The following is a 72,089-nucleotide window of genomic DNA, read 5'->3' on the forward strand; positions in this document are numbered from 1 at the left end:
GTTACATCAATCTGAGAAGACAGTTGAAGTGATGAATCCAGGAGCACCCCCAAGCTGCGTACAAAGTCTTTCAGAGAAAGTGTAACCCCATCTAGAACTGGCGAACCTATCTCCATACCCGGATTGGGGTTACCTATCACGAGTACCTCCATTTTATTTGGATTCAGCTTAAGTCTATTTTCCCTCATCCAATCCATTACCGAATTCAGACAGTCATTCAGGAGGGAGATGCCCTCGTTGGTCACTGAAGCAGTCCGAGACACAGAGAAATAAATTTGGGTGTCATCAGCATACTGATAACACCCCACCCCATGTCTTCGGATGATCTCTCCCAGCGGCTTCATGTAAATGTTAAACAGTATGGGGGACAGAATGGCACCCTGAGGGACACCAGATGTCAACTCTCTCCTAGAGGAGCAGCTAGAACAGAGTGTGTTTATTTCATCTGCAGTGATCTCCTGGCAAGCGCATAACATGAAGTGAAGACATGTGTCTGCAGCTCTCATGCACAGTCATTCTGTTTCTAATTACTACTGTGTGGTAGCTACACATGTTTTGCTCATCCATAGCTGGCTCCTTAACTGTCTCCTTGCTTGTATTTCCCTATCTTCACTATAACGGCATATTTATGTTCTACTATTGTTTATCATTTTGCTAAAATCTGTGAGTGTGAGTTGCTTTGTCATAGGAAAAGTGAGGTATATATTTTACATACAGTTTACCCACACATACACACATGGCTGCCACATGAAGCTAAGGGCATCCAAAACGACAGATACATGGTAGCTATTTTATTCCCTCTAGTCAGGGGTAGCCCAGGATGTTTTGTTGCCCGAGGCAAGGGACACAATGTCTCCATCAATTTCACATACATAACTTGACTGGCAAGTATATCTTACTTCAGCACTGATAAAGGGATACTATCTTCCACCACATCAGAAGAAACTGGTTATTTTGGTGGGACTGGGATAGAGTGGGTGGTTATGCATAACTCTATCCCCCAAGAAGAGAATTGCTAGAGGGTTGAGAATAAATGTAGGGGAGCTGCCGCCACTGCCCACTACCACCTGCACCCTGAAGCAATTGCCTCACTCTGCCTCTTAGTAAGGCCAGGCCTGCCTGTGGTGGCCAATAGCCTGCAGCATTTCACCATATGGCTGAGAAAAATTTCTGCAGACTAATGAAAACCTACCAATCAAATTTTGCAGCAACATGGATAATATTTCTCATTCTCATTGTGACCTACTGCATAAAAAGAAGTTTTCATGTGGAGAGAGCCTCCAATAGGGAGAAATTAAGCATCTTCTACATATGCTGAGCCAGCATGGTAGTTTATCAGACAAGGGAAATTAGAAGTATAATCCAATGGCAATCCGAATGCAATCATGGGTTTTAATGTTATTGCATGATAGACTACCACACGCAATTTCGGGCAATGGGAAGTCAGTCCGAACGCAATCATGGGGTTTCACGTTATTGCGTGAGAGGTGATCACATGCAATTTCAGGCAATGGCAAGTTATTTTCAGGCTATGGGAAGTCAGTTCGAACGCAATTAAAATTCATGAAAATTCGCTGAACTAGCAAATTCATGTGAATGCGTTCTGGCTGCACTTTCTTTTCATTCAAAATTAAGAGAAATTCCTCCCATGTGATAAACTCCATGGTATAGTGCTTTGAGCGTTTGACTCTGGAGTCAGCCATGGGTGACCGTAGGCAAATAATTCTCTCTCAGCCTCAAAGAATGGCAATGGCAAATCCCTTCTGAAGAAACTTGCCAAAAAAACCCAAACCCATGATAGGTTCACCTTTTGTGCAGTGGTGGTTAGGGCCAAGGTGATCAGAGGTCCCCCTTTTTCAGGACACGGCCTCCATTTCAGCCTTCTGTCCAGGGGGAATTCCAAAAGAAGCATGAATTTATATGCATTTGTTTTTATCTTTTAATTGGGAGAACATGCTAAAACAAATGACAGTACTTGTCCATAGAGAAACAATACCTGCCCACAGAGAATAATTGGAGAATACTTCCCCATCTCTAATGATTCTCTATGGACAGGTATGATTTCCTATGGGCAAGTACTGTCACTTGTTTAAGTACATCCTTTTATTTGGTCACGTCCTACATGTTTTATTGAATGTCCTACATTTTGCGGTGCTTTGTCTTCCTTTATGTTTAGGACATCTGGTCACCTTGGTGAAGGGAAGATGATGGCTACGGGAATGCAGTACTTGAATCACATGGTCACGTCCTCCATTTATTTCTGGAACATCCTCCATTGTGTAGTGCCTCAGGGGTCAGAGAGGTCAGTCACTTCACAGGAGAAAACTGTGGCAGGAAGGTGAAGGCTGAGGGAGAAAACTGTGTGGTGTGGGAGAAGGCAAGATAAGGGCAAGCGTAAGCCATGTGTGTGTGTTTCATAGAATCAAAGAGACCCCAAGGGCCATCCAGTCCAACTCCATTCTGCCATGCAGGAACTCACAATCAAAGCATCACTGACAGATGGCCATCAGGCCTCTGTTTAAAAACCTCCAAGGAGAGAGACTCCATCACTCTCCAAGGGAGTGTGTTCCACTGTCGACCAGCTCATACTATCAGGACATTCCTCCTAATGTTGAGGTGGAATCTCTTTTCCTGTAGCTTGCATCCATTGTTCTGTGTTCTAGTCTCTGGAGCAGCAGAAAACAAGCTTGCTCTTTCCTCAATATGACATCCCTTCAAATATTTATATAAGGCTATCACATCACCTCTTAACCTTCTTTTCTCCAGGCTAAACATCCCCAGCTCCCTAAGTCATTCACCTCATAGGACATGGTTTCCAGACCCTGCACCTTTGGATACACTCCAGTTTATTCACATCCTTTTTTAACTGTGGTGCCCAGAACTGGACACAGTATGTCCAGGTGAGGCCTGACCAAAGTGGAATCGAGTGGCACTAGTTGTGTTTGTGTGCGTTGTGTGTCTGTGTTTGTGAGAGGGCTGCTCTTCCCTTGTCCTGAGCCTGTCAGGCTGCCTGAGGTACCTTGGCGTGCAGAGATGTGACAGGAGGGAAAAAGTCAGTGATTCTGAGGAATGCCTGAGCTGAGAGGGCCGAAGGGGGAAGAAGGCGGCTGCAGGCAGGGAGGGAGGCCAGTCAGGCCAAGGCGCAGGCACAGGCGGCGGATTGTGGCTTCAGGGCAAGGCTCTTCCCCTGGGTGACCTGCAAAGGAGGACAAAGCACCACTAAATGGAGGATGCTCCAGAAAAATGGAACCTGCGACTACATTAAAAACCTTTTTAAAAATTCCTATAAATGTCAATTCATGCTTTAGTCATGCTCAAAATGGAAGACATTAAGGAGACATGTAGGGCATTACAAAGTAAAAGCTAAAAACACTCCTATAAAAATGAATTCATGCTTCTTGTTCATGCTCAAAATGGAGGATGTTCCAGACAAATGTAGGGCATTAGAAAGTGGAAGCTAAAAACACTCATATAAAGGTGAATCGCTTCTTGGTCATGCTCAAAATAGAGGACATACAAGAAACATGTAGGGCATTACAAAGTAAAAACTAAAAACACTCATATAAGTGTAAATTCAGCTTGGTTGTGCTCAACATGGAGGACGTTCAAGAGACATGGAGGTCATGACCAATTAAAGGCTAAAACACATAATATAAATGAAGATCCCTGCTTCTTGGTCATGCTCAAAATGGAGGATGTTGAAGAAACATGTGGGGCATTAGAAAGTAAAAGCTAAAAACACTCATGGCTTTCTAGCCATGCTCAAAATGGAGGCCGTTCAAGAGACATGGATGTTGTGACCAAATAAAAGCTAAAACACGCAATCTAAGTGTAAATTGGTGCTTGGTCATGCTCAAAATGGAAGACATTGTAGAGACATGAAGGATGTGATGAAATAAAAGCTAAAGATGCTTAATATAAATGTCAATTCATGCTTCTTGGTCATTCGCAAAATGGAGGACGTTCAAGAAAAATGTAGTGTGACCAAATAAAAGCTTAAAACAATTAATATACATATAAATTCATGCTTCTTAGTTAGGCTTGCTATATCCCACCTGGGGGCGGGACTTTCCCTGTTTGGGGCGGGTCCGCATGGTCCCACCCCGATTTGCCCCCGCCCCCAGGATATGGCAAGCTGAGGGAGGCTTTCCCTCGCCACTTGGGCTCCACTCCCCACCGCGATTGCGGCGAGGCCCAGGGCCCAGGCGGCAAGGGAACACCTCCCCTCAGCCAGGCTCCTATTCAAATGTAGGACACACAAAAAATGTGTCCTACATTTGAACATTTTGTCCTACATTTCCCCCGGTTTGGAGGTCCGGACGTATGGCAACCCTATTCTTAGTCATGATTAAAATGGAGGACATTCAAGAAACATGTAGGGCATTGCAAAGTAAAAGCTAAAAGTACTCATACACATATCAGTTCGTGCTTCTTGGTCATGCTCAAAATGGAGACCATTCAAGACAAATATAGGGCATTAGAAAGTTAAAAGCTACAAACACTCCTATAAATGCCAACCCATACTTCTTAGCCATGCTCAAAATGGAGGACAACCCAGGGGGGAAAAGCTGACCAAACTACAAGCAAAAAACACTCCATTATAAGTGTAAATTTGTTCTTGGTCCTATCAATAGACACTTCATACACTCCCTATATTATAAAAAAGTAAATCCCTTCTTCTTCTTCTTCTTCTTCTTCTTCTTAGCCTTGCTCAAAAGGGGGGGAGCATTTTTGGAACCTCCCTCTGGACAGAAGGCAAGAATGGAGGACACGTCCTGCAATGGAGGACAGAGTGTGAGCACCCCTAGAGAGCAATCTGAAATGGAGGACATGTCCTGGGGGGAGGAGGACGCCTGGTCCTCCTGGGGGGGAGCATCCCTTTCCTTCCTCCTCCTCCTGCTCCTCCCTCCTGGGGCTGTCACCACCATCATCCTCATCCTCCTTTTCAGGGCCGGAGAGGAGGCGGGTCAGAGCACCTGGAAAGAGGAGGAGGAAGGAGGAGGAGGAGGCGGCTAAAGCTGTACCTCCAGTGACTGCAAAGCGAAGGAGGAGGCGAGGGAGCGGAGGATGCCTCCTTCAGCTGCTGCTCCCAGGGACCCTGGCCCAGAGCCCCCCGGGGAAGAGGGCTGCTGCCCAAGGAGCCCAGGCGGTAGCTGAGCCCCTTCCTCCCCCCGATGCCCTTGGTCCAGAGGCAGCGCCATGGGGAGCCCTCTCTGGCCGCCCCTGGTCCTCCTGGGATGCTCCGCCTTGGCTGCAGGTCGGTGGGCTCCGGGAGGGGGGGGGTTGTGTTTGTGCAGTTGTGTTGTCTTGTGTTCCACCCCCTTCCCCTCCTCCTTGTTGTGTGCCTCCAAGGCGTTTCTGACTCCTGGTTGCTGTTGTTGTTGTTTTTCTTGGTTCAGAGGGATTTTGCCATTTGGCTTCCCCCTGAGGCTGAGAGAGTGTGACTCTGCCCAAAGGGATGGGGGTCCACCCACCCAGTGGGTTTAAAAGTCAGGGGCCCGGATTCGAACCCTAGTCTCTCCAGAGTCCCTGTCGTCGTCCAACCACGTTGGCTCTTTAGGTTTCTCTAGTAGCTTTGGCTGAACACCTTTGAGACTGACTGAAAGGAAGAAGTTGGCAGCATGAGCTTTCCTAGGCTTCAGCCTCCTTCCTCAGATGCATTTGGTGGAGTGGGACTGGGAAAAAACTAGTTATCAGCTTAGTCCTGTTTAGTGTTGTTTAGGTGTCAGACTACTTCCTCAGATGCTTTTGCTGTTATTATTATTAGCACCTTTGGGACTCACTGAAAGAAAGAAGTTGGCAGCATGAGCTTTTCTAGGCTTCAGTCTACTTCCTCAGATGCTTTTTGAGTGGTTTGTTTGTTTTTGCAAGTCAGCTGGGGGTGGTCATAACCCAGTGGTTGGATTATACTTTTGGAGAACAGGGTTCAAATCCCGGCTCTGCTACGGAAACCCACTGGGTCACCTTAGGCAAGCCACACTCTCTCAGCTTCAGAGGACGGCCATGGCAAAACCTCCTCTCTTAAAGGCAAACAATACACTTGGGGCCACCAAGCCATCAAAGCCACATGTTGAAAGTTCCTTTAAAATTGTGTGAATTGTTCCTCTGAATTGTGTGAATTCCTTAGAATTGTGTGAGTCTCTTAAAGATTGAGGAAGATTTCATCAGTGTGTGTGTGTGTGTGTGTTTGTACATATTCTACCAGAGGTTTCATAGGCTGCATCCACACCGCAGAAATAATCCGCTTTGACACCACTTTAACTGCTATGGCTCAAGGCTATGGAATTCTGGGAATTGTCTTTTGTTATCCATAGCACTGAGCCATGGCAGTTAAAGTGGTGTCAAACCAGATTATTTCTCCATTGTGGAAGCAGGGTTAGATAGGACAAGGACTGGCTAACGCACTCCCTACAAGAATTATCAGCATGGAGCGGAATATTATTAGCTATCATTTATTCCTGTCTTATTGTGAGGGGAAAGTTGAACCACCTGCATTCTTTCTGAATGGACTACTACAGTTGTTATGCACAAGACAAACAGCTCTCCCCCCCCCCCAAAAATTGCTGCAGGGTTTGGATGCCTGTCAGTAACCGAAGCAGTGTTTCTGCTTCTCTAAGAAAGAAGTTTTAAGTCTCAGATCATTGAGGCTTCTCTTTCTCCCTCCCCTTCCTCTTTGAAATGCCTCCCAGGTAAGTGAGATAACATTGGCTTTCAAAACAGTTGGTGGCTCTTTCTCAGTAACTTCAGAAGAACGTGTTGAAAAAGTCAAGTGTACAGTGCCAAAAGTGGAGCAGAGAGGGAAGACCCCGTCTTATCCCAGGAGCTAAATAGCTACTACACATTACACACACAAATCCCATGTCTTTTTTGCATGTGATCTGAGAGATCATAATCTGGAGGAATGGAAATGTAAGACCATCTAACAGAGAGGTTTATATAATAAGCTGTTGTGCAAATGTCCTCTTTGGATATTTACTTCTGCACTGGAAAATAGTTAACTATGGATCCTTATTTTAATACTAGACATATGAAAGCTTATGCTGCCAACTTCTTTCTTTTGGTTAATCCCAAAGGTACTACAAGATCTCTCTATATACTAAACCTATTGAAGCAACCCCCAGTTTATTCAGTATAAAAGCAGGCTCACATGCATTGATTTTCATAGATTACAGCACAACTAACGTCCAACTTGATATATGTAGCTCTTTTGCAACATAAAATCTTGCTGTGATTAAAAATGGCATCTTGTTTTATCTGAGACATGTTATTTGGCCAAACAAAAAAGAAGAAGAAAAAGACAAATTTCAAAACTCATGAAGAAGAGTGGAGGGAGGTTACTATATACTACACACACAAATCCCATGTCTTTTTTTAAAATGTGATTTGAGAGATCATAATCATAATGGAAATGTAAGACCACCTAATAGTGGGGTTTATATGGTAAGTTATTGTGCAAGTGCCTTCATTGGGTATTTACTTCCACACTGGAAAATGGTTAACTAGGACCTTCTTTTTAATAATTGACTATTTTTGAAACCCTCAATTTATTCAATATAAAAGCAGACTGTATAAAATAATATATGAGAATTGGTATCTGTGAGAAATTAATCAACATTGTTTGGTCAAATAACATGCCTCAGATAAAGAAGGATGTCCTTTTAAATGATAGGAAGATTCTGGCCTGTTACAGACTGCCAAAATAAAGCTGCTTCAAGTCTCTTTGGAGGTATGCTGTTTAAATGATGCATGCACCCTAAGAATCCGGAAGCTGCACCAAAGCTGAACGCCAGTGCTTAGGAATGGAGTGTGGCTTTGGCGTGACCTCGGACTCTTAGGACCATGCATCATTTAAACAGCATACCTCAAAGAGACCCGAAGCAGCTTTATTGGGCAGTCTGTAACAGGCCACTGTATTTAAAAAAGAGCTAAATTTATCGAGCTGGATGTTAGTCATGCTCTAGTCCTACGGAAATCAATGGGATGTGAGTCAGTCCCATCGATTTCAGCTGGTCTAATTGTGACTCATTGAGTCTTGATCTAAAACTGACTATCTGAAAAATGCAGGAGGGGAGATTTACTTTCTGCCAAGGGCACAAGCATGTGGACAGCAACTAACTACTGTAATTCTTTAAGGAGAAGCAGCAGATAGTTATCGATTTCAGCTGGTCTTGAATGTGACTCAATGAGTCTTGATCTAAAACTGGCTATCTGAAAAACAGCCCAGCATCTCGGAATAACTTCAATTTTTTGCAACCATATTCAGCCAGTCATCACACTCACATGCTGACAGCTCAGTTCCTTAGAAATTGTGTGAATTGTCTCTTAAAAGTTGAGGAATGTTTGAACTGTATATATATTTTTTCTACCAGATGGATCTATTTAGAACAAGGAACACTGCATAGATGATTTATGCTTCAGCATGGAATGGAATAATTTCCACATGTATTTCATTTATTATCATTTATTCATATCTTATCATGAGAGGAAAGTTTGAACACCTACATTCTTTCTGAATTGACTGCAACTATTGTTGTGTACAAGAAAAATAGCTCAGAGGTCTAGAAGAGTGATGAACATCTGGACGGGACTGATCTTTACCAATAAAGACTGTACCATTAAAGATAATAGTAAGGGCCTAAAACAGGAAGACGAGATAAGGGGTTGAAAAATAACATCAGTCCACACCTTTATGTTAGTGAAACAGCTCCCTCCTTCATTGATTCTTCAGAGTATTAGTTATTAATCATTGTGCAGATGGAAACTGTGGCCCTCTGGATATTGGACTGCAACTCCCCTTATTCCTAGCTGCAAGAGCCAGTAGTGCAGAATGATGTGAGCTGCAGTCAAAAGACATCTGGAGAACCACAGGTTCCCTTCTTTACATTGAATAAGCCAGTTTTATCTACTGTCAATGCCAGCAGTGAAATACAGCTTTATTACTGAATAGAGGGCAGGTATAATCAGTCTATTAGTAAATTAAATTTCTTGTTTAATAAAACTTTCATAGCATATAAAAATGAGGAGTCTGTTTCTCAAAGAAATGTTTGAAGCTTTGCAGATTTGAGTTAGTGGCTATATGAATGAATAAATTTAACATTAGTTCTATGTCTTTAAATACTTTTGATTGCTGAAAGATTTTTTAAAATCTAATTATTAGCATTTAATATGGATTGCTTATAAAATGCTTAATTAAAATATTGCAAATGCAAAACTATTTTGGCTGAAAAATGCTTCAGCAGGAAGCATATGATTTAGTCCTGAATGTTTTACAGGTGAGTCATGCTCTGCCTTGTGCGCTCTTGTCATTACTACAGATTTTTTGCTCAGTGGCATGTACTGTGTACAGACTGGGAGGTAGTGAGCAATTAACCATAAATATTAAGAAGGAGACAAAAGTAAAACTTGAGAGAGACAGAGAAGAAAATAGAAAGAAAGAGGCAGGGCACCCCTGAGAACAGAAAACATCTTTCATGATCTTGCAGTTGGCAGTGTATTTTCCAAACTGTCATTTTGGAATATTCTAGTGGCAAAGATTACAGTGCCAGAAAAATGTCTTACTGTACAAACTGGTGTCATCTGCATCCTTTACTCCGTGTTCTTCCTTATACTACATGCACAAAAATAATACAGGAAAAAGTACACAGCAGTGTCAAGTGTCGCAGAAAATATATTATGTTGTTTGGACTAAAACAGTTCCTACATGCAAACTTTTCTTTGACTCCATGGCAGTGAAAGCTACCACTAATCATGAAGCTGAATGGAATAACCTAACTTGACCTGAAGTAATAGAAGAATATGAAATATTCAAGAATGTATGAGAAAATGATACACTGACTCTTGTTGGTTTTTTTTTTTTTTTTTTTTTTGCAAGATTTTTGTTTCATAAAGATGAGTGTTCGAGTGATTCTGAACATTTTCAAATTGTTATTTAACTTTATAGGGCTTGTAAATTTGGTTTTAAAATCTGAAGCTGGGATTCTCAGAAAGTTGCATTGTTTCTCAGACTGAACACTGCATAATACTTTTTCAGACTCAAAGAATTTGCATGACTTCTTATTAGAGTTATAAGGAGGTGTTTTTTTTCTACTTTGTTTTAAAATTACACTTTAAAATATAGTGGAGAAAGTTACTGCAGTAAACATTCACTTGTTTATTTAGCAGGTAACCTTAGTACATTGCATAAGGAGATGGAAGAATCTTAACAGCCAGCATGTAAATTAAGGCAATCTGTGGCAGGTCTAGCTGATAAGACACATGATAATAACTTACCGTACTTGCTTGCTTTTCAGGAGAGCCATGCAGATTAGTTAATGTTTGTACAACACTTTGAAAAGGTCTGAATGTTACAGTTGTATTTATTTACTTTTGTTAGCATAGTGTGCTCTGTTCACTTGAGCTGGAAGCCTGCAACAGGACCTCCTTTCCTCTTGTATATATTTATAGCTTACATTTCTTATATTTATGTCCTGATCTTAAACAAGTTAATTATTTCAAGTGAGCATTGCATACATGCTTAGAATAAGATAAATATGCAGAAGGTGACCTAAAAAACACAGATTGGAGAATAAAGTCTTTTGTAAAACGTATATGTTGAAATGCTGTTTAAATATAAATAACAGTCTTATGGCAACATAAAGACTAACAGGATTTATTTGGCATTAGCTTTTGTGGGCTCCAGTCTCCTAAATCAGATGTGTCCATCACATACATTCCAAACTTGCTGTAGCAGGCTAACATGGCTTTGTTCAAGTCACATCCAATTTATAGTGACTGGCAAGATTTATTCAGAGGAGGTTTGCCACTGCCCTTTTTTTGAGGCTGAGAGAGTGTGGATTGTCAGGGTCACCTAGAGGGATTCCATGCCAACCAGGGATTTGAACCATGGTCTCCAGTTGAACTGTGGTCCTAGTTCAAGACATAAATTAACATATCACACTGACTCCTACGAACATGGCACCACCTTCCCAAGTGGTGAAATGAAGGAGAAGGATATGGAAAAGAAGAAGACAACCAGACCTCCTGAATATCATTTAAAAAAGAATTCCAAAGAAAGGGGACTGAAACAGTGAGCAACAACAGAAAATAAAAGGAAGAAACTTAAATTTATGAAATCACAGACAATTAATGGGATGAAGCAGATAAGGGAATGCATATAGGAGAAGAAAACCTGAAAGACCAGAGCTTAGAAACAGCAAACAGGAAAAGCTGAATATACAACTGAATTAAGTCTTTGAATGCTCCCACCAAAACCCTTTGACTTCACATTTCTTCAGAATTAAATATTGGATAGTGGCAACTTTTTAGAACATTTGTTCAGTTGACCACTTTTACATGATATAGACCATGTAGACCAATCAAAACCTGTAATAAATACAGTGCACCTGCATCATACGCAGCTTTCAGCATACGCTAAAAGTCGTGTGGGGAGAAAGGGCAGAGCGTCCAATAGGGAACAATGGTGTGTGTGCCCATGGCGCACGTGTGCCGCCGCGCCGCCGCATGCACAAGCCCCATTCATTTAAACGGGGCTCAAGCATAGGCGGAATTTGCTTTATGCAGGGAGTCCGGAACGGATCCCCGTGTAAAGTAAGGGTGCACTGTACAAGGAAACGCTGAATTACCTCTACAGAGAAAAGGCTGCTAAAGGTGGCCTCTAGACGCCCCTTTTACAACAAGATCAGGGCTGTGGCAACCGCACGCCATGGCCTTGATCTGACTTTCCAGGGCGCAAAAAGGAGCCATAAAAAGTGCCCTGGAAAGGGCACAATAGCTGCAATGTCACAGCTATATGGCACTCCTTCAGCGCTACATTGTGTGGACACAGTGCCAGAGTAGTGCCGTGATGGTGCACGCTGTGCGGTGCGCAGCATCATACCACCCTGGGGGCGGAGTCAGGGTGTGCATCATATGGATGCGACACCTCGACTCCGCCCCCAGGTCAGCCTTAATAGCCAGTCAGCACAAGGCTTAGAATACTTTAGCCTAAATCCACTTGTTGGTCCAAATTCAATTACACCAACTGAATCAATGGTATGTACACAAGTAGTGGTATGTCCAATAACCATTCAGTGAATGTCCTTTGGGTGTAATTAACAATTAAATTTAGGCTTCTCTGTATTGTTGAGGTGAAACTAAGCGCCTTCTATTAATTTTTTGGGGTACTAATATCCAGGAAGTGGAGGATGAGTGGCAATAACTGGCACTTCTACTTAGAATCATAGAATCATAGAGTTGGAAGAGACCGCACGGGCCATCCAGTCCAACCCCCTGCCATGCAGGAAATCCAAATTAAAGCATCCCCAACAGATGGCCAAAAAGCCTTTCACTTTGTAGATATATGGTTATTAACAGCAGGATATCATATATAGACTTTTCAAGTATTCAAGGTATTTATATAATTAGATCCTAAGTGATCCTTAAAGCACCCCTACAAATTGGGGCAGCATGGTTATCCTCATATCACCCACATGAATAGAGGTATTTCTCAGGCTACCAGTATAACTTGCTTGGCTAAAGACTTACACTCTTTCCAGAACAAGTCAAACTTTAACGCCATCTTCTTTTAAATGAGATATTAGAAAGTCAGAATCTTCTCTGTTCATTAGTTGCAGTTGTGGATTAAATTGCTGCTTATTAATTATTACATTTTCTTCCTGTTTAGGACTGAGCAGCATTGTCGGAGCTGGATCCCACTGTGAGAAAGCATGCAATCCTCGAATGGGAAACCTGGGATATGGACGTAAATTGTGGACAGATACAAGATGTGGAAGTAACTCCACAGAATTTTACTGTTCATACAGTGAGAATGCAGACCTCATATGTAAGTGGCCTAAGTGTAGCAAATGCAACTCAATGCATGCCCATCTGGCTCACCCACCCTCTGCCATGGTTGACTCATCTTTCAGGTTGCCATATACATGGTGGCAGTCAGCACAGGGTGTCCACAGGGAGAAGATCCAATTGAACTTGGAAACTGAATTTTACTTCACTCATTTAATTATGGTGTTCAAGTCACCAAGACCAGCAGCCATGGTTTTGGAGCGATCTCAGGATTTTGGAAAAAACATGGAAGCCTTACAAATATTTTTCAACTAACTGCTCATCAACCTTTGGGCTTGACGATGATGTAACCAAGAAAGGGGCAATTTGCACTTCAAGATACTCCAGTCATTTCCCTTGCACTGGAGGAGAGGTGAGTTCATTAAGACATCAAACACTTACAAAAGACAGTTGACTTTATATTCATCTAGGCAACCTGGCTTTTTCACAATAAGTACATTGTCAGATTTTTAAAATAGTCCATCCAGTTTTAAGATGTGTTTAAATGATATTTTCAAAAACCCAAAGACAGCCATGATGATCCATATGAAAAAAAATATTTTAGATCTTTCTGTTTCTTCCCCATTTCTTGTAGTTTGTTGAAGAGTCCTGGACCACTCAAAACCTTGCATTTTTGTTGAACCTAGTAAAGGTATTGCCTGATTGTGGATTTTTATGTTTAAAGAAATGTCAGATACTAAACTGAGACCTTATATTATATATGGTTTAATTATTTTATCTTTATATATTTTGATGCATCTCTGTCCTGTTATTATAACTCATGGGAAGCTATCTAATGAAGCCTTGTTTTCACACTACGCTTTGGAGCAAACCATGGGGACTTTGTGCTGTTCGCTGTTTGTGTGTGTGAAGATACTTAACAAAGCACAATTAGATCTGGAAAGCTTGCATATTTTTATGCCCTTCTGGCAAATCTAATAAAGGTGTTACAATAATATTGATTTTATATTTTCTTACAGTTAACATGACTACTTTTGCTTTTTTCATGACAGCCCTGCACCAGTGATGCCCATTGGTTTCCATACTAATGAATAATTAGAAAATAATCTTTAGACAAAGAGATTGAAATAATCTTTAGACAAAGAGGTATATAAAAAGAGAACCAACCAAATCGTCAAGTGGTGCACAGCTTTCAAGTTTGGCATGTCATGCCCACAGTATCTCACATTATCCAGTTGTGTTATGCCCTTTCTGGGATCCCTGCCTATAGTACTCTCTACTGTAAGCCCCTTTTTGGTAGCTTATACTGGCAGCCATGCCTATGATCAGCTGTTGAGTAGATGTGTTCTTCCACCTGAGGAGCAGGTGAGAGTTAGTAGATACAAATTCTCAGGGCTTAGAGCAGTTACTTTTTTGAACTACAGTTTCCAGAATGTCCCAAAGTAACATTTTCTGGCTCTAAATAGTCAGTTGTTGACTTCTAGGACTATGTGACTTCAACTGTTCTCTGGTATTCCTGAAATGTTATTCAATACATGTTACCTTAGCTCAGCCTATGCACATACAGCAGCACTATTTATTATTTTTGTGTTAGTCATTTTTGCATTATCAGATGGTTGTTTTTGTGGTAGCAGCATCTCTAAGCAGCTCACCTGTACCCATCCAGGTTCAGGTAGTCATTTAGCATAAGCAGGTTTATATATTGTCTGCAGGATTCTGCAATCAGACTTTGCAAGTTCAAGAATTAGTAACTGGAAAGGGCTTCACCCTCATGAGAACTGACATCTCATTTTAAAAGCATATTTCTGGCCGTAGTGCTGCTAGAATAAGCTTTGAAAAGGTTTAATCAGTTTCAGAAAATATCATGGGAAGGGATTTTTAAGATCAAGTACTACATATAACTTTTTGCCCCTTCTCATGATAATCAGAAATAAACAGTAGCATACAAGCAGAGATCTTCATTTATTCCAACATCAGTACCTACTGAGGAAGGTTAGGAGGATAATGAGTTTGTGGTCAAACAGAAATTGCTGCCTTTTCCAATTACATATTTGCAAACAATCAAATGCTGGCTACAATCCAGCTACATACTTATATAATATTATTATTATATTTTATTATATTTATTTATATCTCGCCCTTCTCCTAAGACTGGGGCTCAGGGTGGCTTACAACATTACAAAACAATGTTAAAGGTAAAGGTAGTCCCTTGACGTGAATGTCTAGTCGTAAGCAACTGTAGGAGGCAGTGCTCATCTCCCTTTCTAAGCCGAAGAGCCAGCATTGTCCGAAGACAAATCCGGTGGTCATGTGGCCAGCATGACTGCACCAAATGCTGTTACCTTCCCACCGAAGTGATACCTGTTTATCAATTTGCATTTGCATGTTTTCGAACTGCTAGGTTGGCAGAAGCTGGGACTATTGACAGGAGCTCACCCCATCATGCGGCACCCAGGTCTTGAACTACCAATTTTTCCAATCATTAGAATTGGCATCTTAATCACTAAGCCACCTCTTAGGAGAGGAAATACAGGAAAATTTCCTATCAACTCCAATTCTGTCCTTGTGATACCAATACTATAGAAACTACAGCTCGTGTACTGTTGTATTGTCACTTTTATAAGGACATTCACCACCAGCTGATTACCCCTCTTTTAACTAAATTTCCAGGACATACTTGTGTTGTTTATTTACGCTATCTGTTGGATAGTCAGAACCAAATTGTTACACTTAAAGTCACAGAATTTTGCTGCATTATGGATAAAATAATCTTCAGATGGTTAGTAATAATTGATGTTAGATGGCAGGGATTAATTTTGTTCTTTGTTTTAATAATTATATTTTTAGCTTTGTACTGGTCAGTGAGCGAAATAAATTGTTGTTGTTGTTGAGTTACTGGAGATCACTCCTTGTTGATTCTTCAGGGACTAGTCTGTGAACCAGGGCCAGGGAGCACATGGCTCTCCAGGTGTTGGGGTGCAAGCTCCATCAGCCGTATGGCGGTGAATGCCTACAGCTGTCGTCCAACAAGAGCTGGAGAATCACATCTGTCCTTCCCTCATGGGGACAAAATGTAGATTCACAGACATGTGATGACAGGGAACCCATTCTTTCATCCCATTATGACTCCCACTGTAAAGGCAACTAGGGTGAGGGCTTTCTCCTTTTGTTAACTATTATAAATGCAAAGAATCAACCAAGACATCATTGGAACAGTTTCAATGAGTTTGAAAAAATAAAACAATTGTGTTACCAGGGCTTTTTTGTGTGTAAACCTAAGAAAGCTGCATGAAAGATAGAGGAATAATGGACTTAGCTTTCTCCATTTCTATATTGTCTTAATAGGGGCTCTTAAATTTATGTCATGTGCTTTGGAAAGGGAAATGTCTGAGGAGAACAAAAGTACCCACTTTCAGAAGACATGTAGGCTTCCCAGGGTCACTGCTGTTCTTCTCTAAAATCACTGATGGCCTTAGGATGAGAGACAACCTTATCTGTTTATGTTCCTGGTTGCCTACTGGGCAACAAGACAGCTATGAGGATGGTTATGAATAACTGGATAGCAGCTTCATCTGATTATGTTCTGTGACAAGCTGGTCACTTAATATTACTGTTTGTTGGCAAATGCTTGAGAAATCGTGTTCCCATTCAGATAATCTTCCATTACATATTCCCAATCCCCATTTTCCCACTAGCAGTCCCCAAAGTATATGTTTAGAACATGGATGTTAAAGATAATGCAACCACCAGGATAACAGTCACTCAAGCAGTGTAGCGGATTGCATTGGAAACAATGGTACAGATAGTTCGTTTTAGATCCTGGAAATTAATAGTTGCATGTTTCCCACCCCCTTTTAGTTGGCCTTCTATTACCTTGGTTGTGAAACGACTCTCATTTCTATTGTCTCCTCTTCCATGTCATTCCATGCTCTCCAGTTGCTTATACCTTAGAGCAAAAATAAAACAAAAACATATGTGCCAACCCTGACAAAAATGGGGGCATTGTTATTTTGGCGTACTGCAGTGATCTGCCAATGTGAGGGTTTTAGGAATGATTCTGTCCTGCCCAGTAGGTATAAATCAGGAATCTTATAATCATGTTGTTAACCGCTGCAAGAAAATGCTTGTTCAAAAATGTCAACATTATTTTGAGTTTTCAAGAAGAGTGCAGGGATTTGGAGAGTTGGCAGGTTGCATATTAAAGTTCTCTGTTTTTTATCACTAGTATTTATTTGCCAAGTTATACTTTCTGGTCACCAGATGTTAAGACTCCAGGTTTTGCAAACATCACATTTAATTTATTACAGCCAACGACACTCAAGCAATTACTTCTAACTGCCAATGGAAACATGTAGCTCATATTAAACAATATAAGAGCTTAGTGAGCTGTTCTGAATTATAGTGGACGTAGTCTGATTCATAGTAATACCAAATGTCAGACATCAGAAAAGTCATTTCAGTAAAAACAGCAGTTGATCTTGTACAGTTATCACACAGCATCCACCTGAAATGGTTTTATGCATTAGTTTACTATGTTCTGTAGAAAACTGCTGACAATAACTGTTACATTTTAGTAAGGGGGAGGATATATATATGAGCTAAATTTTGCATGTTTGATTTTAAGTGCTGATTTTTTTTCCCTACAAACAGGTAACTGAGGATGGTTTTCAAATTTCATCCAGTTACAGCAAGTTTTGATTTTCTGTTGTACATCAATCTACTGCCAGATTTATTTTCTGATTACAATTATCTAGATGAATATAGAAGCACTAGAAATATATGTCACTGGTATGCAGATAAAAGAGAGTCAGCGTGCTGTAGTGGTTTGATTTTTGGACTACAGCTCTGGGGACCAAGGTTTGATTCTCCACTTGGCCATGAAAACCCACTGGTTGACCCTGAGTGAGTCACACACTTTCAGTCCCAGAAAATCTAAGGGTTGCCATAAGTCAAAATCTGGAAGGCACACAACAATAACAATACAGATATAGAAAGCCTTATGGGGGGTTTGGTGGATTACACAGGGGTTACCCCTTGTGCCTATAGAGGAATTCATTATTTCAGGAGTTCATGATAATGATGATGACTGATCATCATCATCATCACAATCATCATCATCATCATCATCATCATCAATTGTTGTCTTCAATATAGAAGTTACAGTTATTTATATGTATTTCAGTGCTAATAATCACCATAATTTTAAAGAATGTTTAGCTTTATTTTTACCATATTTCAGTGTAGTAGAGAACACAAAGAAGGTCTTATTCATGGGTTAAACCATCCTTGGCCACTATGTCATACCAGATCACTCCAGATGTGATAATTCTGCTGCCCATTGTCCATGGATTTTCTAAAGAGTGAACAGAACAGTCTTTTATTTTATTTTTTTAGCTCATCCCAGACAATGGTGGGTGCACACAAATCTATAATGATGCCACAAAGTTTACAACAGTGAGAGGATAATACTACATGCCACTGAATGAAAGAAACTCAGGTAGACAGAATTCAAACATCTAAACTGGGATTTCAGCCAAAGTACTGGGAATAATGGGTTTACTCTCTTGGAAAGTACCTTGGAATGTTTAATGACCACAGTAAGTTAGATTCTTGGCTCAACATCTCTTTACAAACACATTGCTTGGGAACTAGTTCAACTGTCAGGAAAAATATGTGATGCTTATTTGACCTGCAAATTGAAACGTCTGCATCTTGTTTTGAGGAGGCCTTTAACCTGATCTTGTACAGGTGTCAAGATCTAATCAAGTTATAAATAGCCTAGTATGACTGCTATTTTTTTTAACCAAGGACATTGAACTGTTAGGCTTTTTATGCTCTTGCTTGATTATGTTCCAACATCAAGGCCATGGTCCAGACACAGAGCTTTAGGCTGAAACAGGAAGATAGTGGCGAACTCAAAGCTGTATCATCGCATCATGTCAGCAGGGAGAGCCTGCAGTCAAGTCTGAAAAATGCAGTTTCTTTGTAAGGAAGATACTGCTACAACAACCAGTTTAGAAAATTGGCCCAATTACCTGAATGAAATCATTAGTTTTATTGTGGTGTGCCTTCAAGTCATTTCCAGCTTCTGACAACCCTAAGGTGAACCTTTTACAGGGCTTTCTGGGGCTGAGAGTGTGTGACTCACTCAAGGTCACCCAGTGGGTTTCCATGGCCAAGCATGGAAAGATGGAATCAAACCGTGATTTCCAGAGTTGCAGTCCAACTCTCAAACTACAGCATCACGCTGGCTCTCTGCAATGTCACATTGGCATTGATTCACAAGCCAATTCAGGCGGCTGTATGATGTCACAGTGTATTAGGGTTTTCCAAGGCCATTCTCCCCAATTCAGAGCTGTGTCTTGTCTTGTATTGTATTATTGTCCTGTATTGTATAATTATTGTATAATTAATAATCTGTGCTATTGTACTGGCCTGTAAAACCATATGCATAGCTCATTCAAGTACTTGGATATATTGGTGGTATTGGGAGTCTACTGTGTGGATGAAAATAGAGATATTTGTATCTATAATGTACATTACTTGGGTACAGAAATGCCACTGCTCTCATTGCTGATAGCTTTTCTCTCATGTTGAGATCGAATACATTCTTTTCCATTTATTCTCCAGCTGATTATCCAAGCAGGGCAATATGTGTAATTGCAAACCTACTGTAACAATCTCCTAATAGAATGTTTAATCCAGTCATCAATCTAGTACATCTTACAGGACATCTGTAAACCAAACATATTAAGCAATTACTGCTATTTAAATAGAAAGTTATGAAGCGTGGAGATACTGGAAGTGAAGCAGTGAGTACTTGGTCTCTAAGTGCATGACTAGCATCAATATATATCCACACTCAAACTAGATATTTATCAAGCACCTGAAGCAGAAACAAAATGGGAAGTAGTCTAGGGCACAACTGGTCTACAGTGCTAAAGCTGTAAAAAGGCATTTTCAATGTCTTTCCAAATGGCAGAATAGGAACAAGAAAGGACCAATGTTTTACGGGCATAGATATTAGAAAAATAGGAACTGCTCTTAGTTCCTAAATAATATTAGTTCCAAAATATAATTAAATGTCACATAAATGAATTATAGTCAACGAAAGACTTTTCTAAGACAAATTAATCAGTTTTTAAAGTGCCACAGAACCCTTTTCAGCATTTGCTGAGTATCCCGTTTTGCAAGCCTTTGCTGTTATGCTCAGAGGTAAAGAACCACCCCCCCCCCTGTTTCTGGGGAGTCAGCCAGTTTTTCTAATGACTTTGCTTCTGAACTAGAAAGCAAAGCAGCTCACTCACTCTTTGGCTCAGTTTTGGGACGAAGTTCAAGCTTTGTTGATCTGACATACATCAACAAGTAGTGAAGGCATGCCAAATCCAAGGACATAAATCTTTGGGGAAGAGGGAAAGTTGCCTGAGGAAAAAGTATTTAAATATCATCTTTCTTGCTGATGGACCAAATGGCTTCTCCATAGTTTAGAGTAGAGTGTGTTTATTACTTTCCCCATGCATAACAGCACAGTGTTGTTTTTTTAAAAGGAAAGCGCATGATTAAAGAGCTAATTGAAATGAAGATTTTGCTTTTAAATGTGGGTATCTTTCCTCTTTCTACAAAGGTCTGTAGCAAGAAAACACAGACTGCATTTATATATGCCTAATCTTGGTTCCCTAGTTAAATTAAAGGAGATTTTCAAACAATGCATTTTCTTCATGAAACATTAATTACACATATGGAGACACTTGAAGGAAATACTTTCTATCATAGTTAAAATATGATTGCTTCCCTCAAGCCTGCAGGATGAGTTGGGTTAAATAAATATGTAAATAGAAGGGCTTTGTGTACTTGCATATGGGAAACGGTTTTCAGCAAAGGTTTCTGCCACCTCTTAGCCTAACAATGGTGCAGTATCATTAAGAATTGTTTGGTAAGCAAAATTCAGCAGGTACAGATCTCCCGTCAAGGTGGCACTTTGTCACAAAAGACTACTTTTAAAAATTTCTTCCTCACTCTTCATTCACAAAGCCAATCTGAGGAAAAGTTGGCAACATTCAAATAAATGGGTCTCCAACATATGCAAAATTTGCCTTATGGAGGGGGTGGGTGGGTCTAGAACAGATCCCCAATGCATATGCCAAGGGCAGACTGTAGTTCATCTGGTCCCGGAGACTTAAATCCATTTACATTAACCAGGTATTCCTATACTATCTCTTTACTTATTCTGTGCTGCGTTTCCCATATTGTGTCCTCTGCTCCATTTTCCTCAATTTACAATCTATTTGTTTCCCCAGTGTTGCTTTCATCTTTTTTTTTTCTTATCAAAGAAAGACTAAATTTTTTGAGAAGGCCGTAAGTTTAATACATTCGCCACTTATGTAAATACACTAAGCACTGGTCTTCCACCTTTAAAGCTAATCTCACTGCCAACATAGTGGGATTTATATCAAAAAAGCATAATTCCCAATAATATGGAGCGTTAATTCTACTTCTAGCTTACGGTGGCCAAGCAATGATTTACTAGCACCAGGAGCTGTCTGTCTGGAGGCACCCCAGGTCAGCTGATGAGGATAAATGGATCCTGAACAAAGACAGATTCCCTGAATGAAAGTTCATTTATTTCTCATAATATTTGCTTTATAAACATTACCAAAAAGGCAGAGGAAGTATTGCCAGGACACAAGTGGCAGTTGTCTGAATGGTTTCTTTTGTCAAACTCTGCTGAGCAGTCTGCTATAATGGACACAAAATGTGCAGTCTCAGAAACATAAAAAGAATATGAAACAAAGCATTTACTTTCTTATTTGCAGCAAACTATTCATTTATGGATGATGCCACCTACTTGTGAATGACAGATTTTGTCATGAATTCTTTTATTTCTCAGATTACACAAAAATGAGAGTTAAAGTGCACAATATTGCTATATAAATATAAATACTATGAACACATTGCATATATAAATACAGAGGCATCTATCACCAAGAATCCACTTCATCTGATGGCCAAACAAAGATGCTATATAATGGAAGAGAACTCTAAACAATAGTAGTCCACTTAAAGCTTAATACACTTCCTGTAATTTGTTAATCATTTACAGTTTCCCCCAAGATGTCTCTTTTTACAAAAGGCATGCCATATTGAAGCTTATATTTCCTTTTCATTTAAGATTTAAAGATTTAAAGACTGGCAGCCAATTTAATTATTTTAAGTTACTAATTATAAAAATATTTTCAACTTCTGAAATTTATAAGCTACCTTAAATCTTGGTTTGAAATATGGACTATAAATCATATAAAAGGTTTAAAGAATACTGCATTTTCCTCAAATGCTTTTCATGTACCTTAGGTTCTTAATATAGACTAGTTCTAGGCCAGTCCAACTTTATGTGGCACCTGAGGCCAGTATCTGTTCTCCTGTACTTCATAAAGCAACATTGCATACCAAGTGGTTAAAGAGTTGAGCTCTTCTTGGCCAGATTAAAAATGGACATATTTTGTTGGAATTGCAAACAGGCCAGGACTTCACAGGTTACATTTTAAGAGTCTTGGCCCAGTATGAGTCTCAAAAATGGCCCACCTGCTGACCAATGGAGATATCTTCATCTAGTCTTCTTGCTGGGTAGACCAGGAATGACAGCTGTGGGATTCTATACTGATGGTTAGCCAATGCATAGTTTCTCTCCCATGTGGGGCCAAGGCAGATTCCAATAGCTACAGAATTGTGTAACAATTATCTAGAAAGTGGTTGGTTTGCTTAAGAGAGCCCACTCTTAAGGGCACCTCCTAAACTGGGTATGAGGGACAGGCACACTGGATCTGTTCCTCAGCCCCGAACACCTAAACTGTGGCAAATCAGAATTAAAGACTATAGCACACCACAGACAAAGTATAACCCCTAGGATTTGCAACCAACCCAAAGACCTCACTCAAGGGAGGGAGGTGGAATACTGCTGTAAAGATAACCATCAGCATTCAGAACTTCCTTTTTACGTCCAAGGTGGACTGGTATGAGGCCTCTGGCTTGCCTATGGAACCCCACAACCATCAGCCAACAGGCCATTTTCTATTAGTTGGCCATCACACTGCTTTCCCAGCACCTGCAAATTGCACAGGCTTCTGGAAAGGGGAAAGTCTGCTGCCTCTGGAGAAAATAGTGCCTGGCCTCTGTTCCCTCAGGTGCTAGTTGCAAAGGAGCCCCCCAGTAAACTAGATGAATTTTACGTCATATTGATGGCTTTTTCTGGAAGTATAAGTGCTACGTGTCTCAGATTAGAGGTACTGGGGCTCAAGGCTGTGGGAAAGGTAGGATTCCTATCCTGACAGCCTGCTCCTCTTCCCATATAGAAAAGGATTTCTCAGTGGTGTGGTAAATGCACTAAGAACATGCTCAGACATGTTTTTGAGTGGTGGGTTCAATGTTCGTATGGAAAACATCTGGCATTCTGTACATATAGTGGCAAACTGGCAAACAAGTATTTAGCCTTGCTTCTCCTCCCCATTCCTTATTATTGTGATCTGTGACATTAGTTGTACTTCTTTGTCTCCCTTTGTGGAAATATATAATACTATTTGGAGTGTCACACAGAAATGACATCCTTGTATGTTTTTATGATAAACTTGAGGTCAATGTGAATAAATCCAGTGGCCTAAATCCAATTGTTAATCCCAGTTACAGTAAACCTATTGCATCAGTGGAGACTTGGTAAATCAACACTTATTTGATCAACACGTATTCTTTAGTTGGGACTAACAATTGAGATCACGACTTTAACTCATAGCTGTGGCACTGGTTTTTCAGATATTCAGTGTGGAAAATATACAATATTTTATCTACAAAATTAATATTTTATGACAGTGCATTCATTTTTAAAGTACCTCTCTTCCAGAATTTCACTAATTTGGTTCTTTCTCTCTAGACAGATAGAGATTACAATTTACAATCTGGTCATCATTTTAAATGGCTCTGATGATGGGACAGAAGCTACAGCTATCAAATTTGTAGATCATACCAAAGGGGGCATGGTAGAAAATATCCCAGAGGGTAGAATCAGAATTTAAAACAACAGATTGGAGAGCTAGGCCAAAACTAACAAAATAAATTTCAGCAGGAATAAATATAAAGTACTACATCTAGACAAGAAAAATTAAATACACAAATGTAGGCTGGGTAACACCTGATTTGACAGCAGTATCTGTGATAACAAGTTAAACATGAGACAACAATGTGATGTAGTAGCCCCAAAAGCTAATGGAATTCTAGGCTCCATCAACAGGATTATAGTGTCCAGATCATAGGAAGCAAAAGTGCCACTGTATTCTGCTTTGGTCAGAATTCACCTAGAATACTGTGTCTGAGCACCACAGTTCATGAAGGATATTGACAAGCTGGAACACATCAAGAGAAGGCCAACCAAGACAATCAAAGTCTTGTTAGAAACTAACAAAGTACAGCAGGTGTGATTAGAAATCTGTAACCCTTGCTCTGTTGTGTATGCAAAGTTGTGGGGCAGAACCCACTTTGATGTAGTTAGCTTGGGCAAGTCTCACAATGCTTTCCAACTGTGAATGCAAGAGGCATATTTTGCTTTAAAACATTTAACCAGCATATAATATACTTTTATTGTACCCAGTTCAGTCTCTTGGATAAAAGTTGAAAGCACTAACCACTGCTGGAACATTTCCATTATGGAAATTATCACCTTGGGCGCACATGTTTCATCCCCTCCCCAATCGATGCAATTGCCAGCTGCAGAGCTCTGTAACAGTTACCTAGGGAATGCCTGCATTTTACTTTTGCATCCCAACTAAAATAGAGCTTAGTTGGTCAAGTAAAATCTCCTAGTTGTGTTTTTCATGTAAAAATAATGAAGGTTAAACACTCATCACCATTGTAGATACGTTCTACAGTAAAACTGTAAAATTATTGGGAAGGACTGGGTACAGAGAAATGAAGAATGTGTGTGCGGTAGAAGTACGTGCAGTGGCACTTTCCAGCACTCCTTTTGGAGCTGTGTCATCTGGATGCAGTGCCAAAGGAGTATCGTGATGCTGCTCGCCATGTGGTCGGGTGCACAGCATGACAGCAGCGTCAGGGCAGTGTCAAGGCATGCATTGTGTGGATGCCACACCTTCACTCTGCCCCGAGGCCGGCGTATAACACCAGTCTATTCAATCTCTTTGCAAGATTCCTTTGAATACTCCAATGAAGAATGACTAACAGTACTTGGAAGAAGCAGAATAATTTTGTTTGGAGCACAGATGGGATACACACTTTTAAGGAAGCTGCTTCTGGAATTCTGCATTCTTATAGCTCAAATAGTCTGCTATTCCTGCTTGTTGCTTCATAGAGTACCAGTATATAAAGCTATTTTTATATATATATATATTAGAAAACTTTGTTTGCTGATTGTTTTTCATTAGCAGCAAGTTCTGTTTTCCATTCTTGTTGCCCCATGGGTATTACGGTATTTAAAAGGTGAATATGTTTTATTGGGATAGGCTACAAGCACTGAGCACTCAAAAGCTTCAGAATAGTTTTGGACAGCCTTTGCCAGTTCCTTCCTCTGAAATACAGCCTATAGCACCCAATGCAGAAAGAAAGAACAATTTACTGCCTCCTACCATCCCTAGCATTATTGTCTTTTCTAATGAGTCATGTCTTCTTATGATGTGGGCAAAATATGACAGCCTCAGTTTGATCATCTTGGCTTCTGAGAGTTCAGGATTGATCTGTTCAAGGACCCGTTTGTTTGTCTTTTTGGCTTTCTGCAGCATTCTCTTGAACTAGTTGGTTTTCTTCTTATCCTCTTCCTTTGCTGTCCAGCATGGTGATGGGGAATACAGTGGCTTGGACAATTCTAACGTTAGCGCTCAGTTTTATACCTTTACACTTTAGAATCTTGTCTAGTTATTTCATAGCTGCCCTTCCCATTCATAACTTTCCTCTGATTTCTTGACTGCAGTCTCCATTCTGATCAATATTTGATCCAAGGTATGGCAATTCTTTAACTATTTCAGTTTCCTCATTGTCTTGGCTGAATTTATGTACGGTAGTTTCTCGATGTCATTTTCCTTAAGTTCAGGAGTAAGCCTGCCTTTGCACTTTCTTCTTTAACTTTCCTTAGTAACTGTTACAAGTCTATTATGTGCTCTGCTAGTAGTATGGTGTCATCAGAACAGTTGATGTTCCTCCTGTCTTCACTCCTCCTCTTTCTTAGTCTAGACCTGCTATTCGTATGATATTTTCTGCATTCAAGCTTAACAAATGGAGTCATACAATGCATTCTTGCTTGACTCTTTTGCCAACTGGGAACCATTCTGTTTCTCCATATTCTGTTCTAACAGTAACTTCTTAAATACAGATTTCTCATCAGGGCTATCAGATATGGTGTCACTCCAGTGTCTTTCAGAGTGTTCCATAGCTTTTTGTGATCTATGCAATCAAATGTTTTGCTGTAGTCTATAAAGCACATGCTGATTTTTTCCCTAGAATTTCTTGGTACACTCCATTAACAATTGTATGTTTGCAATGTGATCCCTAGTACCTCCTTTACTGATTGCACCTTTAGGATGTTTCTCTTCATGCATAATTGGAGTCTGTGTTGCAGAATTCCAGCATAATTTTGCTTGTGTGAGAAATTAATGCTATAGTCCTATAGCTCATACACTAGCTTTAAATGTACAAACATATTTTTGGGAACCACTGAAACCTTGGAATCCAGTCTCAGATGGGTTCAGGAGTACAACCAGGCTGCAAATCAGCCTCTTTATGGGATGGATCACAACCCCATCCAGCACAAGTTCAATCTCTGTTTTCTTATTGGTCTTCTGACCAGGATCTCCTCTTTCTTGCCTGGATTGATTTTAAATTTCTTCACTCTCATTTGGTCCATTACTGGACCATTCCACAATTTGGGGGTGACTGATGAAAAAGTCCTCTGGTTAACAGTTGCCAGCTTAATTCTGGCTGAATGAAGTAAACATCTTCCAGAAGACCTAAATGTATGGGGTGGATTATATGGGAGGAAGCAATCTGGTAGGTAACCTGGAGCCAAACCATGTAGGGCTTTAAAGATAACAGCCAACACTGTGTACCTTGCCTGGAAACTAATTGGCAGCTAAAAATGCATTTGGGGGCATGCTAGAGCAAAAAGATTTTTTGACACCTGAATTCCTGGGAGAAAAATGAAACAGCCCTGGTGACACCATGTGTCTTGTGGGTCACACTTTGCCTAGCCTTCATACAACAAACCATGAAGAGGTCCAGCACAACCAACAAGGACACATTTCCCTGGTCAAGTTTCCAGTGTAGGTTTGCAGCAAGGCAACCAAAGCTGCCTCTCTGCCTATAATTAGGCCTGTAGCCAGACGGAAGAGGATCCAAATAAAGTTGTTCCTCCATATCCATGGATTCTTTATCCACAGATTCAACCATCCACATCTTGATAATCTTTTAAAAACATATACATTTTTAAAAGCAATCCTTGATTTTACGAATTTATTTAAGTGAGACCATTGTATTATGCTACTGTATTTAATGAGACTTGAGCATCCATGGATTTTGGTATCCGTGGGGAAACCTGGAATAAAACTATAGTGGATACCAAGGGCTCACTTGCTTATCTTTTTCATGATGTCTAGGAGCAGAGAGAGTGCCACATCTTGCCCAGAAATGGGAGACCGGTCAATAATTATTGAGTACTGTATGGGGTTTTTGTTTTGTTTTTTAAATTATCTAGCAAGTTCTTTTTTAGGCATGAAGGAACATCTTTGTTGAACAGACATGGTCACCCACCACTCCTTTTTTACCAGTCCAACACTCCTTCCGGCTGGTTTTATAAGGCAGGAAGAGCAAAGACACAGGTGGTAGACCTCATCTTTCTAGAGAGCCTGTCCATATTCTTCCCATATCCAAAGGTTGTGCAAATTTATTTTTCATTATCAATGACTTGTGACATGTTCCATCCTATTATCCATTATCAATAGCTTGTGACATCTCTCCCATCCTCAGTGGCAGAAAGAGCTCTGTCTTCTGGAAAGCACACGTGTCACTGCTATTGACAGAGGCTGGCAAGGTGAGAAGGAATCTTGGCTTAGATCAGGCATTGCTTCTCTTCTCTCTTTCTGGTTCAATGTCCTCAGTCAAATTATTCACAATGTGGCCTTAAATCCTTAGTTTTAAGTGTATGTACATTTCTTTCCATTAAGGCTTAAAAAAATAAACACATAAAACAGTTGCATATCTATTTAAGGATTAGTTGATCTCAACAAACTCAAAGCTTCAGTTTACATAGTCAACAGTTTCTCCAAACAAAAATTGCAAATTGTTTGAATTGTTTAAAAAAATAAGTAGTAAAAGCACTATAGTGGTTTGAGCCCTGGACTAGGACTCTAGAGAACAGGGTTTGAATTGCTACTCAGTCATGGAAACACACTAGGTGACCCCGGGCAAGTTGCAGGGGTGTCACTAGGGGGGTGCAGGCTGTACCAGGTGACATCGTAAGGGGGTGACACCACTGCTCCCCAAACATCTAAATCTGGGCAGAAACGGCTGTGGTATTCACCCACATCCGTTTAAAATGCTAGAACTCAGTGGAAGAGATGAGTTGAGAAGGGTAAGACTCAGTGAGAGGGAAAAAAGAGAGGCCCCAAGAGTTTAATTTTTTTTATTTAACTTTATTATTTTTAAACATTTTTTACATTTTCTTTAAAAACATCACAGCTTACTAATTTTTCACTTTAATCACGTACAACTATGGACATGTAAATACATTTAGCCTGTGTGTATTGTAATTTAAAGGTACAATTTTAATTTTGCTAGTTGTTTATGTAACTATTATGTAACTATTGCCATTATATTCAGTGATATGCGGGAATTATAATTTATGAGTAACAGTTCAAAAATGACTAAAAGATTCTGTATGGTGTGATATGGGAGGAGGTCAATGGGGGAATAACACCATGAGTTACCACATGGGGTGACGCCAACCCTAATGATGCCATGGGCAACTGACACTCTCTCAGCCTCAGAAGAAGACAAAGGGAAATCCCCTCTGAACAAATCTTACCAAGAAAACCCCCATGATAGGTTCATTTTAGGGTTGCCATAAATCAGAAATGACACACAAATCAGAAAAGGCACACAACAACAGCAACTACAAAAGCACTGGCCAGCAAGAACTATTTTGTCTTAGCAGTTTCTGCAGTTACATTGTGATTTGATATGTGAAAACATGCCAGCATACCAAAAATCTAATGGCATATCCAGTATAAATTGTTTCATTTTTTCATATTCTCTTTCCTGAAAAGATTTGTTTTTAATTGACAGCAAGTACAAAGACATCTTGAGTACTATTTTAATTCAGCTTTAATCAAAGGAAGCTAGAGTGCTAGTTCTCTCCCAGCCCCCAACTTCTCAGCCTGCATTTTCCATCATCCCCATGGAAAGGAAATGAATGTCTAGAACTTGGATGCCATCCAAGCAATTTTCTTTCATATCCAAAGGCATCTCATGTTCACAAAGCTGCTAAGAAGTTATTGTAGTCAGAACTTTATGTCACTTAATTGGGATAAATAGAAAACCCTAAAGATGTACACAAGTCTTGGCGCTCAGATTTCTTTTAGTCTGTGTTCATACCTGCTTGATACAGCCTTTTTCTTGACTAAGTATAAGAGTTTTAGTGTGTTATAGAAAGGAAAACAAAAGCCTTTTGAAATGTGTTACTAATTATTTAGATCTCCCATCAAAGGCTCAACACTTTTACTCATGGCAAACACAACTCAGGAGCTTTGTACTAACCCCGCCTTTCCCAATGTAAGATTCTCTCTAAATTTTAACAATTCTTTAAAGGAAATGATAATATTCCCAATCCACAGAGCAGGCACAGAACAAGTACCTATAGAGTAAAAAAGATGTATGAAGTACAGCTCTTTTAAGCACTGAGGCGCCTTTTTATTTTATACTAGAAAAAGCCATAAATATTTTCTAATGCCCCGCTTGTGCTTGTCTCCACCACACTGGCCATTGCCATGTTTGGCATGCTGACAAGGTGCACAAAAGCACACTACTTCCATTCAGTTCAGAAATGTAAATGCTCTAAATCCTTTTCTGTTCCTTTAGAACTCCTCCCCACCCTGACTGCCCCCAATCTTTTAAGCGAAGTCTCGCACTTCTGGAAGGGAGCCAGATCTTGGCCAGGAGAGAAGCTGAGCTAAAAATTTTAGGGGATAAAAAAGTGATTAGGCATGATGACACTGAATCAACATCACAATCTGTGGCATTCAGGGGTGACAGTCCAGTGAACTGGTGGAAACAGACACCCGAATAATCAGTTCATTATCTTTAATAAGAGAAAAGGCTTTTGACAAAGAAATTGTCAAAGATTTGTACATATGCCACCTCTCTTATTTTAAAAACTAAATAACATAATTAGTTCCTCTGAAATAGTTTCATTTTTCTTACTGAAAATAAGAAACACACAGTCTTGAATTAAATTGGCTGAAAATGTGATTAATATATTGATTTAGTTATTCTGCCACAATAAAGATATACTAAACTCAAACTTGCCTGGAAGGATACCATCTAATAACCAAGCACTCCCTTTGTAGACAGCTTCCTCTAATGCCTCCGTTCACACAGGGTGTGTGTAGCATCACTACAGCTTACCACTATTGTAGTATAATCTAGAGATTTTATTTTAAAAACTCTCATATTGAATTAGTACACAAACAGTAGTCTCCTGAATTCAGGAGAGTCTTGTAAACACATACTAGTCATACTGGGAAAGTCTCCAGTATAGGTTCCCCCTTCCATTTTCCAATTTTGTATCTTGAACGAAGTTGAAACTGATAAGTTTGTATAGGGATGTATGTGGGTTTTTTTTTAATCTTTCCAAACACAGAAACCTAATGCTTCTTTGCTAAAGCTGTCAAGAGGTGTTTTTTAAGAAAGAAATATAAGGAAGAATTCTTAAGAAGGGGAAAATGGAAATAGGGAAGAGGGCAGAAAAATCCTGAAAATAGGGACTTGATACACCCACTTTGATCATCACCGTTCACATGATGTCCAAATGTATTCATTAAACTTGCATTTTGGCGAGGCCAAAATATTGCAGAAAAGGAGGGGAAATAGCCTGAAACAATGGATGACTGGCAAAATGTCTTTTGGATATTTTAAATTTTTTTTTAAAAAGGTAAAGCAAAAAATGCTGCCACCTCCGAACACATTTGCACTATCTGGAAGAGTCATGTTGTTTTCATTCATAGGCCTTTCCACAACACAGAAGTGATCCAATTCTAAGATCCTCACCTTGCCAAATAAATTTCAGAGAGAAAACCCCCAGACTTTTTAGTAAATCAAAAGTTTGGGAAAATATCTAGACTTTGCTCTTTCTGTACTTGAGTAAAGCAGGACAGTAGTTAAGACTCAATTGTTAAGCATTGCTAAGACTCAATTGACATCCCACTATCTTAGTCACTTAACTCTATTTTGTACATTCCAGATTATATACCGAGCTTTATCATCACCCTATTCTGCTGCTGATCCCTACAGCCCTGAAGCTCAGGCACAGTTGAAGATTACCAACCTTCGAGTGCAGCTGCTTAAGCAACAGACCTGTCCTTGCCATAGCAATGACTTGAATGCAAAACCTCCACAGCTAAACTACTATGCAATCTATGACTTTATTGTAAAGGGGAGCTGCTTCTGTAATGGCCATGCAGATCACTGTGTACCCATCAAAGGCTTCAGGCCCGTTAAAGCAGCAGGAGTCTTCCATGTGGTAAGTTTATGTTATGCTACCTGTAAAATATATCAGGTGGGCAAATCAACTAGGGAGCAGAAGTGCATTTATCACCTTGACTGATTATGAGACATAAATGTAGCATATAAAGTAAGAGTCATAATTGCCTGGGAAATCAAAAGTGTCTTAGCCAGCATCAGGATTCCAGGCAGAGGCCTGAAAGTTAATTTTGAGATCCAGAGCATTATCCTATCACCACTCATTTCTGGATGGCTTCAGCAAGGGATACGTTCCTGGATTTTAAAGGATATTAAAATCTGCTGATAGTAGCAAACCCTATTGTTTTCAATAAGATGAATGAGTATCGAGATGTGTATGTAACTTGGGGAGGAGTCTTTCACGGCACAAGAACTTTGCAAGCAGAAGCACTTTGTGAGCACAAGCACTTTACTGAATGTACAATAATTTTACAGAAGCAGAGTGTACCTTGATCAGATCATACAACTAGGTAGTGCAAAGCATGTGTGTGCAGCAAAAAAATGTGAGACAGCTTGGAGAGTGCAAGACAGAGTAAAAGTGAGAGCAAACAGGGTGCTGTTCCTTGGATTTCCCATTCAATGCTGTTTTCAGCATTGTAATGTAATACTATACAAGAAGTTACATTCTACTTATTATTTCCCTTTATTCTTTTAATTTCCATTTAATTTCAATTAAATTACAAATAATATTTTCAGACCATATTGAATCAGAGATAAGTGAAATTGTCGATAACAACTTCATGGATACAGGGGACCTACTGTATTTATATACAATTTTCTTAAAAGTAAACTTTGAAACTCTAATTCCAGATGGTAGCAGTATGGTATCAACTTGAAAAAAGATATATATAGCAGCACTTGCGGGCTCTAGATTATATGTGGCACATGTGTTTATGCCTATTACAAAGGAGAATTTACAACCAGTGGCAATTTGGAGCAGAGGAACAGCAGGAAGAAAAAGAGATGAATGTCTTTTATCCACTCCCTTCTGATATTTATGGACTCCCAAGTGCCTACAGTAGATGTAATTTTTCCTTTTTTTATGTACGTTGTTGGGTTACCATTACATCTATTTATATGTAAAACAAGAGTTATCAACATTTTTTTCAAATTTTATCTTTGATTTTTTTTAAAAAAAATCAAAATTGATATTTATATATTTAATTATTTATCCATTTGTATGCTGCCTTTTTCCCATAGTGGGATCCAAAGAAGGTCCCAAAGCATGTAAATTAAAGAAAACTTTAACAATACAAAATTGTAAACAATTAAAAATCTATGCATTAAACAGTAAAATATGTAAAAACATACAGAAGTTAATATATATATATATATATATATATATATATATATATATATACACACACACACACACACACACACACACATACATACACATACATACAGCATGTTTGCTGCTGGTGAAAGGATAGTCGGGATGGGGCCACATAGCGTCCCACAGAAGGGAGTTCCAGAGGAAGGGAGCACCTACAGAGAAGGTCATCTCTCATGTCCCCACCATGGCAGCCTGTGGTGATCGTGGTGGGACTGAGAAAAAACCTTCCTCTTAAGAATTTAGAGTTCTTGCAGGTTTGACTACAGTCCTTCAGATAGTCTTGGACCTAGACTGTATTAGGCTTTATAAATTGTGACCAGCACTTTGAATTGTGCCTGGAAATGAACCTGTAGCCAGTGAAGCTGTTTTAACAAGGGAGTTATACATTCCCTATGAGCCAGCAGCCACAGCACTTTGAACCTGCTGAAGTTTCTGAACAGTTTCCAAAAGCAACCCCATGTGGTTAACAGTAGTCCAAACAGGATATAATCAAGATATATGCCACCATTGCCAGAGCTGACATCTCAGACACTGCTGGCACACCAGTGCAAATCCACTCCTGGCTACTGCTGAAACCTGGGCAACTCAGGGATGGTTCTAGGGCAGTGGTTCCCAACCTGTGGGTCGGGACCCCTTTGGGGGTCGAATGACCTTTTCACAGGGGTCGCCTAAGACCATCGGAAAACACATATTTGCATGTAGCAATGAAAATAATTGTATGATTGGGGGTCACCACAACATGAGGGACTGTATTAAAGGATTGTGGCATTAGGAAGGTAGAGAACCACTGATCTAGGGAAACACCCAGGCTGCAAACCTGAGATTTCAGGGGGAGTATACCCCATCCAGCACAAGCAGAGTCTCTATTCCCATAACTGCCTTTCTACAGACCAGGAGCACCACCGTTTTGTCTAGATTAAGTTTAAATTTGTTTGCCCTCATCTAGTCCATTACTGACCACAACATTGGTTCAGTACCAGGACGGCATCCTTGGAATAAGATGGGAAAGAAAGACAATGTTGGATGTCATTAGCATACTGGTGACACCATACCTCAAAGCTCCAGATGACCTTTCCCAGCAGTTTCATATAGATGTTAAACAGCATGGGGGACAAAAACAGAACCCTCTAGGACCCCACAGGACAACAGCCAGGGAGTCAACAAGAGTGCCCTAGCAGCATCGTCTGAGTTCACTGCTCCAGGAAAGACCAAAACCACTGCATAATGTCCCATCCCAGACAGCTGGTCTAGAAGGATACCATGGTTGATGATACTGAATGCTGCTGAGACATCCAGCAGAACTAATAGGGTCACACTCCTCCAATCCAGTTCCCTGTGTTGGTCATCCACCAAGGCAACCAAAGCGGTCTTTGTCTTGTAGCCAGGCCTGAAGCCAGCCTGAAATGTATCTATATAATCACTCATCGAGAAACCCCTGGGAGGCCATGCTCCAGAACCTTGCCCAAGAATGGAATGTTAGAGGAATGTTAATGGATGTATTTCAAAAGTATTGGGGGGGGGGGGGGAAATCTTGCTCAAAAATGAATGTTAGAAGTCAGTTTAAAGTTCATGCTAAAAATGTTTCAGGGTAAATAAGCATAATAATTCATATTTTATGTAAAAACATGTTTTACAATACTGTACTTTTTGCATTTAAAAATGCAGATTGGTGATGAAATGGGAGTGGGGACATATGAGGAGACATGTTTGAAAAACAGATTTTTCTTATGAAATATCTCGTTAAAAAGTTTGCCCATTTAATTCAGTAATGTTGCAACAACCAAGACTAAGAACAATTCTTATTTAAACATTGACAATAAGTCCTATTGCAAGTAGGGTTGCCATAGGTGAGGATCTCCAAACCGGGACAAATGTAGGACAGGGTTTAAAAATGTAGGACCTTTTAAAAAATTCCCTAGCCAGGAATTTTTTTTTTAAAAAAAAAAGTCCTACATTTTAAAACCTTGTTCTCCTTCTCCTTCCCGGCTTGGGAGGAAGCCTCAGCCTGCTCCCAGGCCGAGAAGAGTGTGGGGGCCTGTCATCGCGGCAATCGCCACGATGGCAAGCGGCCTCCTCCCCTTCCCCGGCCTCGCAGAGATCTTGGAGGACCCTGCAGCCGGAGCTCCGACTGCGGAGCCTTCCAAGGCCCCTCTGGGGCTTGGGAGACGCTGCCTCCCAAGCCCCAGAGAGGCTCCTCAGAATCGGCTCCGTGATCGCAGGCCTTCCAAGGCCCCTCTGGGGCTTGGGACGCTGCCTCCCAAGCCAGAGAGGCCTCAGAAGCGGCTCCGCAATTGCGGAGCCACTCCAGGGCCTGGCTGGGGGGGGGAAATCCCGGGGCGGGGCCAAACCAGGGCGGGACCATGCAGGCCCGCCGCAAACCATGAAATTCCAGGCGGGATATGGCAAGCTTAATTGCAAGTCTAACCCCTCCCCCCCATGTTTTATGACTAATGCATGGTGGATACATTCTGCTTTCCTTTTACATCAGTAGCAGAATCAGTTGAAAGGCTATGAATATTTTCAAAAAATAACTGAAGAAGATTGGTACATGAAGTCCTTTTAAGTAGAAAGGTAAAAAAGGAGACGCACATGCATTAAAATTCTGTCAGCCCAACAATCTGGCACCAAGCCAACTTTATGCTTACAGACATCTAATCTGAGTCAAATTATAACTCTCAGTATGAAAAGACATTATATTTTTTTCTCCTGTAATAAAAATTAACCTCGTGTGAAAATGGGTAGATATGAAAGCTTGAAAAGATTTAATGAATGAATAGTAAAACTTGTATAGTTCATACGATGTTTTCTTAATGGGAATTCCTTGAGACTGGGTGCACAGTGTATCAGTAGTACAGTAGTTTCAACCAACAATGCCAAGGGCCATAGTAGATTGTAAAACAAGTTGTCAGCCATCATTTATATTCCCCATTCATACATCTTCTGCAGGATTTGTAATACAACAGCAACAATAGTAAAGACTAGCAAACTGAGCCAAAACCAAAGTCAGCCCAATGCTATTTAATTGGTAGCATGATAACAGCAGCTTGGGTATTATTGATGGGGGCATGGAGAAAGGAAGGCTAGACAATAATCTCATATTGTTTACATGGGAATAAGACTCACTGATCCCAATGCAATTTTGAGTAGACACAGAAGAATGCACTTCTAATCATTTGTATTGTGAGGATAACCTGTGGCCCAGCCCTACAGATGCAGTTGGGCTGTAATTGTTATCAGTCACATACAGCATAGCCAAGGGTGTGGGATGATGGGGGTGGCATTCCAACAAAATTTAGAGGCAACTAACTGCCTGCCTGTGGTTTATACCATGGAATATCCATATATTACCTAGGATCCATAGAAACATCAAAACCAACATGCTTTTACACAAGCAATAGCAAAAAAAAAAAAAAAGTATTTAAATGTGAGATCTGCAGTGAAAAATACTGCATAGAGCAAATGACAGCCGAATCTGTTAAGAAAAGCTATTGTGTAGGAAAAAGAAAGTGCCATTTCTCTTTAGGAAATGTATTTAGACATATTCACTGAGCAGTAATTTGAAACTCAACCAATTAAACTAAACTATTCTTAAGAAAGCATGTGAAGATGTTTTGGTTAACATTTTTTGAATGAAAATGCATTTTACGTAATAGCCGTTATTTTATATAGTTTCCTCATTGTAAATGTTTACTTACAAAATAATTTTGCCATTGGTTAGCTTTTAAAAAACCCCAACTAAATACATGATCTACAAAAACCATTTCTGAAAAACTAATTTTCATATTGTGCATTCTGTATTTAGATTGCAAAGATGTATACTTTCTTAGCATGTATTCTTATAACATTTACTACACTAAAGCTACAATTGTAATGTAGAGCTCAAAAGTCCCTTCTTACAACACTTAAAAAGACAAAGGAGGGGTATGCAAACTAGTCTACCAGAGGCTAGTTAAGTGCGGGCATGCAAGAAAATAAGTCACGAAATATTTCCTAAAATACAGATGGTTTGAAAAGAAGTAATTGAATATATTAATTCATGAACAAAAAAGCAATGGAAGGAAGCATGTCCTAGCAACTGTCTTATGTGTGAAAATCTGTCTCTCATTTATCTCACACAAGTTAACTTTTGTAACACTTTTTGCCTTGTATAGCATAATGAGTGACATTACCAGAGAGTTGTCAAGCTAAAAAGGAAAGCAGTCTGGATGGGAAGTAAAATAGAGAGACTTAATGACAGAATGATAAATAGTGTGCACAAAAAGAATTCTGAGTAAATGAACTCCCTTGTTGTCAGTTCACAAAACAACAAAACATTCTGTGAAATATGCCTGTTTAGGAATGCTTCATGAAGATTCAAAATGGCAACGCTTTAGTAGCATGACAATAAATGGAAATTGTTGGAAAATGTTTCCACTCTACTTCTTAGCTGTAACAAGTCAAACCAAGGCCAGGGAAATAACTATTCAAGTGCACAATTATAGCCTAGTGTAGCAGCTATTACTTTTTATTAATTTCACTTCAGTTTCTTCTTTTATTTTCCAGAGCTGCAGTCTTATCACTTGTAGATGCGTGGTCTGAACTATACACCATTATAGTCTATCTAACTGTCCAGTGACCCTGACAGCAATGTAATACTTTCAGTAATCACATACTGTATATAGATTTTTCAAGAAACAACTCAAGGGTATCATTCACACTATGTTTTGAACTGGTTTGGAAACCAGTTTAAAAGGGAGTGGTTCACGCTTGTCCCCATTTTTCCCAACCCAAATTTGGAGGGGGGCAGCGCAAATCCCCCTTAACCCAGTTCTTTTCAAACGGAGGCATTTGCTACATCTTTTCAAAAGAACTGGGTTATTTTAGGGAATGTGCTGCCAATCCCATTTGGGGCACCCAGAAGGGAGGAGCAATGGGCAGAGGGGTGGAAGATACCCATCCCACAGGTCTTGGTAAAATGCCATTGTTTTTCTCCTCTCAGCGCTTGAGGTTCTGTGGGCAAAGTTACTGGCTCTTTAAACCCTGTGAATTCAAATTTGGTACACTGTCAAGTGGTCCGTTTAAATCATCATCATAAAGTTGTTTTCTGCTTCTGCCAGTGAATTGGTTCCCTTTTCACTTTTGGCTAGGTTGGGGAGTCAGGGAGGGGGTTCCTTGGAGGCAGAGTAAAGTGATGCATGGCAGGGAGGGTGAAGGCCCGGCACCCACCCTCTCTGCCCTGTGAGGCTTCACTCACAGGGCAGGGATGGGGGCGCTGGGCCCTTTCCCTCCCTGTTGCATGCCATGGTGTGTGGCAGGGAGGTGGGGGCACTCACCGGGTGTCACCCCCTTTTAGGGGTGTCACCTGGTATGGGCTGCACCTCCCTAGCGGCTCTACTGCTTGGTGATGCATGGTGTGGATTTTAAAAAAACCTTTGGCAGTTTCTGTGCACCATTGTATTTGTGTGGCTTCATGGGGGGTTCTTGGGTGGCATGAGGGATTCTTCCCTGGCATGGATGGATTTGTGGCTCCCATGGGGGATTCTTCCCTGGTATGGATGCATTTGTGGGTGCCATGAGGAATTCTTCCCTGGCATGCATGGATTTTGCAAGATAGTGTTGTTGTTTTTAAAAAAAACTGCACAATTGCTGCTTATTGTTGAACAAGATCTGTGATATGTCACAGTGATAAAGATGCACATCACTTGACTGACAGTTTAAAAAAATGCTGGCTCCGATCACCATTTTCTGTCGGTTCCAAATTAAATGTGAATGTGAAGTGGGTTAAATTGCCACGGAGAGCTTCAACTGTGGCAAGCATAGTCTGAACATCTATTCGGTGTCAAATCAGTGGAGCGATTTGAACCAATCCAGTACAAAAACGTGAGTTTGAATGAGTCCAGGATAGGGTTACCTTAGGGTTGCCATAATTCGAAAACAACTTGGAAGCACACAACAACAAATGTTCACATCAGCAACTCAAACCACCACATTCTTCTTCAGTTCAGATTAAAATCTGAGCAAAAGAAGAATTTGGTTTACCATCCCGCCCATTTAAGTGACCTAAAGTTTCACATGGCCAGAAACCTTGGATTGTTGGTCCATAGGACTCAATAACTGTCGATAGTCAGGATCTTCACAGCTTCATTAACATTTGTATCTACATTTGTATAGCGGGACAGAAAGGCTGTACACCCACAAAATAAATTAGTCCCGCTTAAGACCCTCTTGCCCACATAGTTCTTCACTAATTCATGGATGCCACCTCTTTTTCCCTGCTTTTAAATTGTGATTAGAACAATGATGATAATACTATTTAATGGAATAATCTGGCTCATCAGATGAAGTGCCCATAAATATAGATTGTTTTGAACAAGTTCCTTCTTACAATTTCCCATCTTCTTTTTCATAAAGGATAATTAGGCCATTGCAAATCATAATTGTGGCTCCTAAGCTGCTCCTCATCTCCAAACCATTGGCTGCTGATCCTTGGCATGTTTCCAGGAATAATTTTAGCCAATGGCCACAAATATGGTGCCAATTTATTTTTTAGTAGACATGTAGGATTGTTCTGCTATTGATTCAGTTGATTCCAGAGACTTATTTCCTTTAAAGACTTTTTATTTAAGAAGACTCACAACACTCCAGCAGTGATCATAGCATCATAGAACTAGTAGAGATCAAGTGGCCATGTATCTGCCAGCTCCCCATGGATCCATTTATACAATATAACACAAGCAGAAGAGAAGGTGTTGACAAATAGCTTCCAACAACTGAGCCAATCCAGATGTTGCAAGGGAAGCCAAAAAGCCCCTGGGATAACTTCCCACTCTGATCTGGAGGAAGTTTCTTCTGGGTGTAAACATACTGAACAGACCCCAGTGGCTCCACATTATAAAATATGGCATATGATATCTCACAGTAATTTAATCTGCTCAAACAAATTTACTGTTTCTTTTAAATCCATTGTAAATATAATGAGAGCAAAGAATGCATCCAGAAAGTATGTCTGAGCAGCAGCCTGATTACAACTTCATCAAGAGTTTTTTCCTCTCCAATTGCCTACTCAGTTATGATTTATCTTGGCTTTATGACTGCTCACACTTTCTTGATAAGAGCAGTTTTCTCTGGAATTCAAATAGAGATTAAGAAATTAATGCAGTTGTTTATGTTTTTGCTATGTATGCCTTACTACAGGAAAAATGCTATTGCATCCACACTGCTCTCCCTGGCTCCTTCATATCTTGGCAAGAAAAATATTAATCTATCACACACACACACACACACACACACATATTGGTAATTACACTTCAGTACACATCTACAGAAGTACTCCAAAATGAAGATAAACTGTAAGCCATCTGCCCCTGCGATGTAGGAACAAATTAGTGTAGAATGACTAAGGCAATACAATGCTAGCATTTTATCAAATATGTGTGCCATTGCTTCTGCAGCCAAAACACCAATATCCATGCACAAGAGGTTGGTTTGTGCAGGCTTCAGGAAACTCCCAAGTTTTGCAAGCAAACAAACAAATAAAACCCATAAAAACTTAGTGGGTGAAAAAATCCTAGTGGGATGGATCCTCTTCTTCTGCCCTTCTCAACAAGAGAACAGGGGTATTCAGAAACCCTAGGACGCTGTATATTTAACTAAGAATAATGCTTTTTAATATATATATATATATATACACACACACACACACACACACACACACACATTTTAGAGAAAATTACAATGATATGATAAAATAGACAATGGATGTAGCTAGTGTTTGAGGACTGAATAATTTACAAAGCATATATTTGGAGATACAAGAACAGATTATCCATTAACTCATTGATTGTGCTAAGACTGCTCCTTTGTAGAAACAAGTAGACAGTGTTTCTTTGTCTGTGGTGAGGTAAACTGTCACTTTTTTTACAACTGTCTAATGCAAAAATGACAACACACTGTTGTTAAAAGGTATCCATCACTATGTATTAGTATTGCAACAATCATAAGGTAGTTACCCATCTGTGACAGGCACTTGATAAAGCCCGTGGTGTGAATAATCATAACAACACAACAGCTATCACCCTTCCCTGATTTACAAATCAAGGTGGAACACTTGTACACTGCGCAAACTTCAGGAATCTCCCCATACCCAGTTTCCTATGGAGAATGTGTATTCTCATTCTCCTAGGAAAGACCACATGCGATAAATTGTTTAAAATGAGAGTAAACATAATCAAAGCTATTCTGGCTCTTTAATAGTCTGTATTAGCCTGCAAAGAGTAGGCATCAGACTGTGAAACAAGTGGTAAAATGCAAAGATGGAAATTAATTTTATTACCATAGCTTCATCCGCACTGCAAAAGTAATCCAGGTTGACATTACTTTGTCATGGCTTGTTGCCATGAAATTCTGAGATTTGTGGTTTTGTGAGATATTTAGCCTTCTCTGTCAGAGAGCTCTGGTGCCATAACAAACTGCAATTCCCAGAATTCCCATGGCAGTTAAAGTGGTATCGAACTGGATTATTTCTGCTGTGTGGATGCAGCCCACTTGGATAAGCCCTCAGTCATCTGATTCTAAAGAATGGCTTCTGTCACAACAGCAATGCTCTCTTGCCTAGATTAGCACATCATCTGAAAAATTGGCATAGCTGGTATATTTGCATGCTTGTTTGCTTAGTTTGTTTCCCACTGTTAGGTCCATGGAAGGTGCATGTGTAAACACAATACTGCAGGGATTCATTGTCAACATTGTGCGCCTCTCTACAATGACCAGCCTTGGCAAGCTGCAAATGGCAAGACAGGAGCCCCAAATGAATGCAGATGTAAGTAGCAAACTCACATTGATACAAGCATTTCTGGTCTATGATAAATGGAATTCCTTTCTACACCTGTTTTTCTTATATTCCCCAAATTGAAGCAATTGAAATCAGCAAGACAAAACTGATATCCACATCATTTTTAAAAACTGGCATTTACAGAAATGTTAATGTGCATTTTACCAAGAGGTAACCATTTTCTTGGCATCCTTTTGGAATCCAGGACCAGTTATTTATGTTGTCACAGGACATCTAAATTGCACTGGACATTAAAACACTTAAAATGTCTCAATTGGCATTCCAAAAATGTAGGAAAACATGGCTTCAGTGACTTAAATAACTAGCATAGCAAGAAGCCTCACTGAAATTTGATGAGAATTAACATATTTGAACTGCAACTTTTACCTTGTTCCCAGAATAAGTGATTGAATAAATTCATATTGACATGTCCTTTGCTGAGAGCTTACTGTAAGTTGCAGCAATTTCATGCCCTTTCCTTAACTAAATCAGAGGATCTAGACAGTGACAATAGCACTGTCTAGCATTTTAGGAACATCTGCAGACTTGCAATGCATTTAATTTCATTATTTGCAGCAATTATAATTGGTACTCTTTGGTAAACAGTAGCAAGTTTAATTTGTCTCTTTAATTTGTTTAATTTGTCTCTTTTTTTAAAAAAAAAAATCTTGGCTATTTTTCAGCCTGTAAGTGCAATGGACATTCTGACACTTGCCACTTTGACATGGACACATGGTTGGCATCAGGGAACCAAAGTGGTGGAGTGTGTGATAATTGTCAACACAATACTGAAGGACAGCATTGTCAGCGTTGCAAACCAGGCTACTACCGAGACCTTAGAAGACCGTTTTCTGCCCCAGATGCCTGTAAATGTAAGCCAATTATCAATTTTAGAATATAAATGCTCGAAGACTACTTCCTTTTATCATGCATTAATGTTATGTCCTAGTAGACAATATTAAGATTGTCATCATCACATCAGTAAATAGAGGAACAAATCCAATAGATATGCTTAGGCAACCTTCCCATGTTTCATTCCACTTTATTTGCAAGTAGGAATTCACAAGAATCTGGCAGCGGAGCTCCATTAGCAACCTTTCATTGCATTTACTTTGGGATACCAATGATGCAGCTGAAAGTTGCTTTCACGGGAACATTCATACAAACTTAACTTTTTAAAAAGCCATTGTCATGTAGTTTTATATATTCTTGGTTTTTCAGTCTGTTTTGCTTTCCGCAGTTCACCCTATTCTGATCTTTAAAAAAAAAAATCCAGCCCAGAAATGTAGATTCTTTCTTTCTTTCTTTCTTTAAAAAAGGGCCATGTTATATGTTTCAATAAATGTGAGGATTTCATCAACCCAAAATATATTATTTAAATTTTGTAATAGACAGTTTGTGACATCTTCTGTTCTTACACTGCAAACTTACACATGTTTATTCAGATACAAATTCTGTTGACTTTACTGTGGCCTACTAACAAATAAGAGAGTGTGGCTTACTAACACATAAGAGAGTGTAGGGCTGCAGGCATAATGTTGGTAATGGTTACTGATTGTAGTATCCAGAAAATATTGAATTCTTACAAATGGCATACATTTTTATAGAACGTCTGTCAGGGAAAAATATACATGGCCCAGAACTCCTATTTCTAGCACCCATTGCAACATTAATTGATGTGACAATGATAGGACTCAGAATAAGGGAGAAGAAAAAGAAGCATATCCTGTCCTCACCTTGAGGTTTGAGATGGGATGCCTTTCAACAGATCCAAGCAAACTTGCTCTCACTAGTTCTGGAGCTAAACTGAGAACCTTCCCCTGTCTTTGGCCATGCCACTCCTTTCAAGCTCTGCTCCATCCTGAAGATAGGCAGTTCCTAAATAAGTAGGTCTACAAGACTCGTACTCAACGCCTATCTTTAACACTGCCTGAAACAACATTTTAGTCAAAGTTGTAGTTTATCTCTGGTTCTACAGGCACTCTGATTGTCAGGCCTTGAGTTTGGGTTCAGTATCTCTATGGCTTAAACAACTGGTGAGCCTAACCCAGTTGGTTCCTTCTTCTCCATGTCAGAATAATAGCTGCTAATCATTTAGAGGGATGCCAAGCCCACAAGATCTCCTGACTCCTCCAATTTTAGCCAAACCATATATAGCAGCTATGAAAGTCTTGTAAGCATTTCCTATCCAAGATTAGTGCCACTTTTTGTGTGAAACAAATGTGCAAAGAAGGATAACATATTCAATATATATTCAAAGAGATAGTCATGTTAGTCTGTTTTATCATTAAGAACACAAAGGAATCCAGTAGCACTGGAAAATGAAATTTCTAACATAAATTTTCATGGACTACAGTTCATTAGATGGATAGTCTGTGAAAGCTTATGCTAAACATTCTTCATCCCAGTCACCTTCAAAGGTTTTCCTAGATTCCTCTATGTCTTTTTATCTCTAAGACACATATGTACAAATATGAATGAAAGACAGGAAAGCTTCACCCAAGGACCATTATATTAAAAGCTTAAATCAGTTACAGATTCTCTAAATGGCCTTGTAAGCATGGCTGTCTCAGGGCCAGTTCATCCAAGAAACACAAATCTTCCCAGTTACATCTGTTTAAGCACTCTTTGCAAGCACATACTCAGCTAAGCTTGAAAAAGTTACTTTTCTGGACTGACTCCCAAAATCCATGCTGACTGGAGGATTCCAGTAGTTGTAATCCAAAAAAAATAACTTCCAATCTCTACATGCACTTAATAATAGCAGTTCCCTTAACGGTAGCAACTCTGATTGTGATTATAATAGTTGCTGCTGTCCTGTGCCAGATCTGAATCACTAGTTTACACAGACAATGCACAAAGGAACACTGAGATTTATGTGCTTCTGTAAATCCATAAAGTACTAGAAACTGCTATTCAGTATCAGTTTCATGTTTTTAAAAAATAAGTAGTTGCCACACAGGTCTCAATTGCAAGGATGAATAAATACATGTAGCTTGTTTTTTTACATATAGAAAAAACCCTATGTAAATGATAAACGCATCCCCACAACAGAGACTCTTCCTGAAAGCTTTCTTTCTTCACTGTTTCTTCTTGATCAATTTACTGTTTCTGCAAGATCTACTGATTCAAAGGAAATGCTTTTCGGCTGTTGCCTCTAACCAAGTCATCATGAGTTTCATTCCTGGGCAACTCTCCCAGTTTCATCTTCAGCTGCTATCATCTGTATAAAGTCTGCATCAGTGGAGTCAGGATGAGACATGATAGAGCCAACAGAGGAAAAAATATTTCCTGCATGAAATTGTTCAGTTACAGATTAATTTCTCCCTGTTGCATGAAGTGTGAGGCGTTTTTTGGATAGCTCCAAGTGAACAGAAAGCTTTGAGGAGATTAAATTGAGATTATGCAGTAGTCTCAACTGGGAAATAATGGCCCTTGTGTCATGCTTACTTTATGTTGATAACAACCTATCTGATAACCTCTTATTCATATATGGCAGAGAATGGAATTCTGTAGCTATTAGCAGCTCAGGTCAACACTTTGGCTCAATCTCTGGGAAACAATGAAAATGAAAAAGCTGCAAGGTCAAAACAAATGAAAGAGCTGTTAAACCAATCCTTAGCTACACTAAGCATCACTCTTTAGTAAGCAGTATGTAATATTTGTTCAGGAGTTGGTATTTACTAGATAAAGCAGGTCATATTCTTATTTAGCATGGTAAACAGTATATTTGAAGGTCACACAGATTGTTTTCCTTCTCCTTTTTTAACTACTTGCATGAATCTTTGAGATGCTACTGCAGAGTAATCTGTGAGATTATATGTTAATAACTGTCTATAATTATTAAATTTAAAACACTTAAGTCCACCCCCCACCCCCAGAAAAAGTAACCTCTTGCATCTGTGTTAATATTTCAGTGTGCTCCTGTCACCCTATTGGATCGGCTGTGCTTCCCTTTAGCAATAGCACCTTCTGTGATCCCGGCAATGGTGATTGTCCCTGCAAACCTGGAGTGGCTGGTCCTCAATGTGATCGGTGCATGGTAGGATACTGGGGCTTTGGAGATTATGGCTGCCAACCATGTGATTGTGCAGGAAGCTGTGATTCACTGAATGGTGACTGCATCAGTAGGTGAGTAAACAGACACTGCTATGCATCAGACACTATTTGTGGCATTGCTATCCAGTTATGGTTTCTTAGTCTGCTAGATACAGTCAGAAATTCTGGAGCTTTCAGGCTGAGATTTAGATAGTACTGTATGACTGAAATTGATTGCAAAGACAATGGAGACAGAAAAATCTAGTATTTCAACAGCAAAACTCCCACTGACTCACTTCAGAATCAGAAACTGTAATCTCTGAGATGCCAAAAGAGAACAAACCATATAAGGGAAGACACAGAATGCTAAATTGTAGCCAAAACTATACATAGAAATCCTTTTATAAATAGTGTGCATTCCACAGGACAGAGACTTCAATTAACTGTTTCCGTAACAAATTTTATACCACTAATCATAAACTACAGACATTTATGCAACAAGTTATAGATTTTGTACTGCTATTTCCTTACCTGTATGTTTCTTAATAAAATAATTTACCAGGGGTGACAAGCTTTCTTCACCAAACATTGCCCATATTAATCCAGCATGAAAAGTAGTTGAACTGGAATAAAGTTGAACTGGATATACAACATATGTAGATTCTACATACATTCAGCCAAAATCCCAGCTTTATCTTACTTTTAAATCTTTTTTATAACATGAATGTCTAACTTTTTAAATAAAAAAAAGTCTCTGAACTAAGATCAAGAGCCAGGGGCAAGGGGGTAATAGTGGCTCCAGGAACTTATGTAGGGCCATTGTGTAGTGCAAGAAATTAATTGGGGCATGTGGTGTTGCCTGAGATACCTGACTTTGTGAGAAATTTCTGCCATGTTATGTTTTGGGGTCAGATCCATCCAAGAATTATAGATAAAAAGGTAAAATTAAATGCAGTAGGAAAGAGAAAGACTATAACATAGATGGATTGACTCTGTGAAGGAAGTGATGGCCCTCAGTTTTGCAGAGCTGTTAAGTAGCAGGATACTTGAAGGTTGGTCATTCAAAGCGTTGCTATGAGTTGAAGCCAACTTGACAACAGTTAACAATAACAAAGTACCTTTGGTGACAGCGTATTTCCCATATGTTGGAAATGTGGAAGGTCAACACAATATATTTTTTTTCCTATCTACTTCTGATTCCCTAAGTGTTGCTGAGGCTTTTTTTTTTAATTTGGTAATAAAGGCCTCATACAGACTGCCAAAATAAAGCTACTTCAGGTCACTTTGGAGGTATGCTGTTTAAATGCTGCAGGCGTCCTAAGAGTCCAGAAGCTGCGTCAAAGCCACAATCCAGTCCTAAGGACTGGAGCGCAGCTTTGGCACAGCTTCCGGACTCTTAGGACACATACATCATTTAAACAGCATACCTCCAAAGTGACCCAAAGCAGCTTTATTTTGGCAGTCTGTATGGGGCGAAAGTTTAACTTGTTTCATAATTGAACATTTCACATTGTTTCTTTATTTAATTACAGCAGTGCAGCCATAGACTGGTATCATGAAATCCCTGATTTTAATTCTCCATATAACAAGAGTGAACTTACATGGGGGTGGGAGGATGAACAAGGATACTCTGCTCTTCGACATTCAGGTAAAAATATGAGCTTGGGCCTATTTACAATCTTGTCTAACAAGATAATCTTATTTTATAGCTATTTATGAATAAGTACTGAAATGTTGCTATAGATTTAAAATACAAAACGGAAAGCCAAGAATATAAATAAAATGAGCTGAGACCAATCTACAAATGTAAATTAATCTTAGGAAGCTGACATATTTAGCTTGGACAAGAGTAAACTTAGAGGTGACATGATAGCTATATTTAAATATCTGAAGAGAGGTCATATGAAGCTAGAGCAAGTTTGTTTTCTGCTGTTCCAGAGACTAGAACATGGACCCATGGATTCAAATTACAAGAAAAGGGAATCCACCTAAACACTAGGAAGAAGCTTTATACTGTAACAGTTGTTCAACAATAGAATAGATTGCCCTGGATAGTGGTGGCCTCTCCTTTTTTTGGAGATCTTTTAAAAACACTTTGTTGCATACATTTCTTTTGAAAGTAAGGATGAACTTAATAAACAAACTTGAGATGCACGATGATTCCAAAAATACCCCAAAAGGAAGCCTTGTTGGCATCAACCTGCACAGCTCAATATTTTACAGTTATATCCATCACAATATTCTGATTAAATCATATTTTGTGTTTATCATGTACCAACACTTATCTATTGCATACTTCTCACCACTATTTGAAATCCTTGTTCTTCAGCAGCTGTCAGGTGCCATTGGCTTCAGGGCCTGTTTTATAGACTAGGTGCCAGCAGGATGTCAGGGCAGGAAAAGCAACATGAACATAAATTCAATCCCACTTGTAAACTGGGATCAAAATATGCAATGTCATGGTCATAGGATTGTTATCTTTGTACTGACTGGTGATACTGCCACAAAAGAATCCCAAATTCCTCTCACTCCCTTCCTTGCCTCCCCTCCCATATATATCTTTAAACACTGAAAAGAGATGAAGATAATTTTGTGGGCATTGTTAAACATTATTAAACAAAAGTAATTTACATTAAATAAACAGTAGTTCCTCTGTTCAAATATGTTAACACTAATTTTGGACTAAGCATGAAGAGATGACACAAGAAATGTCCATTTCTCTTTTTACATAACTTTGAACAACAAAGTTTATTTTTCTCATTTTGCATACAATCACTACTTTCAGGCTTAAACCTTACATCATATATAGTTATCTCTGAGTAATGTTTTCTACTTTAATCTTTTAGTGTCGGAGTTGAAAATTTTAGGCTGTAATTGAGCATTATGATATATTAATATATGACTACATTGATGTCCCTTTCATGATTCATATGCTCAAGAGCAAACCAGCATGGAACACGGAACAGTTACATTTATGATATATTACTACAGAAAGAGGGGAAATATTTCTATGGATTTTAAAGTGTTAAATGGTCTTCCTAATAACATTCAGATGGTAGCATTCCTCATTCTAAAAAGCAAAATAACATGCAACCTTGCACATAATAAACAACGCCCAATATATATTATGAGATTTTTCCAAATATTAAATACAGTCGGCCCTCCATATCCACGGATTCTTTATCTGCAGATTTGACCATTCACAATTTGAAAATATTCCGAAACAATACACATTGTAAAAAGGAAATCTTGGTTTTGCTATTTTATATAAGGGACACCATTTCACTGCACTCTTTGTATTTAATGGGATGTGAGCATCCACAGATTTTGGTATCCGCTAGGGGTCCTAGTACCAAACCCCAGAGGATGCCAAGGGCCCACTCTAGTCTCGGCACAATAATATGTATAGTAGGAGTGAGGTCCCTGGTTCAATCCTGGATTTTGACACTATTCCTATTATGCACTACTCTTGCATGACACCAAATTAGGAGAAGTAGCTAATACCCCAGAGGAAAGGATCAAAATTCAAAATGACCGTAATAGATTAGAAAGCAGGACCAAAACTAAGAAAACAAACTTCAACAGGAAGAAATGTAGAGTACTGCACTTAGGCAGAAAAAAATGAAATGCATAGATACAGGATGAGGGACACCCATCTTAACAAGACTACATGTGAAAGGGATATGTTAGTCCTAGTAGACAGCAAGTTGAACATGGGTCATCAGTGTGATGCAGAAGCTAAAAAGGGCAGTGCGATTCTAGGCTGCATCTGTAGAAGTATAGTCTCTAAATCAAGGGGAGCTTGGAACCTGGTAATCTATGTTAACTGGACCTAGGTTACCAAGTCCAATGTGGCATGACTGATTTGGTGTGTTGTGTTTTCAACTTTTCTATTTTGATTCACTGCTGTTAGAGCTGTTAAGCCAGTGGATGCCACCTTTGTATCCAATATTTTCCTGACTTGATATCTCTCATGGAAAATGATACGGAGGTACTAGTGATAGGTTCCCCTGGTCCAGGAATGGCGGTGATTCCACCTGTCCTGAACGGGGTCACGCTCCCTGTGAAGGACTCCGTGCGCAGTCTGGGGGTGCTTCTTGACTCGTCGCTACACCTGACTGCTCAGGTGAATGTGACAGTCAAGAGCACCTGTTATCAGCTTCGGCTGATTCGCCAGCTGCGCCCATACCTGGCCCAGAGGGACCTAGAAACTGTTGTACATGCTCTGGTAACTTCGAGACTAGATTTCTGCAATGTACTCTACATGGGGCAACCCTTATACCAAACTCGGAAGCTACAAATGGTGCAGAACATGGCAGCCCGGCTGGTCACTGGCGCTCCCAGGACCAGCCATATAACACCGGTTCTAAAAGACCTCCATTGGCTGCCCATTCGCTTCCGAGCTCAATATAAGGCGTTGGTTATTACCTATAAAGCCCTAAATGGCTTGGGCCCAGGATACCTAAGGGACCGCCTCGCCTCGTACATTCCGCCTCGCATCCTCAGAACGTCTGGGCAGCAACTATTGAAGGTGCCTGGGGCCAGGTTAGCCTCCACCACGCGGAGGACATTTTCCACGGCTGCCCCAGCCCTTTGGAATAAGCTGCCCACTGAGCTCCGCTCATCTACCACCCTGGCCCAATTTAGGAAGGATCTCAAAACCTTCCTATTCCAGCAGGCATTCCCCGATTAAATATCCTGTGGGCCTCCCTCCTCTTCCGTGGCCATGAGGTTGGGCTATTGGGGCTTTTATCTGTTTGCTTTTGTAATGTTATTGTATTTTATGGTTTTTAATTCTCTTCTATTGTATGTATTGTGTTTTTAATCCTCACTGTAAGCCGCCCTGATCATTGGAAGGGCGGGATAAAAATAAAAATTTTATTATTATTATTAAAGTATTCAATTAATCATATTTTCAGGCACTCACCTGTCCCCCACCCCAAAAAAACTATTTTTGCAGAACATGGCAGTTCAATTATAGTAAAGTCTGAGAATATATTTAACTGAAATGAATGACAATGTTTATATTGTTAAGGATAGTCTTGCTGTGAACACGTAATAGAGTTCTGTGGGTTTATTTAGGTAGCCGTGTAGTTCACCTGATAACTCCGAAGTGAAGTAATTGTAGCTAGAAGTGTTCAAGTGAATGGTGATGGCCAGCCTCACCATTAAGCCAAGTAAGCTGACCAACTCAGAGAGGCTATATGAGAGTGGAAAGGGAAGAAGCCCACTGCCATTCCCCAATGTTGGAAGACAGAATTCTCTGTCATATGGCCTAATCAGCCTAATGTTCTCCAGTGCTGTAGAGGATACGGTCCTTTTGCCAGTGCTAAAGCAATATTCAGTTGCTATTTCAACTGGTTTCCCTTTGTGGAACTGGGAGGGTGAGCAACCTTGTTTTTCACCTGAAATAGCAAAATATCTGGGACAATCTCTAAGAAGAAGGTATTTTTGTATTTCCATAGGAAAATGTGAGTGTAAAGACCAAGTTTTACGAAATTCCAAGATCTTTTGTAGCATGAAATATACATATGGTGAGTAAAAATAAATGTATATACTATTCAGTTGATGTAATATTGCCAACAGTCAATTATCAACAAAAATTGTCAGCACAACTGCTCTCAGTGGGACAATGAAGAGAAGGGTGAAAGCATTTACAGACCAAATTAATGCAGTATTATAAAAGCCAATGGTAATAGGCCAATGTAACTAGCAGGTTCTACATATGTACTTGAGTAAAGCAGAGTAGAGGAGGTTGGAGAGAAAGATGTGGAAATGTTAGCAGCTGTTCCCCACTTAACTCATAGAAGGATGTTGGAGTGGGAGGACAGAAAAAAGATGAGTCTGGGCATGATATAAAGCTCACATCTGCTGTTTGTGATAGTGTTAGTGTTAGTGTAGAGGAGTTATAGACTTGATTAGTGTTAGATGGCGCTAGTTAACAGGATCTCAAGTTGAAGCAAATCCTATTAGGATAAAGAAACAATGGCTGCTCTTTATTCAACAATACAAGAGCTAGCAATTATCTGGACATGCATCTAGAACTGGCCAGAAGGCACAGATCCCTTGTGAACAAGAAAACAGATTTTCAAAAGAAACGTTCAGCTCCCGCCTGTGCTATAATTCACCTCAACTTTGTTTTTTCTTTCTAATGGACCAACATAGCTGCTTGCATATTTTGTCTACTTCGTTCAGTTCTCCCAATAGATTTTATCTTCCTGTGTCCACAGGCATCCTTCAATGAGACTTTTTCTGTAAGCAAAGCAGCAGTTGACTCGTAGAGAAATCTCTTTCTGTACTTCCCATTATAAAGTATTTATTGTCTTATTTGCATTGTGTTGCCAATTAGAGGCTTCCTTTGAGAACTACTGATAGGCCTCTAACTTGAAAGTCATCCATGCATGACTCAAGTAGATGGGTGGGGAGCAGAGAGAGAAATCCCCAGGAACTTTTTATCCACAAAGCTTTAGGAACCAAGCGAACTTTGAACAACAAGATTAGTTTTCCTTGCCAAAATGTAAGCATTTTAAACTTGTAATGAGATGTGATAGAAAAGTACTGTTTTATTCTGTAGTTTTCTGCACACATGTAAAATGATGAGTAAGCAGTAGTTCCCAGTAACCCCAGTAGGAAGAAGCAGCTGTGTTCCTAAAAATCAGGTCACTGAGCATCTCCCTGCCCCCTCTCTTTGGCAAAGCCCTAACAGGCTCATCAAGTAAGGGATCTGGCACAGCTTTTGTTTAACTAAATCACGTTTTATTCTCCGCATCAAATCAAGTATGTGGAAAGATTTCTGTGTTGCTCTGTTGGTAAACAAATTGTGAAAGTGTAAAAATGGTTTAATCTGTAGTATATGCACTGCTCATACTCAACATGAACATGTATGACTTAACAGGAATAAAATACGCATATATTCTTTATTTTGAAACTGTTTTCGCACAGTGCTAAAGGCAAAGATTTTGTCAGCTCATGATAAAGGCTCTCATGCTGAGGTCAACGTGAAGATCCAAAAAGTTCTGAAATCTACAAAACTTAAGATTTTCCGGGGGAAGCGGATTCTTTACCCAGAATCATGGACAAACAGAGGCTGCACTTGCCCAATACTTAATCCTGGTAGGTATTTGTTATGCCAAATACATTCCTATCAGCTGTATACTTACTTTTCTTTTATACTTCACTGTTTATTTCCAGTCTCTCTTATGATTCTCAAGTGTTTAAAAATGCATTTCATGCATGGATCTCTTTTATTCTTTTATTCACATTTTGGGAGTAAAAGAAAACATTATATAGATGCTTCAGCAAACTAAACTGCCAATCATGGCTCTCACAGACTGAGCTGATTTTAGACAACATACATAACCATTGTAAGAAAGATCCTGCTCTAGTTGTATGTGTAAATGTTTTTTTTTATACATAATGATTAGTGCCAAGTCTGGCTGCCATGTTCTGTACTAACTTGAAATTTCCAAACCAAGCACGATGGTAGCCCCATGTAAAGCGCATTACAGAAATCGAGACGGGAGTTTACAAGTTTCAAGACAGTTATTCAAAATACCTTTATAAGTTAGATTTGTAATAATCATGTTGAAATAACCATTATTTTTCCAATGCTAATACTGTATTAGAAAATGTATTAACCAGTGAGTCATCTAAAATGTATCTTATTTTTATTTCCAATGTCTCTAAATAATTTTCTCCCTTTCTCAACACACACGCCTTTTTAGGATAACATATCTTGGATAAATACTCTTTTGGCACTGCTCCAATAAATATTTGCTATTTTCTTTGTAGGTCTGAAATACCTTGTAGCTGGATATGAAGATGTTCAAGCAGGAAGACTGATAGTGAATATGAAAAGTTTTGTCCAGCAGTGGAAACCAGCTTTGGGGAAAAAAATATTGGATATTTTAAAAGACTGTAGCTGAAATTGGCAAACAGGGCATTTGTTCATGCACAAAATGCAAACTTGGAGAAAAGGAGACCTCTTCAATGAAAACTGGAATGTAAGAGAATAGTGCCAAATGTGTGTAAAGAGGTATTCCAATTTCCTAACCTTTCATCCCAATTATAAACCAACTGACCCTAACTGCATCATTTATAAAGTGTTTGGAGGTGTAGCTCCCACTCAAGACTGAAACCCTTCCAGCAGTCTCATTTGGATGTAAAGTGATGTGCAGAATGTATTCCAGCCCCAACAAACAGTGAATACACCAACAAGTTGTGCATCCTTTGAGCCTTATTACACAAGAAACCAAAACTAAAACAGCTGGAGAGTAGCGGCTTTCTCTGTGCCTTACCGTATGATATCATAACACTTCAGTTCTCTTCCCATGGGAGATGGTCATCAAAGTGAGTCTTTTGTTGAACAGATTTTTCTGGCTAGAAAAAAGTACTTGCTTTGACAGCCATCTCCCACTGGAAGAGAACTTATGCATGAAAATATTGTGCGATAAAGCATGGAGAAAGTGGCTACTCTCCGGCTCCATTTCAGCTTTGTTTTCTAGTGCAGTAAGGCTCTTAAAACTTATTCAGGTCAACCTTTCCACTAATCATATTTTGGGAGAAGGGGAAAACTACAAAACAAACTTACATCCATAAGTCTGATCTCTGAATTGGGCTGATCTGCTTGAAACTAAGTTCCATTAACTCAACAGAATACTTCAAACAATCACAGCTTTTATGTTATGTCTCCACAGTTAATGTGGATTTAGTATCTGGCTTTATAAGTGTTTTATTGATCTACACTGATGTATGTGGAACTGCCTAAACTTATTTGAAAGTTAGAAACTTGTTTTCATGTTCCATTTTAGAAGAATGCATAAACACTAATGATGGACAAAATGACTACCATGTGCTATATCTGTTTAAATCTTACAGCCAGTTAATGAAATCCACTGGAATGCTATTGTATTAAACTTGTTTTACACAAGAGGAATGTATGATTAGATAACACTTGTTAATTTCTAAAGGCTGTACTTGTATGGAAAGGACACATATTTGTGGGGAAAATCTACTGGACAGCACACAAATCCAGACTAAATCTAGTCCCATCAAAATGACCTGGATAATTTAGTCATGAGCAACTAAATTCAATGTGAGTCAACTGTGTTGACCTAAAATGGATCCAACCAATAAGGTTGGTAATACCATATCTAATTAGGACATGCCTTTATCCAACAGAGTTTTGTGAGACATTATTTAAAAGCAATTCTGCAGATTTTTATTTGGGGCACTTAAACACATTGGGTCCAATTTTGTAGCCTTTTTAAACATTAGGAATTTATTTCAAGACATTGAAATTAAAAATATCATTGTAAGTTACATTTGTAATACATTTGTAATTTATTTCAGACTTTTTGGGCTGACAAAAATAGATAGAACATATACTTTCAAGGGACCTTTTTTTTTAAGGCTGGTTCCGTTATACACTCATCCCTCTCAATTCATGGACTTGGAGTCCGTGGTCTTGGTCCTTTGCAGACAGAAATCAGAGAGAGATAAAATTGTGTATGGGAGAGCACAGCCATTATAACCAATGGCAACTTGAATATTTGCGTTTTTCTGGATTTGCGGGGGGGGGGGGGGGCGTCCAGCTCCCCTGCGAATCAGGAGGGAGGCCTGTATTTGGTTAATAGTATAAATGGCAATGTTTCCATTATGGGGCATTACACACATATAAGTATTTGTTTATGTAAAGCACTTTATTGTCTGCCCCTTTCCAGTCTTAAAATGTTAATGTTCAGGAACAGCTTATAACACAGGAAAAAGTATTCTGAAACAGAAGCACTCAAAAACTATTACAATAAAGCTAATGCTTTCCTTCATGTCTGGCAGTTACCACTCAGAAAAGCTAAGGATAAATTTTGAAAAAACTAATATATTCACACTGAAGCCCCAACTTCAGACGAATACTTTGATTCTATAGATATCAAGCATTATTAGAGTCTATATATTACAAAAAGAGATCTTTTAAAAAGAACAATAAAACTTGTACTTGTTGAAATGTGATAGACTTCATAATTCATGCAGGACGTGGCCTTTGTTTATAGCATCTAATCTTGAAGAATAAGTTCACGTTTTCTTTGACATGTAATCTATACCATGAACAGCTCATGGACCAAGCAAGGGAGTCTCAACCCCTATTTTGTCCATAAGCTACCAAAATGCATATTCTTCTGTTATTAGATTATGCATCTCTTGGTAACAAATCTTTAAACTAGCACCAAAAATGGTTCAACATACAAACATGCATATATACACACACGTAGGAACATACATACACATCCATGTACATCCATATGTATGTGCATGAAAGGCAAAAGAAAAGAAATGGTATTGTAACTCTTTTTTTTTAATTAAAGAGTTACAATACCATTTAAAAACAAAACACCACACTGGGTCCTATGTGTATTTTCTATTGTGGTCCTGTGGATTCACACAAATGATGCTGTTTTGAAATTTTGCTTTTGTATCTAATGTATATAATAAATATATGATTTCAAGAAATTTTTACTGTGGACTTATATTTTATAGTATCTTCTGCAAAGTTAAAAGATAAAGTGACAGTAAAGACTAGTATTGTATTAGTGTCCCTGACAGACTGGTTCTGAGGCCCCAATCTGGAAATAAATAGAGATAGAAGCAAATTAGAGACAAAGAAGATTATCGCACTGCGTTCTGAGAACGTTCCATATCATCACGTGATGAGAACGTTCCTGGAACGGATATTACCGCATTAGAAATCAAAACGTGATCAGAACGGGATCAGAACGGCAGTTTACCGCACTGCGATTCCTTTTTTTGATGAAACCGTTCTCAGAACGGTTTGCTGTATTACGTTGTTGTGGGGCTGTGTTTCTGATGACGTCGCCACTCGTGAGTGGTTGGACGGCTCGGGGAGGCGCCGCCCCCAGGAAGAGGGAGGAAAAGGGAGGCTTGGGCCATGGAGCCTCGCCTCTCCTGAGTCCCTCGGCTTACTGAAATCCCTCACCTCCCCTTCCCCATAGGATCAATCCCAAAACGAATTTTAAAGAGCAGTGGGCCCTATGGGTCTTCATCTGGGGGAGCAGAGGATGCTTGGCTATGGGGTTGTCTGCCTCTCTCCCTCTCTCCTCTTTCCCCATAGGACTCAATCCAAAACGGAGCTTAGAAGCCCCTGAGCCCCTATGGGTCTTCATTCGGGGGGAGCAGAGTGCTGGCTATGGGGATGTCCTGCCATCTCTCTCTCTCTCCTCCTCTTTCCCCATAGGAAAGAATCCAAAACGGAGTTTAAAATCTCTCCCAGATGCAGACCCAAAGGGCTCTCCTCTGCTCCTTTTCAACCTCAGTTTTTGGGATTGATTTCTATGGGGAAGGGAGGGTGGTGGGGGATTTCCAGTAAGCCTAGGGACTCTGGCCGGGAGGTGCTTCTCAGCTCTACTGGAAGTCTTTCCCTCCGAAGATTCCCCTTGGGAGGGAAGGAGGCAGCGCCCCCCCCCAGCTGTCTTCCCTCCGAAGGGAGTCGGGATTCTCTTGGGGGGGAAGGAAGGCAGGCCCCTTAAAACGTTGGGGCTTCATATGCCTGGTCATATGTTTGACGAAATGCGATAAACCTATTGTTGTGGGGCCAGGGCAGCGTCCCCTCCTTGGCAGCCTGGGCTTTTAAGGGAGCTCCACGGAGGTTCTTAAGCGGAGGGAAAGGGAGGGACTGGACCAAGAGCAGCAGCACCGCAGCCCATAGCAGCTACTTTAAACCGGTTAGAAAGAAGAGTCCTCTGCTTTCATCCCATTTCCCCTTTTTGGCAGCTTGACACCCTTTTGCTTCTGTGTGTGTGCTGTGTAATGTGTGCCTTCAGGTTGTGAGCTTCCTCCCCGCTTTAAACTCTTGATGGCTCTTTGTATGGAATTCTGGGAGTTGTTTGCTTGCTTTTCTGGTGCTCCACACAGAGGAGCTTTTGTGGGTTCCCTCCTGGAGGGAGGAGGAGAAGGTCCTGGGCACCCTGCCATCCCTGCCTTCCTGCCGGCTGCCAGCACAGGAGCCCCACTGGACATGACACCAGAGGACCCCGCAGAAGCAGCCAGACCCTCTCCCTCTTGCTCTCTGCCTGGTCCCCTCTTCCTTGAGGAGGAGGAGCTCCATGGAGGTCCTCAAGCCAAAGGAAAGCAAGTTGCCAGGGAGGGACTGGCCAAGGGCAGAGCCCCGCAGCCATAGCAGCTCTTTAAACCGGTTAGAAAGAAGAGTCCTCTGTGTTATCCCATTTCCCTTTTTGGCAGCTTGACCCCTTTTGCTCCTGTGTGTGTGCATGTAGTGTGCCTTCAGGTTTGAGCTTCCCTCCCGCTTTAACTTTGTCTGCTCTTTGCTATGGAATTCTGGAGTTGTTTGCTTGCTTTTCGTGGTGGCTCCAAACAGAGGAGCTTTTGTGGTTCCCTCCTGAGGGAAGGAGGAGAAGGTCCTGGGCATTCCTGCCTCCTGCATTGTGACAGCACAGGGCCCCCACTGAACATGACACTAGAGCCCCCCCCCGAACAGCCAGCCAGACCTCTCCCTCTTGCTCTTGCTCTGGTCTCCTCTTTCCCTCTCTCTTTCTCTCTCTTTCCCTGCTTTCCTCTTCTCTTCCTTGTCCCACCTTTCCTCCCTTTTTCCTTCCTTCCCTCCCTCATTCTTTCTCCCCTCACACACACACACCTTCCCTCACTGCAGTCGCTCGCCTGCCTGCCTCCCTCCCTGCCTGTCATTCTTTCAGCCAATCAGGAGACGGAGAAATGAGGGAACGGATTTGAGAACGGATAACAATACCGCACACACTTCTCTTGGAACGTTTTCATCACGTTTCAGCTCTCTGGGAACACATTCAGAACACATTCAAATCCGTTCCCTCCTGGAACACATTTGGAACACATTTAAGCGTTCTGAGAATCCGATTGGAACACATACGTGCGGTATTCTCAAATGCGTTCCGTTCTCATCACGTGATGAGAACGTTCTCAGAACGCAGTGCGATAATCTTCAAACACTTGGAATAAGTTAGGTTTCATTTGACTCTTCTGACAGTGCCTTGGAATGACCAATGAATTGAATGAGTCTTAGTATAAACATTAGTAGAGTAATGAAGTGTTCTCAGGAAATCACACTCTTGGGGACAACACATTTGCTTTGAAAATTCTCTAAATGCCTCTCCCTATACTGCAAATCCCATGCTTCCATAGGATGGAACCATGGATGTCAACGTGAAACAATTGCCCTATACTTGTGTAATATGAACATGCCCTTAAGAGAGTGACTTGCAAACAAATTTAAAAATTAATAATTAGCTGTTCTTTCATGCCACCCCAAATTGCTGCCTGAGGCAGTCTGTTCACTTTCTCTAATAGAAAGGACAACACAAGCAGCTCAACTTTATACAATGTGCTCAATTTTCTAGGCTTGGAGCCCAGGAAGCAAAGTGCTAGTCTGGAATATGACTGCTAGGGCCCCTGTTTAAGTCTTTACATCCCCGCACACTCTTAATGCCTTCCAAGTATAAAATTTATTGACATGTATCCAATGCCTATCCCATCTTTTTTCTGGCATAGGACAAGGGTAATATTGTTTGAACAGAATCAGCATTAAACAAGTTAGAACCATATCTGCCAAAGCATGCATACTGTCATCAAATAATAGCATTGTGCTGTTTTCCCTCTAGACCTCTAGTTTATTTAGTAAAATCATAGAGCTGGAAGAGACCACCCACTGCAGTGCAGGAATGGACAATAAAACAGTCTTGACAGATGGTTGTCCCACCTCTAATACTTTTATCCTGTGTCTTGATGTCACTATGATGTGAAATGAGACCCTCTTCCTCAGTTCAGCTAGGACCAGGGACCTTGGTTTGTCCCTTCCCAGAACTGTGTTTTGCAGTGGACACAAGGACTGCAGTTATTTATGTGTCTCTTCTCTCCCTCTTTCTCTTCTATTTCATGTTTGAAAGTGCAACAAGTATATTGTGCATTTTGGTTGGCTTTGGTGGATTTTTGTTTAATTGGTTAGTGAGTTCCTACTCTACTTTCTCCCTCATATTGAGACCTAAGGCAGATAACAATAAAATGAAGGTTTATGTATGCTTTATGCATTCAACCTTTACTTATGTGAATGGTTAAAAACAACTTATTAAAACAATCTACAGTTTTTAAAAAGCAGTTTTAAAAAATTAGGTTATAAAGAAAAAATAGTATCCATCTAAAGTAAAAGGCCCTTTCACTGCAACATGGGCATGGGTAAAAAGAAGTGCCTTCCAGCCACTTTGGGGGTGCGGTGTTTACATGACACATGCCCCCAAAGTGGCTGAAAACCGCACCAAGTCCGTGCTGTGGTCCAAAGTTCCAATTTAAAAAGGATTTGATTTAAAGCAACCCCTGGCTGACACAGCTTGGGACCTGCAGTGGAATCCCACTTTGGGAACAGACCATGCTGTTAGGCCAGCTCTACCCCTACATAGAGCTGGAGGGCCTAAAGATGGTAGTGCATGCACTGCTAACCTCAAGGCTGGACTTTTGCAATGTGCTGTACATTGGGCTAACTCTATCAATTTTGAAAACTTCAATTAGTTAAAAACACGGCAGCCAGATCGGTTACTGGGACATCCAGGAGTCAACGTATCACACGAATATTAAAATTGCTCCACTGGTTGTCAATTAGTTGTTTTGCAAGGTACAAAGTGTTGGTTATTACCTTTAAAGCCTTACATGGTTTGGGTTCAGGTTACCTACAGGATCGCCTTCTCTCATACAATCCATGCTCAAACCCTCTGCAGGACATTTACTCCAGTCAGCCAAGACTAGGCTGGCAACTGTCAGACAGACAACATTTTCTTCAGCTACCATGACTGTGGAACAACCTGGTGGAAGAGATTCGACAGTTGAATACTCTCTCCAAATTTAAGACAGCGTTAAAGACCAGTCTGTTCTAGCAGGCTTATCTAGATGATTTTAAATTGTAAATGTTAAATGTATTTTATTTATATCAAGGATTTATATCCCACCTTTCTCCCATAATGGGATTCAAGGTGAGTAAATTATGAATTTTAAATGTGGATTGTTTTAATATGCATGTGATTTTTCTGTTGTTTTAATTGTAATATGTTTCAACTGATGTTATGCATTTAGGGATTTGTTGGTTTTCCCTGCCTTGATCCATGGGGAGAGGTGGGTAAGAAATATTTGTGTTGTTGTTGTTGTTGTTAGAAACAAACAAGTCTGCGCCCTCCACTCTTGCCACCACATGTATGCTGAAGCTGACATTCTTAGTCCTAGCCACAACTCACAGAAGGAAATCAACAAGGAGAAGTAGGGATTGCTGAAAACAGTGAATAAGTAGGGATCACTGAAAACATCCCCCTTTAGATTCTAAGGTTTTCATGGCCCTTGGCTTAGTAAGAAGCAAAAGGATGTTGGAGCTAGTAGGAGGTGGTATGCTAGTATATAGAGTTCTTTAAGGAACTGTTAAGTGGAGGATCAACTTGGAAAAATAAGTTTGGGAAACCCTAGTCTTCAGTGAGAGGGTTAATATTTTTCCAAGACATCAACATGCTGAACTCCAAAACAAGAACCAGCTAAGGTATTTTTATGCCTAGTTTTTGCTATAAGCATTAGTTTATGCCATTATTCTAGTATGTGTAGAAGCTTTTCCATATATAGAATATTTCCAGAAATATTTTTTCCTGTTTGTTTTTCTGCCTCTGGTCTTGCCCTCCCTCAGATTAATGAAGGACCTTCATACATATTTTTCTTACTAAACTGTGGGAAAGAAGCTGTGAGCTGTTTTGACCTTTCTGCAAGGTTAGATTTCAGAACTTCACTGGAAATAAAATGAGACAGTACAGAAACCTTGGGGACCAACAACTTCAGTAGCTTATCTGGAAGCTCGCTCTCCAGTGTGCTAGGATGTGACCCCCTAGCCATGGTTGAGAGTGGGTTTTTTTACACTTTACTGTTGTTAAGGAAACAATCATACCTAAAAATATAGACATGTTTGTTCCAAAATTGCTGTGTTTATTTATGCCAAGGTTACATCTTTGTTTAGACACTTTGGTAGTACCAGATGTTCTATCATTTTAAGCAACACAAAGATTTAGCCCTTAGAAGTATTTACAATGAAATGCAACCTTGTTTGTGTAATTTTCCATTGAACATAAACAAAACACTGGCTTTTCTGCTCCATATGCAGCATACTTCAAGGTTCAAATAATTTCCACTGAGAAATGTTTAGTTCCACTCCAAGGGAAATATTTGCTTGCTGGTTTAGTAAGGATGGTAAGGTTTCTTGGATGATGCTGGGGTATTTGTCCCCTGGGATATTGTTTCCCCCTAACTCTTAGCTGGACTCATGAAGATATCATGAATGGAGTAGGATCCCTGTAACATTATACACTGTGTAAATTCCCAAGTGGCAGATGATACTCAGTGTATTTTGAAGATGAGGGATCATATTTCAGTATAATACCTTAAAAGAGTTTTTTGTGTTGTTGGACTACCACTGAACCAATCTGAATTACCATCTAGTATGTGGGGACTACAGTTGTATTTCATATAGCACCTCTACTTCTATGGTATCCAGCCAATCTATACTGGTTCCTGAATTGACATTCTGCACCTGACTAACAGATGTGTTATACTACATGCTGGAATTGTAGTCCAACACATCCAGTGGTCACTCAGTCAGGAGAAATTACTTCAGAGCACCAGCATTTGAAGAATTAGTATTACATAAATGTACAAATAAGATAAGTTTATTAATAGAGCCCTCATTCCCACTATGTTTTAAACCAGTTTTCAAAACGGTTTGAAGTGGTTAAAATTATCCTTGTTCGCACTCGAAGCGGTTTGGAAAGGGGGCCATGTGCTAGACCCATTTAACATGCTCCTTTTTCTGCATCTTTTGCAATAAATTCAGCGCAAGTGTGAACAGGATGTGGATTGGAATCATTTTTTAATGACATGATCAAAGAATCATCCACTGAAGAGGGTCCCTTTGGAATCAAATCAGTGGTCAATGTGAAGGAGAAGTGGGTTATTTTACAACAAGAAAATGCGATGAGGGCAAATATAGTGTGAACCACACTCTGTTGTTGAATCGATCGATCAATTCGGATTGCAAACTGATTTATTTGTAAGTGGGAATGAGGCCAGAAATTTTTCAGATGCTGCTGAGCGAGAGTGGGAATGCTTTACAACCAGCAGGGAAACACCAGCAGGGGAACACATTACATGACTTAGTTGAAATAAGAAGCTGGTGGAGATAAACTGAAGAACTATATAAAAGAGATGAAAGGTTGACAGATTCATTCAAGGAAGACATATTTGAAGGGGGCTGCACATGCTCTCACCTTCAGCTGTGAGCAAGAGATAGGGAGGTCAAGAAGGCATTATCAAATCTCTGTTCACATAGCTTATCTACCCAAGGGTTCTTCTTGCCAGAAGCAAGCTCAGGTGGGAGAACAGTGCTTGTGGGAGACAGTTGGAAAGGAAAAAAAAGTAGTACACATAAGGAGGGATCATCCAAACTTATATTGCTCAAAAATTTGAATCTTCATCAGTGCCCTATTCATGATTGAGATACATGAATGGCTGGAGACTGACTTGTTTAAAATAGTCAGCATCTGCCTTCAACACCTGGTGAGGTCTCAGAAGTCTAACATCTTGCAGACTTCCATAGAATTCACGGGAAAAGAATGAGCAGGTTGTTGAATCAGACTCATATACTGTATTTTGCACATACAGCACAAAAAAAGTGAAACAGGCTTTTGGTTCTGATGTTATAATTTCAGGTAGCAGTTCTGTGAGACCTCAAGAATAAATCTGCATATATGTATAAGAAAAATCAAGCTTATTGTGTTTCGTGCTGTGTTTTTGTTCTGGAAGGCTAATTGTAATTTTCCACCTAGTCCTCAGCAGGAGGTATGAAACATGTCTACAGTACCTCTGTATTTGCATTTAAAGAATTAATAAAAATTCCTGGCTGGCCAAAAAGCTTTCATGAACGTTATGACCTTGACTTTTTTTTATCACCTCCCAGCTTGTTTTCTCTCTAGCTGACCAAACAGACTAAATACAGATCTGTTTTCTAAAATATGCAAGTACCAATCTTCTCCCCAGACTATGCAGTTTCACAGCCATAGTGCGTATGGCAAAACAAGTAAAGAATAAAGGCAAAAATGCACAGCTCCCATTTTAAACCCATGCTAGGACTGCTAATACTGCCGTTTAAAGCAAAACTTTTCTACTTTATGTAAATGGTTTGCTGATGATAAAAAAAGGTGAACACACTTAGTATTACTGTGTGTTTTTCAGCTAGCTCATTTCTGTCTTGCTCCTTCACACAGTCTCAGGGCAGATAAAGGTTTTAAAATAATGCACACACAATAAAAACAAAATATTCAGTCATATTAATGTTGTCTGATACTTGCTGAATCTGAGCTACTGAATGTCAGTGCAAGGAGGACAATTTTAGTGAACAGTATTTCCACAATTATGAGGAACTGTTTGAGAATGTCTCTTTGTTTATTCCTCCATCTTCAATAGATAACAGACAAGAAGGTAGTACTAATTAATATTAAATCATTGCATGAAATGGGGGCATTTAGAATCAAGACTCAAGCTCACATCCCAGGCTGTAAGACAAATAGGGAGTCAGAGCAGATGCTTGTGCTTGTTGTAATCCACCTCCAGTAGGAGGTAGTTTTTTGTGTTTTGCACAGTCCAGAAATCATTCAAGACAAACAGGCACAAAGGATTCTTTCCCTCAAACTTGGGAGCATGATCATTGCTTCTCTGTCTTTCCCCCCAAAATCACCTGTGCTAGATTACATTTTGACTGAAGCCTTATTCAGGCATCCCCCACCATGGCATCAACATACTGATGTCACTTTGCTTTAAATCCCCTTGTGATGGTTTCAAACAGATGTTAAATAACACTAATGGACAAGATGATGTCCCACAGAACTCCGTAGCTCAGTTGCTAGGAGTTTGACTGCAGGCAGGAATGGACCCACTGGAGCATGGTGCAGCCAACACATAGCTCACAGAGCTAGTATGGAAACATACCATGGTTGGTAGTATCAAAAGTTGGTGAAAAATTTCAGACAGGATATAACACCTCTGAATTTTTGAGGAAGAATACACTGTTCACAGTAAATTAAGGCGGGATACAGGCCACCCAAAAAGGGTGGTCTCCCGCCACCCTGGTTTGCTGCGTGAGGGAGCCGCAGCGGACAAACCGTGCGGCTTCCTCGCGCAGCAAAAAGAACCTGCAAAAAGCAGGTTCTTTCTGCGGCATGGTTGTGATGCCAGGACAGGCAGACGCTAGGCGTCCGTCACGTCAAAATGGCAGCACCCGTATGTACAGGGCACCGCCATTTTGACCCTCTTGTCATGTGTGAGGGGCAAGTCGCATCTGGAAGTGCTGCCCCTTGCACGTAACGACAGCGTCCTGTAGGGCCCGTCTATACAGCACCATAGTAAATTTAATTTAGCATTGCTCATAGTTGCAAGAATAATTAACAGAATATGAAGTGGGCCATGGCTATCTAGATAATTATACAAATTTGTGAAAACACAGCAATTCGATTAAGGACAAAGGAGGGAAAATAATAGCATGACACCAAGCAGATGGGCCTGATACATCATAAAGATTTTACAGATTTGCACTGTTACAGATCTATAAATTACCAATGTTATAGTTAGGACAAACAGCCAACGTGTATTCACATGCTTTTTAGCCTTTACATTTTTCTAAAATTTGCTAAAATATATTTCAAGTTATAATTAATTGTCTAACCTACAGTTAAATTTATATTTACACACATGAAACTGGATGTGCATAGCATAACATTTGTAAAATAAACAGTCAGTGTTTTGGGAATGTTAAATATATTTAAATAGTGTCTCAAGCCATAACTGCTTCTGAAACATTCCACTTTCATAGGAATGAAAAGAATGAGGTCAGAAGGGATTTAGGATAATTTTAATTGGAAGCCTTTTAAACTGCAAACTTATACTGCAATTGTGAGATATAATGAGATAGCTGTGCTGCTTCTTTCTGTGGTTTTTACACAATGATCTAATATAAGCTATTCATTCTCTAGATTGCTTCATTTCTCTCTCTGTTTGTGTGTTCTTAAGGCAAAACGCTTTAAACTAAAACAATACTACAGTGGTACCCCGGGATACGAAATACCCAGGTTACGAAATTTCCGGGATATGAAAAAATCCCATAGGAAATAACTGTTCCAGGTTACGAATGTTTTTTCGGGTTACGAAAAATTTTTTGGTGCTTTTCGGCGCTATTTCACACGAAATCGCGGCTTTTCCCCATTAGCGCCTATGGGTTTTCGGCTTGCGAAGGCTTTTCGGGTTACGAAAGCGGCCGCGGAACGAATTAATTTCGTAACCCAAGGGAGCACTGTACTTGCTTCCTTCACCTGTGTCTCTGGGCCAAAGTAGGTTTGATGTATTTCTTTAAATAAAAGTAAACTGTGGTCATAGGAAGCCTGATCCACACCTTTGAAGGAGATGGAGCAGGGAATTTCCCCTTTTTACTGTCCTAGTGTGGATCATGGGTCCTTTGTTTACTATTTGTATTGAGAAGGAAATGTCCCTTTCATGGTTATGCAAGTTTTCCTTCCAGTGCTAAGAGCAGGCATGGCATGGCAAGATCCACACCAGTTAAGTCTCTACCCCCTGACCAGGGTTCTAATCCTATACCTGCTATTTAAGTTTAAGAACACCACACAATTGCTAACTGTGTGAATGGAGTCCTACCCAGTTTAGCCCTTAATCAAAAAAATTACATATTTAGGGAAACACTTCAACATCAAGTACATATTAAGAAAGATGTGCACAGGCTGCTGAATCAGTGCTGCTGATGAGAGGATAGGAAGCATGCCACTTGTTGTAATGTTATCTTAAGATGCTCTTGCAATAAAATCAGTATATGCCTTTTAATCTTGTGTATCAATTTAAACAAGAGTTAAAAGCTGTTTTTGAGAAATAAATGCTGGTTATGTTTCCTTTTTTTCTCTTTTTTTTTAGCCCCCAGAGTGTTTTTTAATATATATTTTTATTGGAATATCCACATACTTACATAATTACATACATCACAAACAGAACCTTAACTCCTATTCTTATCCCATAATTTAGATATCCCTTTCCATTTTTCATCATATTGTTGAATCAGTCTATGATTTTTGGAGATTGAAATCATATCAAAATTGGCTAGTTCATTCACCTTCAAGCTCCATTCTTCTATTGTTGGAACAGTATTAGATTTCCAGTACTTGGCAAATGTCAATCGGTCAGCAGTTATCAAATATAGCAGAACACTCAGTTCGTCTTGAACCAAAATGTCAGGTATTGCATCAGTAATATTCAACACAAACAGTTCGGGAATCAAAGGAATATTTTCCCCATTGTGATTATTTTTCTATGATCAGCCTCCAGAATTTTTTAGCTTCGTTACACTACCACCAGAGATGATATAAGAATCCTCCTTTCTGGTTACACTTCCCTGTTTGGCAATTTTAGCAACCTTGGTTATGTTTTCAATAAGCTCTAAGCCAAGAGTTAGAATCATGTAGCTTGCCAGAACCTTATTCCTTTCCCCTCCGCCATTTGACTATCTGCGATACCTAAAAATGGACACCAGAGGAAATCCAATCCTATGCAGGCAGATCTGTGGATACATAGGGGGAATTATAGGGGAGGATGCCACCTCCACTGTTCTGATAGCCACAGCTGTTGGGTTAGATGAAGCTCCCCCATTGGATACTGGCCCACATGTCCTATTTTACAGGAGAGAGCTATTTAGTTGAAAGTTATTCAGAGGTGGTCCAGTGCACTGTTGACCTTCTGTCAGATTTCACTGTACTAAATGATTAGCACAACCTATCAAGACGGAACATTAAAATGGTAGGTTCTGAAAAAATCTTTGTATTCCTTGGGAATGCTTCACATTATCCTCCCTTTAGCTGGGATTTACAGCACTGAAGGGAAAAAAGTCAGAGGATAAAAGCTTCATCCATCTAATTATATCAACCAGGATGGTTTCATCACATCAGCTGCAAGGCTATATGTTGCACGTCTGGGAAAGACACTGCTGTTGTTAGGACATAAGAGTGTAGTTTTGGTGACCCACAATACAGTGTTCTTTCAATGAGTTATTTATAGAGTTTGTGCCAAGCAACTTAAGCAGCAGTAAGTGTGAAGGCTGAATTTAGTTGGTTTAGCAAAGATCTTTTAAATTAAGACTCCACAAAAAATAATAGGGCCTTTTTTTATTTATCTATTCAACCATAGAGCAGAAAGGGCAGAGAAGCTTAAAAGGCCTATTCATGCAGACAGAGCTGGCGCTTTGAGTCAACTCTTTACACATTGCAAATGTATTTCATTCACATGAAAGTTGTGTTAAACTTTCAGTGAATAAAAAGGATGCAAATGAAGCATCTCTGCTTTGTAAAAAAGCCTTCATTTTTTTAAATGGAAAAGACTCAAAAATAATATTCAGGTTGGCTTTTTGGACTGAAATATTCATCCAGGCAAAAACATATTAATGTTTTTCCAAAAGGCAAAAAAAAAATACCAGAACAATGTTAAGATCATTCATTCAGTGCATACTCAAAAGAATGTTCATCTAAAATTAGAGGGACACAGAAAGTCACAAGTTTTATTTCAGTTTTATCTTGTGCTACTTTATCATTATTGTTTTATTGTTAACTTTTTTTTTTAATGCAACCACAGAACTTCAGTTAGTGGGCACAGCTAAAACTAAGGCATCAGCTGTGGTCATTCCTTGAGATGTCACATTTGGCTACAGTGACACATGCCTCGATTACATCCCATTTAGATTACAGTAACACACTCTATACAGGACTGCCTTTGGTTTAAGATTTTCTTTAAGATTTTCCAGATATAGAAAACAGAACAATAAAAATATATAGAATGGGAAAACACAAGAAAAAAGACACAAAAAAGAAAAAAGTAAATACAAGTAGAAAAGGACAAAAAAAGAAAAAAAGAAAAGTGATTAAAGGGACTTTACAATCTTCTCTTCAGCAGTTATTGAACTATATTAAACTACAAGATCCATCAGTACCTCTCTCATGCAATATATCATCAACCTCCTTTCTGAAAGGTACAACTGTAAATAACCAAAATCAAATATTTTACATAATAAATATGTTTCTTCCAGAAAGTCAATCGGCAATCCTATCACAAGGTTTTATTGGAAATATTTGGTCAGAAGAGGTTTGCCATTGCCTTCTTCTGAGGCTGAGAGAGTGTAACTTGCCCCAAGTCATCTAGTGGGTTTCAGAGTCATAGTTCAATGGGCAAACCACTACACCATGCTGGATATTCAGTCAAGTATTAATATATATTTATTACTCCTTACCTAAGTTAAGCAGAACTAATATCACCTTGCCTCTCAGATATAAATACTTCTATTAAACCCCCCAAAATACTCTCAGGCCCAGGACAGATGGGCCAAAAGCTGTGAACCTCTTTTTCTCAGGAGGTCTGGCTTGCACTGTCCCTGCTGTCTTTCCACCAGCAGGTAAAGGCTTTTTTTATTTAAGGAAGCATTTGTTTTTTTAAAAATGTGTTGAGGCAGATACAATTTTTAATGTGTGAGAGGGGGGCACAGATTTATTATGTTTTAAGTTCTTGTGCTGTTTTTAACTCGTGTTTTTTAAAAACAAAAATTTAGTTTAATTGTGTTTTAACTTTTGAACTAAGGATGTTAATGGCCTGAAACACACAGGCCAAATGACACAGATTCCAGCCACGTTTAGGGCATAGCATTCAGATGACACACACCTTGATTGTGGCTGGAAGCTGCATCAATGCTGTGCCACCCAGGAAGAACCGGGCCAAGATCCCATGGTGATGGCCCGGATCTGGGGCTGCGTGCTTGCAGATGCTGTGGCCCTGGCATAAACGGTGCTGGTGCGTTCCTAGCACAGTTCTGCTATGGTCCTTTTGGCCTATCTGTTTCGAGCTTTAGGTCTCATTCCCACTTACGGATAAATTGGTGTGCAATCCAAATTGATGGATGGAAACAAATGACAGCAGAGCATGGTTCCCGCTACATTTGCCCCGATCGCATTTTTCCCCTCTAAAATAATCCACTTATGGTTCATATTCATGCATGAATCTGTTCAAAATGGACCCGCTCCAGCCGGTCGAAGGGCAAATTTAAGTCGATTCTGATCTGCATCTGGTTAACACTTGCACGGAACCGATTTATCAAAAAAGTCACAGAAACAATCATCATCAAAAAGACACGGGTTAAATGGGTCTGGCGCATGGCCCCCCTCACTGAATCGTTTCAACAATTCAATTTAAGTGGGAACCAGGGTCATTTGAACCAGTTCAAATCAAATTGTGATCCGGTTTAAAAGGTAGTGGGAATGAGACCTTAATTATACAGTTGGCTCTCCCCATTTGTGGGTTTAACATTTACCTATTTTATTATTCATGAGTTTGAAAAGCAATCATCCTTCCCTCACTGCACAGGCAGGAAGGGCATGCACAACATGCTCTTCCTCTTCCATCTGAGGCTTTCCCCCCAGGGAAATGTGCTTCTCCTCCTCCTCCTCTTCCATCCCAAGCTTTTCCCTTGGGGAAAAGGCCCAGGACAGAACAGCAACAAAGGACCCATGGATGCTCTTCTGTTGATGCAAACGGGAGCGCACAGAGTAAACTTGGAAGCCTTGTGTGAAGATAATCAACCGGCAAGCTGTTGGAGCATGCCAGGAAAACAGCTGCCAGATAAAAGGCACACTGATGTCTAGCTTCTCTCCGAAGATGCACTTTGTTTATTTGTTGCAAAGATACATGCAAGAACAATTACCAACACCATCCACCAACTACAAACCCCACAAACTGTACAAACGGACATCCGGGCTTATATACACATTTGCCATGCGGCTACCATGCCCAGCCTCTTCGTGTACAAGTTCCTGTGCATCTTGGAATAGTTTCTCCCTTGCAAAGATGACACGGTATATTTACACATTGCTACATGCTTCTGGCACACACTGTGACCTTGGACATCACCTGCTGGTTTGAGTTCCAGCTGCAGCCAATTTCAGGCTTCTGCAAAGTGAATAACCATTTCCATTATGTTACATCTGAACATTTTCATACACTCTATACTTTAACATCCTCCTCTATTCCAGGCATTTTTCCCCTGGGGAAAAAGCCCAGGATGGAGCAGTCATGGAGGGCACATGCACATTCCTCCTTCTCCCTACCATTACCGCACTTGTCCTAGGTAGCCAGCCAGCTGCATGAGAAAGCAAGTGGGGAAGACAGGTGAAGCTCCCACCACCACCACCCCCATTGGGTGACACTAGGCCTGGGGTGCCACTGGTCATGTACTGTATGTTTGCATTTTTCCACTTTCACAGAGGACTTGCATATGTGGAGGACCAACTGTATTGTTCTTTTAGATCATTACGTATATGCCTGTGCTGGGATATAAAATAAAGGCAGGATATAAATTAAATATATAAAACCAGCTATATCCTATCAAAATAATATACATTGGAATAAAGGTTGAGCTATTTATTTATTTATTCATTCATTCATTTATTTATTTTGCACCGTGTCTTTTTCTTGATTGCTTATTCAGCCAAGTCAGTAGACACATCAAATATTTTCCGTGTATGTTAGAAATGTTAATGTATTACACCAAATGACTGGAATTTCTTCTTCAACAAACTGACGCCTTAAGGTTATCCATATTTCACACACAACTGCAAGCAGTAGCTTGTTTTAGTGGCAAGAACATCTATTTAATGGAAAATTATTTGTAGCTGCAAAGTGGTGAATAAGCTCAAAGACTGCTTCAATGGAAATGAAAATACTGAATTATTTTTTCCCACTGTGAAATTCTGAGAAGAATTCGAATTCTAACATGCTGAGGTAATATGTTAATACATCAAGAAAGAATGTTAGTCAATGAAGCGATCAAGCAAATAGTCTCTTACTAATTATAATTTATTTATAATTTATCCATATTTCTATGGGGACCTGTCCCAAAGAATAGCTTATGATTATAGCAAGCATGGTATAATTAGAAAAGCAGACATAAAGCTAAATTATTATAACTGTGCCCCAAACATCAGCAACTTACAGTCGGCCTTTCTTATACACAGATTTTTTTATACATGGATTCAAGCATCCACGGTTTGGAAATGTTCCAAAAAAGTATAAATTTCAAATATCAAACCTTGATTTTCCATTTTTTATAAGGGACACCATTTTGCTATGTCATATTTAATGGGACTTTAGCATCCACAGATTTTTTTATCCACGGGGGATCTTGGAATCAAA

At 39.8% G+C, this 72,089-nt stretch overlaps 1 protein-coding gene across 1 annotated transcript; it reads left to right on the forward strand.

Moving 5' to 3' along the window:
* Window positions 1-5,020: 5,020 nt before the first annotated feature.
* Window positions 5,021-56,207, forward strand: NTN4 (netrin 4). The gene is given in 11 exon segments (XM_042470500.1): window positions 5,021-5,257; window positions 12,662-13,059; window positions 13,061-13,192; window positions 31,283-31,561; window positions 41,567-41,693; window positions 42,389-42,577; window positions 45,623-45,836; window positions 47,276-47,391; window positions 51,209-51,277; window positions 52,686-52,856; window positions 53,535-56,207. Coding segments are annotated over 11 exon segments (1,887 nt in total). The 5' UTR covers window positions 5,021-5,199; the 3' UTR covers window positions 53,669-56,207.
* The last annotated feature ends 15,882 nt before the right edge of the window (window positions 56,208-72,089 follow it).

This window comes from Sceloporus undulatus, chromosome 5, assembly GCF_019175285.1.
Source record: "Sceloporus undulatus isolate JIND9_A2432 ecotype Alabama chromosome 5, SceUnd_v1.1, whole genome shotgun sequence".
Lineage (NCBI taxonomy): Eukaryota > Metazoa > Chordata > Lepidosauria > Squamata > Phrynosomatidae > Sceloporus > Sceloporus undulatus.